General features: G+C 47.5%; 1 protein-coding gene across 1 annotated transcript; it reads right to left on the bottom strand.

Annotated features, from left to right (window-relative positions):
* Positions 1-26,620: 26,620 nt before the first annotated feature.
* LOC308338979 (XK-related protein 6) lies at positions 26,621-53,346 on the bottom strand. The gene is made up of 2 exons (XM_080797355.1): positions 53,236-53,346; positions 26,621-28,841 (listed from the first exon to the last, which is right to left on the bottom strand). Exons 1-2 carry the CDS (start codon positions 53,330-53,332, stop codon positions 27,880-27,882), a joined length of 1,059 nt encoding a protein of 352 aa, XP_080653481.1. The 5' UTR covers positions 53,333-53,346; the 3' UTR covers positions 26,621-27,879.
* Between the last annotated feature and the right edge of the window lie 18,743 nt (positions 53,347-72,089).

The raw sequence follows: 72,089 nt of genomic DNA, 5'->3' as shown, positions 1-72,089 counted from the left end.
ATTCGAGCACTCACAGCCCCTCTTCAGGGGGTCCGGTGAAGCCTTGAAAGAGGCAGAGAGGTTATTCAGAAGGGGGAGCCATTCTCTGGATCATATTACCAACCAAAGAGAAACTGGTTGTAATTTGAAGGACCATTCTTTCAACAAAATTGGGTGAAGCGTAACAGACAGTGAATGTTAATGTTAACAGTATGGTTTGAATATAAGTTTCTGGAAATGATCTTGCTTTCTTATAAGAAAGCAATCAATGTGAATTAATAATGTAGCATGACTCTAATAAGCATGGCCATCTTCGTGCATCCAATGGATCCTTCAAAACCCAACTCAAATGCCACTCTTTGTAAACCTTCTTTTATACCTCTATCAGGAAGTTTTGCCTCCTGTTTTAGATGCCCATAATATCTCTCTTAGGTTTTTATTTCTCACTGTATTATGGTTACTTATGTACATCTCTTGCCTCATATTTAATTCCTTGGGGTTTGTTTTATCTTTAGAGCCCCTCCAGTTCTAGCTCTGCACTAGACATACTAGGTGTTCAATAAATATTTGATAGCCAAGGGAATGATTAAGTTTGAAGAGGGAATATTGATCTGGCGGGAAAGCTCCAGTGGGATAAAATAAATCCATTATCTGCCACCTGGTTTTTGCAAAAAGGATCAGTGCATGGCAAAACCAGTGTTCTGAGAATTCCAAGGTCAAAGAGTCTCTACCACGACTGTAGCACACCTCGAATTCAGGTGTCATTTATATCACGCAACTTCTGAAATACACCTCCTGCCTCTGATTTCTAAGTTCCTCAAGCATAGAAGTTGTTCCAGTCTTTAAGCAGGGCACCCAGAAAGCAGTTAGGGAGTCAGAAGCGGATTTCAAATTGAAGATTTCTCAGCAAGTTCAAGACCAATTAACAACCACGAACAGGACTGAAAGCCTCTCTGTCTAGAATAATCACATCCCAAGGTAGGTCAGGGGGAGCAGAGAAACATCCAGAATAGTAACAATGAAAGAAAGATCACAGCCTCCTCACGGCAAGATAAAAACTTCCCACGACAGCCTTACAACAACAGCCAAGCCCCCAAATTAACCCACCTTGCAGAGACCTGGTCTCTGTTTAGAAAAGAAAGAGGAGAAAATAAAATACCTTTCCTCAATGAGGTGAGGTTCATTACCCTTTTCCCGGTCCCATGCTGGCTCTGACATGTCTGGAATTCCCTCTCAACAAAGGGAGTTTTGCTCATGAGTCAGCAGTGGGGCACTACATGGACAAAACGGGGTAGAGGTCACGTCATGCCTTCTACTAGGGTTATTTTAGAGTTTGGTTCACTCAGTTCCTTTCCCTATAAGAAAAAGTTTAAACCTAGTGCTTAGGGCCACCAACACGTATACCTAAAAAGTCTCTACTTCTGATGCAGCAAGAAGTTCCTTCTGTTCCCTCTGAAATCTCCTAGTTACCTGAGTCTTGATAGTGATTTGGAGGTGTAATACGTAGGTGGAACCAAATGTGGAAATGGCCCAGAACCCGCATGGAGAGAGAAGTCGGCCCAGTATTCAAACTTCAGAAGGGTCTCCAGTAAACAGGGTGTCCCTGGTGGGAAAACTGGGGACCCTGAGATGCTCAGAAGATGGAGCAAAAATAGGATGGTGTACAGAAATTCCTCTTGGCTCTGAGTGGGCTGGAGGGTGATGGTGCAAGAAATAATCCCACAGAAACCCACCTACAAACAGGCTCCTCTGAATCTGCAATAGTTATTTCACCGAAAGAGCAGGGGATAATAAGAATTGTGCTTTCTAGTCCCTAAAAAAAAATCAAAACATTTCTTTAAACATTTAATTATTTCAAAAGGAATCTTGGAATCTGGGGAAGCTCAGTGAGATGGTAAATTCCTCAGAATCAAAAACTAACTTTGGAAGCATATTGTCATCATGCCTGTGTGTGTGTGTTGTGTGTGCATGTGAGTGACTATATCATATATTCCCACTCACCTACTTATAGGTATATATATATATATAAATATATATTTATCATTAGATTTTCCTCCCTTCAAATCAACACCAGTGTGTTCCACCTTCAGTGCATATATATTATCTGATTTCCAATTCATAAGCAGACCATTAATACCATAAAAAGAGAGAAATAGCTGAGAATAGGTGAAGTATAACTTAGCCAGAATTGTTTTAAATGCTGGCTCAGCACTGGTAAAGAACAAAACAAACCTCCCCAAATACAAGCCGAAATGTCTGTTATTAATACACGTTCACAGTTCTTTAAGATCATCAGAAGAAAAAAGGGAGAAAAAAGGACATATAATGAAATTGAATCTTAAGTCTTTTCCTTTTTTGTAGTCATTATATGGATTTTAAGGGAAAACTTGCCATTTGTAGAAATGATACTCCCTCTTCAATTACTTCTTCCTAGCTTTCTCTAGAGCTAGGGATTATAATAAAACATGTACAACTTTGCTGATTTTTCATTTTTTAAGGATATTTCACTCTAACTTATAGATCTTTCCTTGCCCCATTTAAAACACATTTAATGACTTTGAGAAACATATTTTGGCAAATGTAACAAAAAAACAAGGGTTGTTGGACCATATAAAGTATCTAGGGCTTACAACCTAGATGTGCTTAGCTTAAGGAAAATAATTGTCTTTAAACACGTAGAAAAAGGGAATCCGTTGCAGACAATCCACCTTGCGTTTTCTATTTAAGATTCTTTCACCCTGTACTGTAATTGATCAAGATTCTTCAGAAGAATTTGAGTCTTTATGGCATCGCTGGCTTGTAGACTATAAATGTTTCCAAATCACCATCCCTCTTAACACATGGTATGGAAAGAGAGTTCCAGAAAGTTTAGAGAAGATGCAAGCGCTGGGCACAGGGTAATTCACCACCAACTAACACAACACATAAAATCAACCTGGGGAAAATGGCAAAATCAAAAAGTCCAAAGCAGCCAGATCAGACGAGAATGCTAGGGAGTTAGTGAGTACCATATTCCATGCCAAGAAATTGAATTTTTTTTTTTAAAGAAAGAAGAGAGAAAAAAAAAGTTGGGCATAAATCAATATTGAAAGCTTCAAAAATTCAAAGCCAAACCAATGTTTCCTTTTTCCCCCTATGCACAAACCTTTTGTTCTAAACCCAATGGCATTGAAATCAATAATTTTATCTGGAAGATTCAAGTCTGCAGAGACACTTCCCTTCCATTTGCTCACTTGAGTCCACAGAAATAAAGCACCTTTGGAACCAAGAGTTGTTCAAGAATCCTAGTGTCTTATTCAATGTGTCAAAAAAGTACAGTTAAAATAATTAGAATAATTCATCAAATGACAAACGTAATTATATTGACTCTAGTGAATAGGCAAAAGGGCTCCCCAGGACAATTCACAACTAAGAAGATAGAGCACAATAAAAGGCTATGACATTTCATGAATATTCTGTGTTATAGCTTTGAACTTTATTGCAAAGCAAAAAATATATATTTTTATATATATATATTTTTATCTACATTTCACCTCTGACATTGTACACAACACGAAAGCACAGAAAACCAAAAAAATCATAATGAGGTAGATACATAACACTTACAGATGGAAGAGACTAAAGAGTTTAAATTTGGCTTAATACTGTGGTCACCAATGTATGCATTTTCAACACAGCAGCAAGCATTGATTCACAGGGCAAGAAGCCCAGTGATCTCAAACCCAAAAATAAGCCCCATTAAAAAATACCTGCTTCAAAATGAGAAAAAAAAATTTTAAGTCAGGGAATCAGATGTGTTCGATTGCAAACCCTGGTGAAATTTTAAAAAAAAAAAAAGTTTTTTTGTTTTGCTTTTGTGCTGGGGGGGAATATAATTTTCACCTCTCCAGTTAGGAGTAACCTGTCCCATAGGCTTCTTCTGTGTATTCCTGCTGGGTGGGGTTGGGGCAGCCTCAGGAGCTTTGCAGCTGGCTATGATAGTAAGGGAGCAGAGTTTCTTCCTTTTCCCTGGGGTATTGCTGACCTCTGCAGCCACGGTGGTGGGGACCACTAGGCTTTGGGGGCCCTGGAAACATGCCTGGAGAGGGCTGGAAGTCAATTTAGCTATGAAGTCTCTGGTATAGCTCTCTACCTTCCTGGGATCATGTGCTCTCCCAGCGGATGAGGCAAGGAGCACTGATGGCTTTGGGACATTGGGATCACCCCATTCTTCTCATCACCAACTTACAGCCTTTCCAGTGGTGAGCTGAGCAGGCCATCTTCAGCCTCGATTTTAATTATGAATGCATTTTCACTGTAAAATGCAATGTCAGGCAGTGGTGGCCACTACAGAGACCAACTCCTTCCTTGTCTGCTGTCTTGAATGGAAGGAGGATGGAGCAAAGAGAAGGGACCAGGAGAGGACACTTGGCTGGTGGAGGCAGTGGCTGGGAGAGCAGAGCAATGAAATAACCAATCAAGGAAGGGACAGCTCAGGCAAGCGCAGATGGCCAATGGAGAGCTCAGGGGGTCCAACTAGAAAGCCAAGGAGTGACTTGGGTTTGTGGACAGTGCTAGAAGACCCTGGAGACCCTAGAGAGTATGCGAGAGAAGCAAGGCCCAGAGACATTGATGGGGTTAAAAGTGGAATTGACTCAAACTGCCTTGGATTGTTTAATTGTCATTTTTACTCCAGACATGATCTGCTTTTGGTAGGATTTGCTCTGCTGGAAAATAGCTGGAAACAACTGCAGGATGGGTGAGCCTCAGGCAAAGAGAGGATACAGAGGGGCCCCAGAGGAATGCTTGGTTAAACTGGGGATAATGGCGGGATGGGAGCAGGAACTGATAAGCAGCCACCTGGGCGAGAAGAGTGTCACACGAGCAAAGTGTACCTCAGGAGAAGCTTGAAGTCATCCTATGTTGGGCAGGGCCATGCACTATTCTCCAGAAGCCAGAGTGTTATCGGTACTGTCCATGTTTGTGAATCATCTCCCCTGCTGGACCATCTTTCCTCTTTGTCTTTCCAGTGCCTACCACAGGGCCTGCCACATAGAGGGCATTGTCGAGGTTGAATTGCTTTTTTGGAATATGCAATAAGAGATGGTTTGGAGAAGAAGAGAGAGTGTCCACAGGGTTATAAGTGTTTCAAGAACCTTAGATTCCTCCTCAAGGCAATACCAGGATCATACTCCTGCCTTCCTAGATGCATCTCAAGTGAAGACTCACATTTGAATTCTGAACATAAAACACCATAGTGAAAGGAAATAATACAGTACCAGGGCCAGTGGGAAAGGAACTGAACACAATTCATCTGAATATATGTCAAAACTGAGGTCGCAGTGAAGCCGGGCAACTGCCTATGTCCTGGCTGGGCTGGAAGTCGGGGGGCAGGGTGTGCCATCCATCTTGAGCACTTAATTCCAGAAGGCAAAGACAAAGTGGGCTTGCAACCATCACTCTCAAGTGATTCCCAGGCTTACCTTGCAGGAGCTCCTGGGCAAGGCCAGGCCCTGGGCACTTCCAAAGATCCCAGAGCTCACTAATCCAAACACTAGATGGATCTCCGTCCCCTCAGAGATGCAAAGCAAAAGGAATCAGTCTGGATTGCAACAGGCAGCATTCAAGTAATTATAAATGGGGACTCTCTGACTACCGGCATTCAATAGTGAATGCAGGCAAGGAGATTTTTTTTTTTTCCCTTGGAGGTCCTGGAGAAGAAGTGTGATATCTTTTTGTCCATGACCGTGAGCAAAAATTAGGTGGTGTCTGAATCTCCATCAAGCCCTGAGATTCCATTGTTCCTTTGTGCTCTGAAAAAACTCCAGCTCTGCTCGAGGACTGAGGGATTTTTCTTTGTGTATAATTGCAGGGACTATGGCAGGATTAGGGGTGTGTGTGTGTGTGTGTGTGTGTGTGTGTGTGTGTGCATGTGTGTGTGTGCATGTGTGTGTTTGTGTGTGAATATTTGTGCACACGGGTATGCTGAGAGGCTACCCAGTAGGCACTATACTGACATAATTAAAAGCAAACGTGTTAAAGGCTAAGGCTGACTCAGAGAAAGAATAAGGTTCATCTCTCCCTTCCCCCTAACTCTCTAATCTGTGCTTTCTTGCCCATTTCCTGTCCCTTGTGCTCTTCCTCTCTCATGTATAATTTTTCTCCCCTAATCAGCTCACATGACAGGGAAAAATTGCTTTTTTAAGCCTAACAATTGGATGTTGGTGATTTCACTCCCTTTCTTATGCATTCACAGTGTCTCCCAATGGCTGATCATCCCAAATCCAAATTTATGAGTTCAGTTGTCAAGACTTTCAGCAGATACATTTATCTGTCTTGTTATTTTATGACCTTTATGGTTCAGATATATCACAGAGCTCACCACTCTCACCACTGTGTTTCAGATGTGGGAAAACTGAGGCTCACAGAAGGCAAGCTACTGGCCCAGGAGTGATGGGTACAAGAGCCAAATGCAGGTTCCCAGGCTGCTTTCCCCTTCCCCCCCAACCCTTCCCCTGGCCTGATGCAGGGGGCTTCTTACCAGGCTTGGCCTAGAATTGCTCTTACTCTCTGCCAGATCATAGCCACTGTCTTCAAAAACCTACTCCAAATTTACCCTGTGAAGCTCGAATTTCTGAATTTGCCTTAAAACCAACTGTTCAATTCTTCTCACAGATCCTTGGAGAAAATATCCACTTATCTGGAAATCATCTCACCTTTTAAGACCACACACACAAGAGCAACAACAACAAAACCTACACAAAGAAGACACAGAGGTTCTCAGGCCAACCAGAAAAGATATCCCAAAGTGCTTATTGGAAGGCTCCAGTTCCATGGAAGTGTTCAAGGACTCATACCAAAGAGGTCATGCTCAGGGTGACCTGTGGGACACAAGGCATCCTTTTTCGTGAGAATACTTTATTGCATAAATCATCACTACACTTGTAAGTGCCCTAAAACCTCCTGCACTCTCTTACCCTCTCTGGCCATCCTCAAGAAAACAAAAATGCCAAATCGGCCTTCATCCCAGCTCATCCTTGCTGGGTTCTCTGGAGCTACCTGGCCTTTATGAGCTGTTGGGACAGGGCACTAGGAGGGCCTGGACCTTGCAGAACAGTGGGATCATATCTCCAGGCCTGACCCCAGCTCTACCCCTTCTGACCTCAAAATCCTGTGCAATCGTGGGGGATCTCCAAGCCTCAGTTTCCTCATTTGTAAAATGGGTCAGAGTTTCTTACCTTGTGAGATTATTGCAAAGACTCAGCTTTGATCATTGTATGAAGGCACCTGGGACAGAGCCTTACACCTCACTGGCACTCAATCAAAGATAGCCAAAAATCTCAGTTCTGTCCTCCCCAAAGTGCTCTGCTCTATCATGGACGATGTCACTTGCCCCAAGTTACATTGCACTTGCTCTGACACCCCGACATTCCTGAGACTCCAGTAATGCTAAATATTTCTTTCCTCTAAAGGAACTGTTCCCTCTCCCCACCTCCCCCTCCCCCCCCCCCAAGAGGAAACACAACTTCTCTGGTGGGACTTCTTCAGAATCAGTCAGTCTGAGAGAGCTTGGAGCTGTACCTGATTTCTCTGGCTCTGGCATTTGGAACTCTAAAGCTATGGGGCCCCCAGGGTCTCAGGTGCCAATCAATGGCAAGAATCCACCAAACAAAGGGTCAGTTCACACAACCCAGCAGGCCCTGTCCACTCTGTTGGAGAAGATTTTCCTCAGCAAAGGTCCTATTGTACTGCAAATGAATTGTCTGGCTTTAGGACAGGCATGTTCCCTAGGGGTAGATTTGTGGTGGAAACTCAATAACGCTACAGCCCTCAGAGGTGGCCATGTCCCTTCCCAGGGAGGCAGGTTGTCATAGCCCCAAAATTGGTATTGGACACTCTGCTTCGGTCCTGGTCAAGGAGCAGGGGATCTAGAACACGTCCATCCTTTAGCTCCTCTTCATTTTGCCCTGAGCTCTGAACCTCATGGAAGATCTGCAACCTCTGGATCCCTGAGATCATCTCAGGGCCTGAGCACCAATGGACAGGCCAGAGAAGAGTAGGGTCATGGGGCAGGACCTCGACAACCTCTGAAAAGCCCCCTTCTCCTCCCCAGCCACAGTTTGGGGAGGATGAGGAGTTGAAAAATCACATGGTGTTCTGGAATTGATTCCCTTGATATTTTCTGAGCTGTAAAGAAAAACTGACTTCTGGCGAAGAGTCCTTGGTCTGTGCATGCAGGACCATACCCCATGATAGGCCTGAAGTTCTCCAGAATACTACCTTCGAGGGTAAGAGAGCCCCCTTTTCGGGAGGAGAAAGAAAGAATGAGTGATCCATTTCAGGGAGGGGTCTTAGCAAGGTGTGACCTATGGAACAGGACAAAAGCAAAGGAACAGCACTTCATGAAGATCCCCTGAGTAGCTAAGAGCAGGTGTAGGAATGAGAAGGCAGGTGATGAGGCCCACAGAGAAAATGCATTCTTGTCAAAGGACTAACTTCCTTTTTCCCTCCAAAGGAATTCTGTCTGAGCTCGCACCCGCCGTGGAGTGGAAGCGTGTTGTGCTGGAGCAGTTAGGCAGTATCAGAATTTCTTTTCAAACTGTCTCGGATGGTTCGGCCACCTTGTTTGTGCAAGATTTGTAAACCATGTGCAAAACTCAGGCTTGTGCAGACGACCAAAGGAGTTAAGGAGCTGCCATCCACGCGCAGGGCTTCCCCTGCCTGATTTGTGCTTTGTCTAACCCCATCATCTCTCTTCTTCCCAGCAGCTCTTTTTAAAGCCTGGTGAAGGCAGGCGAGGCCAGATTGGCTCCAGGGCAGAACCTGTCGGTCTTCCTATCCTGAGCGTCTCTTTCAAATAACTCTAAAGGGCATGCAGCCTCAGGGATGATTTCCTGCATGCTTTTGATGCCGGGCTCTTGAAGATACTCTTTATATCCAACTTTCAAAATGAAAGCAGCAGTAAACCCACTAGGCAAGTTGCAGTTGGTGGCTGGCATGAGAGGAGAGGTCTTAGCAGAAAGTGGTGCAAAGGTAGGGAGGTGGGATTTGGCACTGGGTAGAGCACACAGAGTCGATGGGAAGGAGGCAGTTGGCATAAAGCGAAGCTAGAAAATAGTCACCCTCTAAGGATAGGTTACTCCATGTAGATGACCACAAATAAGGAAACAAAAACACCTGGGTCAAATCCTTCCCAGAGTATGCCAGCTCCCTGCCAGGGTCTGTATTCAGAACCAAGGTTGTAGGTGCTGATTTAGCTGAAGGTCCTTGTCACTCCCCCACCCCTCAACCCCCGAGGTCACATGCTCATTGTTCCACTTAAGCCAAATTTTTTTTCTTGCCATAAGTCAACACATCCTTAAAACGTATCCTATAAAAGTAGACTTTATAAAGAAAGTAAATATTTTGAATCAAGAAGAGGATGAAAACAAGTTGTAAACATGTAACTAAAACATAAAAATGCACATCAGTCCACTTACAGAAACAAACAGGGTTACGTCGAATCGTTTAAAAGGAAAGCAAAGGAAAACTCTTCTCGGGAGCTCTTAAATTTAGGAAAAGAATCACTGTAGCATGCTCACCTTGAACCAGAAATTGGATATTGTGGTTCTTGTACAAAGGGAAATCTGTGAGGGAGATGGAGGTCCGAGGTGAAGGGGGAGGAAGATTGCATAGTTGTGAAACAGTGGCTTCTCATCAAGGTGAACAAGTGCGTCCTCTGATAAAATAACATTTGATTTTTTTTTTCTGTTCATTTCCATTCACGGTATTTTTCTCTGTCCACCAAACATGTCATACATTGACACATATACAGTACACACACACACACACACACACACACTAACGCTAAACACCTGAATAACACAGCCATACGTGAAAACAACCCCTTACCACTTGTTTCGTGCAAAGTTTGTATCCATTGATCCCCTTGTGCTACATCCTGACAATATTTCTCATCAAAACTCATCTTTCAGATTATTTCTTTCTTTAGCAAGGAAAGGGGTAGGTGACGACGGGGTGGGGGAAGGGGGGCCTTGAGGAAAGCACCGGAAATGGTTCTATATTCTCACTGAATTTCTGTGGCAATGCCTCACATTTTGGTTAGGGGCTCACTAGTTTTTAAGAGATAGGAAAAACCAACTGCCTCTTTTATTTTTTTTTTTTTAAGCTTTCTTGAGGTAAACATCATTTGCTAACCTCTTAGGCACCAGACACGTTTTACAGTGCCATCAAGAAACTTTACAATAAGGAGGAAATAAAACAAAAGTGTAACATTGATGCTCAAAGACATTTAGAAAGCACGTCTACATTTTAATTCATTTCCCCTTCATCTCATTTGGCCAACTCCTTCTAGTTACATATAGAGCAGAACTGAAAAATGATTAATTGCCTATATCATACTGGGCATCCCTTATCCCAACCCACTGTAAACCTCTCTTGCTCACATACTAAAAACTGTGAGTCAACTGAAAAAATAAAATAAAGATGAACAGACTTTACATTTTTTTCATCCTTTCTATCTGCCTCGAGCATATATAAATATATATATATATACGCATACACACAGATATATATATATATGATAGTTTACATTAATATAGGAAATAGCAGAGGTCTTTTAGTTACATTTTATACAGAACCACTGCATCTTATCTTTTTTTCTATGCTCTCTCTCTTTTTGGATAAACAATTGGCTATAACAATCTATAGTAAGGCTTCACAGAAAGAATTCTGCATGTTTTTTTTTTTTCTCTAAGAACCAAAGTTTATAAAATGAGGTTTGATTCTAGCACCTTATACAGTATTAGTGATGTTGTTCCCTTGGGAGAAATGAGTACTACCCAACACCTCAGGTGAATCTCGATCAGTCACACAGTTCTCAAAGGTATTGCAGAAGGGAGGACAGACAACACGGCAGAGATGGAGGAGCAAGAGGGAAACAAAACCAAACCCCAAGATTAAAGTCTCAGCAATGTACAACAAAATCTTTAAAGCATGTCAAGTTGCCATTTCCAAATTAATAATGATTTCGTGTTTCAGAGCCGCCAATGAATCCTTTTAGGTTATCCTTCCCCATGAGGTCAGGAAATATTACGATGTCCATTTTAGATGGGAGACTGAGTCTGGGGGACATACACAGGTCATGGAGGAAACTGTCTGGGTTAAGAAACAGGGTCGGGGATGCCCAGCCTCTAGTTCCTTATTCCCAAACTATTCCTCATCACCTTTAATTGATGAGTTGAGATTTTGGAAAAGCATCTTATTGGCCACTGATAAGGAAGCAAAACAAGCAAACAATTTTTTTTTTTTTAATATCAGCACCAAAGGAAGTTCAAAAGAAGCTGCTCTTCACTCCCTTATCAAACATCCCATGTTATGGAGACAGCAACTTTCACAAGAAGGGAGAAGCCAACTTGTCACAGGAGTAACCCATCTCTTTTGTGGATGCCCTTGCCCAAAGTCCAAACACTCCACAGAGCTGTTAGTTTCGGTTGAGTAGCATCGATTTTTGCAGAGGAATGATCAACTCCCACCAAAGCTGCATCAGAACCTCAGTTATATAATTATATAACTATAGTGATATCTCTATCTCTATATATCTATTTATATATGTATACATTACAGTCTTTTACTGCACTGGCACATGATACCAAGGAATAGTACTGGCATTACTGTTTGCTGCAAGTGGCCACCTTGACTGGAGTTACATGAGAGAGAAGCACCACAAGAAAAGGCACCACAAGGTTTCAAGAAATTAAATTGTTTGTTGTCACCACCCTAACCTTGCCATGGTGGGGAAACAGAAACATCTTTCATCTTCAGCAAGGACCCTGGAACAATGGATTCCAAAATTATCCCGACCCATGCACATCTGTCCATTTCAACTCAGCAGGGAGACAGGGAAGAAAGAGCCCAGCATGGTTTGTTCTACTGCAATTTCTTTTTGGCTACTAGAATAGGAAAACATTTTCATTTTTAAAAAGAAAATGATGGGGGGGCTCAGATGTTGGATACTAAGCCACCCAAAAAGTGCGAAAAAGGACAAAAGTCTTGTCCTAAGGAAAGTCCTGCATGGAAATCTGTCTCTCTAGTATAGTTCCTTGGTGGCAATGCATTAGGGAAAAAGAAAGAGAGAGAAAGAGAGAGAATGACAGAATGACATCCATAGGCACCATTAACCACAATTAGCACCGGGTCTAGATTGATGAGGACAGATAGATGTCCAAGTCTGTCCACACAGCTGAGAACCATGAATGTTGGCTTGAACCAACATTACCTCATCCTTGTAGCTTGGCCAAGAAAACAGGAAGTCATTGGCCATTCGGAGCACCAAGAGTCACGTGTGCCACTGATGAACCAGGAAAGGAGAAGGAGATGAGGCAGCCAAGGACTGCACAGTGGATAGTAAATTGCATTTTTATTTTTATTAGTTACCTGCCGGCCTTGAAATATCCCCTTCCATTTCTCATTCTAGGTGGGGGAACACCCTCCCCATGGGAACAGAGAACCTGTATTTGTTGCAGGAAAGGCTGAACATGGGGCGAGGGGTGCAGAGCTCCCCTCACCAACCAGTTTCCTTCCCTAGCTCCTGGTCTGGGTCAAAAGAGTGGAAGTCCACAGGCCATGCTAATGTGATCTGCAAGGCTCCTAGGATTTGCTGTCTAAGCCCATGGTGACAGGATGGAGAGGCTTGTGACCAGGATCATAATGGCTCGCTGCAGGGACCCCTCTTCCCAAACTCTGGTCAATGCTTCAGCTGAACACAGGAGGCTACCTGCGGATTGGGAGGAGGGTGATGAAGGTACCGACCCAGACATCTCTGTGGCATACTTCTTTGAATTATTGCTTTTCCTTCTGGTTTCTTGAGCTGGGAGTTTTTAGCTTAAGGTTTTTTTTTTTTTTTAATTGTGATGATAACCTATACTAAAAATGATACTCTCATTTCAGTGCGAGGAAAAATACAATATTCCTACCACTTTGCAGCAACCTGAATTACTTTTCCAAAGCTACTTTGGGGGCATGGACAATGGACAAACAAAACCTCTGCCAGAGGAGTCCTCCATTTGCAAACAATCACCTCTGGAACCTTCATGGGACAGAGAAAAGTCACCAGATTATACTGCCCACCCTGGCCCCTTCCACCACATCTCCTTCATTGCTGTTACCACCCATGTACCTCCTGCCATAACAGATTAGGCTGTTTGGGAGTCTCTGCCCATGGTTTTAGGAGAATGCTCTCTGTCCATTTATTTCTTCCCAGGGTTCCCAGAACTTCCTCCTGGACAGGAAATGTAACACTGGCCTCCAAGCCCCTGCTTCTCTACTGACCTAAGGTCACTGTTGTCATGACCACAATACCAACAACCACAACTGGTGGAGTCTAGATGGGAAAGTGCAATTCCAAGCTTCTAGGACAGGGAAGGTGAACTCTCCCAGCCTTTCTCTTCAGCAACTCCAGCTGCTGTCAGCTACCAGCGATGGCAGAGAGAAAGCAAATCCAAATCTGTCATTATAGTCTGTCCCATAAATGAGAACAGGTGGAAAGCACAACCTGTTGCTGGCCAGGCAGACAGAAGCATTGGCTTGTGGCTCTGGACAAGGGAAATATTGACAGACTCAACTGAGAAGCGGCTTCCTCCAAAGGTCTTCCCGATTTTCACAGTCAACCACTCCGTCCGCTGGACTCTTGCAGTGTTTGCTTTGTGCCTCTATGTATTTATCATGCTCTGCCTTCCACTAGATTTCTTTGAGTTTCTCGCAGAGTCATAGTGACCAGAGTGTTTGGAGATGAAAGAAACATTTTGGAAACAGAGAAACTGATGACTAAAGAAGCTAAATAATTGGTCCAAGGTCACACAGTGTTCTGCCAGAGCTCAGATTTCCTGATTTCCTATTGAAGGTCTTTATACAATCCAGGTGTGATAGGTGGAGATGTCATTTAGCCTCTATACCTTCCAAATTTTTATTCAATACTTTTGCATCACCCATGGGCAAGGACTGTGTTTTGCATGTAATAGGTGCTCAGTTGAAGGAAATTAAATCTTTTTTTTTAAATAAAAGCTTCTTTTTCCATTGAAGGGGCACATTAATTATGTAGCATATGTCATCAGCCAAATGCTGATGGGCTCTCACTGACCTGTAATGCAGATTTTTCGTATAAGCCATACCTAGATACACCACGTAGGTCAGGTGTGATAGAGGACAAAGGTCCCTCCTAGGCTTCCCCCTCACTTTACTTGGTTAGGCTACTTCCAAAGAATCCTTTCTCTGGAGAGACAGGGACTAGAAATAGGCTCATTTGTATTCCCTTATGTTGAGAATCTGGTCAACAGCAGGTGGCATAAACCTGTATGTTTGGGAAGCTCAGCTGATAGGTCTAATCCTTAGCCTACAGTTCACTATAAATTATATTTAACAACAGCAAGGAGTAAAGGAAGACATAGTCTGAGTTTTGGAAGCTATATTCTATTCACACAGCTGCTGCTTGGAACAGAAGAAAAAGGAAAAGGAAAGATTTGCCTCTAGATACAAGAGTGAGTCTCATGTGGGTGACTAAAGTTCCTGCAGAAAACTCCCCATCTTGTTGGAATGGACAGAGAGGGACTAGGGCACATAGCATCAGCTTGGAATTGCCAAGTTCCAGAACTTTCCTGTTATGGATGCATCCCAGATCATTGGTTCAGTGGGGGGAAATTACTGGAATGTCAAAATTAAGCGTGTTTATGACTCTGCTTCCTTTAATTCTTCAAATACACACAAAAGCCAGTTTTTGAGGCATGGTTAATGCTGAGTAAATAGAAACAACAAGAATATTTTGTAGCCTTTTAGGGAAATGACAAATTTTATGTACTCAAATCTTTGAATTACTTGAGAATTTCAATAGTTTTGCTCCTTAAAGTGTCAGTTAGCAGTGTCACCAGCTTTTATCGGGTTAAAATTGGAAGAATGACTGGTAGTCATGTATCCAAGGAAGACTAAACAAATGTGAAAACATCTTGAAAAATAGACACTATTTTGAGAAAAGAGATTTGATTCTAGCCCTCTGACCTCTGCAGGCTTCCTCCCCTCACCAGGCAGATGGGTCTAGAGAGCCCGTGACCAGGTAAGCCCACGAGGAGACCCAAAACATGACTGCAGGGTGACGTCCGTGAGGCCAGGGCTGCGGTTCTGTGGCCTGGTCTCAGGCAGACACAAACTTAGAAAATGCTGGAAAAATCTGCCCAGCTGCAGGGAGAAAAATGTATTTGATTTGAATAACAAACCACAGTGACAACACACAGACACCAAGAAATGACAGAGTTGAGGACATTATCTTTCTCTTTCTTTCTCTCTTTTCCCTCATTCCCTTCCTTCCTTCCTTCCTTCTTTCTTTCCCTATTTATATATTTTCTTCCGTGACAAATCTGTAATTTTTTTAAGTAAAAGAAAAGAGCCACATAGGAAGGCACCCTTAGCCTCTCCAGAATTGTGCTCTCATCTTCCCTTTTCCCACTTCCAAATTTTTCTCCTTGTACCCCAAGGAGCCGCTTTTTCAGTAACACCAATGGAAAAGTAAGTTTCTTGGAAACATGTCTTGTCACAAAAAATGTCCATGCAGGGAGAAAGATAATGACACTATTATACACAGGGAATGACCCTGGGGATAAGGGAACATCAATAGGGGAGGATGTCACATACACTCCTGGAGAGGCATTCTGCATGTGTGACAGGTTAAGGGAGGGGACCCCAAAGCCTGCTCCTGTGCAGTGGGCTTAAAAAGGTCTCTAGGGGTTTTGTCCAGACCCTGTGGTTTTCTCCCACCTAACACAGGCCTTTCCAGTAGTGTGGCTAGCTTTCCTACCCCTATCCAGATCCCAAACATTCTCAGAACCCAGCTCACGCCACGGCAGATGGCTTCCCTTACCTTTCCAGCCTAGGGAGGGATCTCAGAATGGGATGCAGGTCAGGAAAGAAAGCATATGTGACTCAAAATTCTGTATCATAGTTGTACCTTTCCCCTCCAGGTAACCTCAAATGCTCTTTTCCGTTCTGTGGAAGGACTCTTCCAGCAAAACCAGATATCCTGGCACCTTGGGTCATGTGGATTCTGTCACCAGGGCAGGAGGGAATTTGAGTGACTTTTCCACACCAAGTGTACCTGTTTCTTCCCATATCTTTCTGACATATTTCGGACTTGTAGCCATCTGGGCAATGCTCTAAAATCAGTTCTGTCTCCTACAAAGCAATCGCTCTGAAATGTCTCTCTTCTGTTAGAATCACCAGAAGGGGATGTCACACTCCCCAAGTCTCAGGTGCGGAGGGTGTTTCTTCACTGGGTGGGCTTCACATCTTGTGTGGACACCAATACTGCAGGCCCAGACCCATCAGGCTTGGGTTTCTCCGGCCAGAAGTCCTGTTAGCCTGAGGACCTCTAATGCCCATGAGGGTGCAGGTAGTAACTTCCACCTTGCTTCTCCAGGATTACTTTCCTTTCTTCACCTGCCCTGGGGAGGACTGTGTTAATGGGTCAGAGTTATTTGGTGTGATTTGAAATCCAGAAAGCGGGGAGTTATTGACAAAGCTGCTGCCTGGAGTCTGCAGGTTGCTCTGTGGACTTGCTGAGAACGCTGGGAGTAACTGAAGAGTCTCAAAATCCCAGCACAACCCCTGTTGTCCTCCTGTCCCAGGTGGAGGAGACAAGAGGCACATCTCAGTCCAGGGGCATCTTCATGGACCCACGCCCCAGAGAAAGAAAAACCCACCTAGGCTAGGTCTATTTCAAGTCCGGCAAGAGCCCTAAACATCAAAATACTCTGTTTCATTAACTTTTTAAGCCCTTTAAGGAAAAGATACATACATACACACATACATACATATGTGTGTGTATATATATATATAGTATACTTATATATACATATATATGCCCAAGATTGGCATATTTAGGTATTTAGCTGTGATCAATAAGCTTAGAATGCAGTTTAAAAGTCATATACTTCTCAACGAGGCTCCTAGGTTCTGCACAATTCACAATAAACTCAAAATCTCAGATCACTTCACAGCTTATGTGGCTTTCAGTGTGTGCTCTCTCTCTGTCGTTCTCTCTCTGGAATTTCATAATCACTGTAATTTCCAGCAAATCAAAATGAAGTCCTTAGTCATGAGGAGGTGCCATGGGTTAGCCTCCAGGGTGACACTGGAGGGGACCCTCCCATGGTGTGAGCCATCACATTGCACAGGGGCTTTTTGTTATGTTGATGTGCTAAATGCCCTAGCTAGCCCAGGGGATACATAAAGGATATTTTCACTTGGAGTCCCATATTGGCCTCGAAAATTATTGGAGTGTCCCCAAATGCTGAAGTAACACAGTCAGCCCCTCTCTCCTGCCCTCCACTCATAAGTCGCCCTCAGGACCCTTTTAAAGAGCCACAACTTTTAAAGACATCTATATGTATTTAAGTGAAGAAATGCAGCCTGGCCTTGACCTCAGGTAGGCTGGACTCCTGGAGAGGCTAGGGCCATGGCTCAGACAGGGGTTGCTAGGACAGGTCCTGTGTGGTTGATGACATATTTGATGGAAACATGCAGCAACAGTGGGGTCAGGGTGCTAATGGGATTGTGTTTGGACAAACAGCCCAGCCTGAAAGAGTATGCCTATAAGGACATGACTTAGGGAAGGAAGGCCTTTTAGAATGAACACTGGAGGTGGTACTGTCTTGGGTGCAGGCTGGAGAAGGGCAGAGAAGTAGGTGAGAAGCACAATATGATCTGGAAGCCAGGCAGCACCAAAACTGAAGACATCCCTTCTTTGGATTGGAAGGAAGAGGGCTCCTTATGATCTTGGGTTCCTACACAAACTCACATGGGGCCTCCCAAGTTCTGTGTCCAAGGTGGAGGGGACCACCATGGACCACAGAGTCCCATGTCTTTTCATATCTTTCTCTTTGCCCCTTCTGACCTTTGAAAAGAAAATAAAGGAATCCTTTTCTTTCCCTAAAGACTGGCATCATATAGTCATTTTCAAAATAACAAGTGGTTTCACTCTGGTTCTAAAACACAGAGGAAGCCCCCACTGAGCTCCAAAGTTGTTCTTTCCACGGCATGGAGATTTCTGGGGATCCAGGGAGAGCCTTAGTAGTATCAAAAGTGCATTCCTCCAGCTAAGCTCTGGGCCACTTCCAGGAATCTTCACCTTGGGACTGGAATTCCAACCTGATTAACTCAGTAGGTGGTTTGGCTTTTTGTAGAAACTAGAGAACTCTGGGCATAGCACTCAATGAATAATTTGAGATGTGCTATATTTTAGAATATTTGAGAATCCAGACTTGATTACTTGAGTGTGTTTGGAAAGGGAAGAACTTTGCACGTGGAAAAATAAATGAGAAATTTTAAAAGGCTTTTGATTGCTAAGAAATTGAAAATTCCTTCCCCCACCACGACAGATTTTTTTTTTTTAAACAAGTCATGTGTTTTGATTTGTTTTCTAGTAAAGACCCTTGTCTTTGGAAGCCAAGACTTTCCAGCAAACAACAGTATACCAGACTCTCCAAGGACACAAACCAACCAAAACACATCCAGCTGTTATTGTTCCAGCACAGCATAAGCAAACCGTTCTCTGGGTCCGGAGAGAGAAGATGAAGGCTACGGGAAAACTGAAGTTGAGCAGGATGAATGACCGAAATAATAGAACCATATCTGCTGGTCATGGGATGCACTCACAGAGATTTGCCTTCATTTTCCCCAAGGGGAGAAGATCAACCGACATTTGTTTGCTTCTCAGAATAGCATTCTCTGATGGAAGCCAAAGGATTCAAAACCCTTCCTTCTTGCCCAAATATTTGGGAAGGAAAGAAGAGTAGCCTTTCTGGGTGGAAAGACAAAGAACATCTTTTTTTGACCCACATAGAGATAACTTATTCTGTCCTCTTGTAATCATTTAAAAATATCCATTAATCTAAAAAGAGGAGAGGAGTTAGATCACCTTCCCCTTCCTCCATGGCACCTACCATGGATGCCTTGCACACCACAGGTGCTCAGTGGAAGTTTAAAAGGATTTTAAATAGGAAGCAAACGTGATAACCATAACACTTTTATCCTCAAAGTGCTTTACCAAGACATTAATGACCTTATCCTCACAACACCCCTGTGAGGTAAGTAAGCAATACTCTAACCATTTTACAGAAAGAGAAATTGGCCCCAAGAGTGACTTGACCTAGGTCCGCAAAAGGTTAGAGTCCTAGATTTTCTACTTCTAGTGACATGATCTGTTCATGAGAACGTGCCTTTCTTTTCTTGAGATGCTTTCTCTGACCTTTTAGTAAAACAATAATACTTAAATATGTCACTCAGTAAAATTGATTTCCTCTGTTTGGAAAGAATATGCTTTGCTATTTCTGCCCCAGAGTGTGTAGGAAGTAACAGTTAGATGGTTGCAAATATTTTCTTTCCACATACTTCTGGAAGCCTTCCTCTTCTTTATCACTCTTCCTACCGATCTACTGAGTCACTTTGTTCTCTGTGGTTCCACGTGTCCATCTTCAAAGTTCTCATTCTTAAATGCCATACGATTCATTTGTTATCCATCCCAATCAAAAAAGGAGTGCCGATGAGAACAGGGAGTCAATCTGGGGTCTCATTTATTCCTTCCATCAGGAAGCCATCAGAAATATCTTGTGGAAACAAATAATCCCAGCAGAATTTGGCCTATCCACAGAATAATCAGATACAAAATCAAACAGAAGTCGTTGTTGAATTCCAAACTATGGTCTGGTCCCTTGTGCTGTCAAAACAATAATATTAGTCTTGGAGAGCAAAGTCAGAGCAGGTGGGAAAGGAGTTCTTGTCAGGGATCCACAGCCACAGAGCAGGACGCTTTTCAGCAACAGCTAGAACCTGTCTGGGTGAACTATTTGTTCCTTTGGAACAGTCTCAGAAGGTACATTTTTTGGGGGGGGGATAGAATGTTTACATCAAAATGCACCTTAACTCCAAGGAAAAGGCCAGAGCCAGAGCCAGGCTGACTGATCTAGAACAGGTAAAGAATCTAGAATTTTCCTCTCCAAGAAGGTTCTCAGAGCCAATAGAAAATCACTGTTGCAGCTAGTCCTCCTGGAGTGCTAGTGTCATTCTCCACTGCTCCCACCTGCCCTCACTCTAGTTTAGTCCTAAGAAGAACATGGAGGTTCTTAGCATGGGTCTGTTTTCTTACTCAAAGGGTATCTTGGTAGTTGAATTGATAACAGTCAAACCATAGTAAAAAGAAAAAAAAAAAGAAAAAAGGAAAGAAAGAAACTCAACTAAATTTTCCAATTCAAATGTTGAGGGAAAAAAAAAGTACCCCAATTTGGATAAAAATCAATAGTGATATTCCCCAGCCACTATTTGTCTCTGAATCTTTGCCTGTAGGCTCCACTCAAAGCACACCATGGAATGATTAAAACCCACAATTGGGACCCACATTTTGACTGATGGATATTTTTTTAAAAAACAAAGTTTCGTTTCTTTACTCTGCAAAGAGGCAAAGAGAAGATGAGCTCATTTGATGATGTGAGCTTCAAGGTTGAAAAAGATTGTGCAGAAGAACAAAAGTGAGAGATAGTTCCTGAAGAGCTTTCGCCCACCTTAAAAACCATCCAAATGCTCCCCATGCACCCATTCTCTTGTCTGCCCAAAGCTCATTGAATATCAGATTTCAAATTGATCCCTCCATATATTCTCTAATACATTAGGAAAAATTAATAACAGGACATTTGGTTTAGAATTACAAGTGGCTGGCTTGAGCTAGGTGACCCCTGGTCATCAGACCAGAGTACCATTGTGCTGGGTTCACAGTGCTGTGAAGTATCTAATAACTACAGGTGTGTGAGACTTCTCCCTGTCCAGCTGTACTGCTCATCCTGTGGGCTTCCAGGTACCATCACACCTGGAGAAAATACTATCCTGTGGTTCTATTTCCCAAGTAACGAGGTCACCACTATTCTTTATATGATGCCTTCGCTACAGGCAATAATGACTGAATCCTCGCAGCATCCCTGAGCAGGAGAGAAAGAGGAGATTGGCCTTCTCTCTCTCCACTTTACAGATGGAGAAACCAAGGCACCGAGAGGTGAAGTGAGTTATCCATGATCACAGTGGGGACCCTGAATCAGCCTGTGATATTTCCTGATCTTTCTGGGTCTAAAGAAAAGCTTCTATGAGGTCTACAGCTAAAACAAATCTCCTAACCCCACTGTAGCCTGAGGACCCCAGGGTTATGTTGGGGATAGAGAAACAGACCAAGGGAGTCATTTGATAGGTGACCAGTTGTCTATATCCACCATGACATATGGGGTGAAGGCTACTTCTAGAGGGATATTCACTGGGTTACCAATTGGCACTATACCCAAAAGAAATTATTTTTTTTTTTTGTTCTCCTTGGTTTAAGGATGGATTTTAGGAGTAGTCCTTCTTGGATGAGCATGGGTGAGCTGACTGACTTCAGTTTGCATTGTGGGGTCTTGTGATTCATGTTAGGGATTGGCAGGGGCAGGTATCTCCTACCTGGGCTTGCATATTGTTCTGCATGGGATGAGGCAGGCCAGGGCTGGTGTCCCTTAGGTCCTGCATGCTCATTTCCAATTTGGTCTATTTTTAGCCCTTGACACAAGGTGTTGGCCCTGTGCAGGGGGATCTCCTACGGTTGTCCGTCTGCTGCCCTCAGGAGCTGCCATTAATAGCACTCCCAACCTTTGGCTCTAGTACATACCAGCCATGTCCTGCCAGCCACTGCAAGGAAAGGTATGGGGAGCAAGAAGGCACAGCTCCTTTCCAGGAGGCAGAGAAGAAGCAGATGGTGCCCAGGAGAGTCAAGTAAGGCAGACAGAACCAGGCAGGCAAAGAAATAAAGCTGCAGGCTGATCAAGGCAGTGCCCTTGTCTTTTGATATTTGGCCAGTAGCACAAGATGCAGTGGTTCACACAACAAATGAAATCTTTAAAATAGCTAAGGATGGATGAGAAAGAGGCTTGTGTTGTCATTGCAGGAATGCATCTTTTTCCCTCGTGAGGGGCTTCAAAAAAAAAAATCTCTTAAAGGGCAGAGTTACCTTTCTACAAGTTTTGCAATTGGGACAGGCACACATTGATTTAGGATGCTCTGGGGGCAGCCCTCTTACAAACGGATGCTTTTGTAGCCTGAAAGAGACTAACCACAGCAATTTCCACATCCAGGCGTTTGACCTGCCAATGAGAATAGAATGTTGCCTCTGACTGTGGCCAGTTTTGGATGAGGAGATAATGACACAGAATTTAACCTTGAAGGATCTTTCCATTTTATTCACCCCGTTCACACCTGGACTTCAATAAGAGGAGCTGATATTGACTTAAATTCATTTCCTACAAGATACTTGTGTGTGCTTCATAAGGAGGGGTGCCCAAAAGAATCTAGTAGTCAATAAATGCTTGAGAATGAAATGAACAGAACTGCTACCTATAAGGTTGATCCGGCCACTGGGATGAGTCTAGGCATCTGTGTTCTCTTCTCTTTCATCATGCAGGGTCTTTCCACATCTCCTCTGAGCTCTTCAAGACTTTCCTGGCAGTTTTCTGATGCTACACTGAGAGCATCCTTTGAATCTAGGTGAAATTAATTGCAATGAGCTCTCTTCACTCTCCAAACTTAAATCCACCCCCCACCCAAGCAAATCTGATAGTGTTATTTCAACATTTTTCAGTTTGGTAAAGAAATAACAGATTTTTAGCTTTTCAGTAAGACAATCAAATGAGTGTCCACAAGGAGTGCATCGTCATGAAGGCCACCATGTGAAAGTGCTGTCATCACCCACAAGAGGCCGGAAAAGCTCACTTAGAGTAAGGAGCCACTGTTCTTGGAAATCAAAATACCATCTTGTGGGCTAAGCAAGTGTTAGGTGATCCAGTCCACTCCATTTGAGAAGCTAGGAGCCAGAAAGTGTGGACACTATAGGTAGGATATGCTGGGGTCCCATTGTCCTTTGGAATCCGGCATCCTTTTCTCCAGACCAAAGGCTCAAAGCCTGCACACTTCTGGGGGCATCAGAGTTTGGGGCTCATTATAGATTCCTCCATCCCCAGGAGCAAGGAGCTGAATAGATAGTGGAGGGAGAAGTAAACTTTATCGCACACATAAACACAGAGAGGGAAGTTTCGGTGTATACAAGGGAGTGGGGTACTGTCTCTTTAAGAGGTTCTGCAAATGAGATCAGCCTCGGAAACCTTTGCTTCTGCCACTATGACTGTATGGTAGGGATTAAAAGTAGAGGGAGAACTGAGAAGATGATATCATTTGGTGTTTTCTAAAAACCTGTAAATTTTTCTAATAAGGCTTTTTTTTTGGGACAGGGCCTGTTGCCAATGCCATGAGATGTCACAAGGCCAATAGAATCATCCTCATGACCATGGTCCAGACAGGTCTCTGTACTCTTAAACCACTCTGGGATTCAAAGGGACCATGGCTATTGAGGTAATGGCAAGTTAGGCCACCAGGGCAGGGCCATAGAGTGTTGGCTGGATTTGTGCCTGGGGAGAGTGAGGGGAATCTGGTAGGAGTGGGAGGGCTGCTGGGACCATAAGAAAGTGTTGCCCTCCTCCACTGGAAGGGGACATGTTGGCAGCACATGCCATCAGGAGCGATGGGGCCTGGTCCCCATAGCACCCCTGGTTCCCAACTTGTTTGGACAAGTCTGACCCTATGTTCTGGAGACAGAGTAGAGAAGCATATTTGAGATAAGAGAAACTTTGAGGGTGAGTGAGGCCAGTGGGGGCTCATCTGATGAATTTAAACTTCCTTAGCTTCATCAAGACCCTTCATCAAGGCCCTGAGAGACATGACATTCCTGTTTGGGATGTCTCAGGCTCGTGGCAAGCAGCTCAGCGGATGTCACCTCACCTCAATGGTATCTGAGGAGAATGAGGTTTCCTTTCATGCAGAGGCCCAGAGGGAGGCACATCCACTGAGCAATGGAGAAACAGGACCTATGGAAATGACGCTAACAAAATCAGCTAGATTTTAGAGATAGTCTCACATATCTGAGAATGAAAAGAAGAGCCAAATTCTCCATGGGGTTTGTGGGCATATTTGATGGGGGACAGGTGGCAATAAGGAAAGAAAAGGGACTAGCCTTATATTTTATTCTATAGCTCCTGGTACAACACTCTCATCTCCTACCAGAACTAAATATTGAGAGTTAATTAGTTTTTGTCAGGCGTTCCCTCTGGGGGTGGGGGTGGGGGCAACTGGGGCAGCCTGACCCAGTGCCTCATGATCCATAAGGGGTTTGCCAGGCACTCAAGCAAATGGCAGGCTAAGAGCAGATTCTCAGTGTAAGATGAAGCCACCAGTGCTCACTGAGTGCAAAGAGTGACCTTGACGCAGAGGAGCCTGAAGGGTCTGGGTTTTCAGAACCAAAGTCTTACAGGTAAGAGGACAGATCTCCCAGGGGATCGGGTGGAAAATGCCAGCCGCTGTGCGAGGTGGGAGGAGGCACACTGGAGGGGGAGAGACCACAGGGGAGCGGCTGGTTGGGACTAGTAGACAAAGGGTCTCCAGATGATTGGAAACACAAAGACTGGTTAGAGGCTGATGGTGCCAAGAAGGCTGATGAAAAGTCTCCTCTGGTCATTCTCTTTATGTGTCACTGCCTCCTTCCCATGTTTCCTCCTTGTTTCCAGACTTGTCTTCATTCTTCTGTCCCTATGCAAAACCAGATTTCCCTGATCATAATGCATATTTTCATTTTTCATCCTTAGGAAAGTAAGGGGCAAGATGGAGGGGTGGGGAGTGACATTTCATTGGATCAGAGTGCCCTCCTGCCAAGCCCAGTCCTTCAGAGGTCAAAAGAAAGGATTTCTAAAATGTTCTGTGATCTTCTCATTTGTTCCCAGTGGCTAAGGCCCCAGAGCGGCCTCCCTGAGTTGGAAGTTGTCACCCCAACTTTGGCGCTCCAGGTCCATGAACTTCGGTGATTTTCTCAGTTGCGTGTAAACATAAACATACACATGAAACACACACGTGTGCTCGCACATGCTGAATGTGTAGTAGTAGAATACAAGCGGCCAATTAAAGCTTGTGGCTGTGTCACAATGAAACAGAAAGAAAAAGGAAATAAATCCAAGGACAGGCAAACAAGCCAAAGTGGCAGAGGCCCCAAAGGGATGCATGGGTTCACTGTTGAGGACTGCTCTGGTGATGGCACACAGAGCCCCAGAGCTGAGGCAGACAAGAGTTGGGACCCCAGAAAGCCAGGATGGGATGGCCCCTCTCAAATGGCCTCACCACCTCCAGCCTCAGCAGAGTAAGCAGCAAGCTAAGCCCTCGTTAGGGAAGCAGAATAAAAAGGAAAAGCACCACTGACCAGATCGGAATTCCCAATTAACCGTTGAGTGGCCCATGGGCCTGTCCCAGGCTGGGCGGAGACAGTCCCTCATGAGTGGTCTTTGCCAAGGCCGAGGTGTGCTCTGGGCATCATGCTTCCTACATGGGTGGGCACGAGGGCCACAGGCTCTCTGCACCTCTCCTCCCTTCCTCCTTTCCGCCAGGGAGGACCTGAGGGGACAACCGAGTCAGGGAGGACAACAGGACAGCACTGCAAAGTTTAGTAATAATAAAAGAAATCAAAGGAATTGGAACAAAAAAATAAAAGGAGCATCCAGTTTACAACTGAAATGAAATTGAAAATTTGTTCTTTTTTTCTTTTTTCTTTTCTTTTTTTTTTTTTTTAAACAGATTTAGATAAACAATAAGGGGGGTGGAAAGAAAAGCCTCTTTGAATAATAATTTTTAAAAAAACCCCACAAACATAAAAAAAAAATCCTCAGTTTTTGAACTTCTCTTGAGAATAGTTCAATATGAGGTCTTGCACCCTAAACAGTTATATCTGGAATTAAAAAAAAATCGCAGCTCCACACAACAATGACAAACAGTATTTACTGAAAAATAGTGTGTGTGTGTGTGTGTGTGTGTATATACATATACATATATACACACACACACGTGTGTGTATATATATGTGTGTGTGTGTATATATATATATATCTGCATATATATATATATATATCTTTTTGTGGAAATTTTTTTTCTTTTTGTGATTTTTTTTCTTTTCCTTTTTTTCTTTTTTGTGCCCAAGTAGAGATACAATGGGATTGAAAAGATGCCCTAGAACAGAATTTCCTTATAGGAGTAATGCTTTGAAAAATAACATTTAAAAATGGTTGAACACACTTGCAACACCTCCAGAAATTCAACTTGGTACAATGTGAAAAGAAATAATTGAATCAAATCTTCACCCAAATGACGTGGCCTCGAAGACCCAGAGTATGCTGCTGGTATGAGTCTCGCCATCCAGACAGGGGTTGATATTCAAGCACCACCCCCTCCTCCCCACTGTCTGCTCCCCAGCACCCTTATACTCCACCTCAGCCATACCCAGAGTCTGTCTTATATCTGTTTTCTACATTTCTGGCAAGACCTTGCAGCAGACACATACACACATATATACGTGTGCTATGGGCACACATACACACACACACATATATGCACATGCACACACACACTCACTACACACACAAAATTTCCCACTCAACCCAGATGCACCAAGTGAGCTGAATGACGTTCAGCCAACCACAATGGTGAAAGACAGAAGCACCAAACAGTCTTTGAAATGGGTCAGTTATTACAATTTGACTTTTTTTTATATTCTAATTTTCCTCTTTTGTTAATATTTTTAAAAAGCACAAATGAAAAAATGAAGAATTCTTTCCAGATCAATTTAAGGCTTCCCACCAAATGGAAACAAAAGAGGCCTTACACAATATCATATGTGATAATTGTATACCTTTCACGGCCTTAAAATGACAGAACGAATCATTTTTGCCGGTCACTGATTTAAGTATTGTGCCTTTAAATTGATGTCTTATTCTTTTTGCTACTATGCTGAGTTTTATTATTACTGATGTTCTTTGATTACATAAATGGAAATCTCCTTTACTTTGCATTAGAATTTCCTATTCTTACAGAATTATTGGGGTAGATTTTTGTTTTGTCCTGTTTTGCTTTATCCCAGGAAACAAATGTGATTCTTAGCAGGTGAATGCTAAAATGGCACGTAGTCAGCCTTCAAGTACCTTTTCCAGCCATCTGAGTTTCAAACAGCCAGCCTTTTGGCTCCTAGAAGGCGCTGATAAGTTAGGGGCAAGGACAGGGGACAGGGAGAGAAACCAAAGAGGAGGAGGGTTTTCTATGCCTTTGCTTTTGGTAAATTTGTTTTGTTCGATACAAATAATCGGATAGGAAGAATGATTGCTTTGCGGGTTTTTTTGATGGTTGGTTTTCATTTTGTTTCTAGATTTGTTTCATTTGATTGTTGAATTTTCCCTCTCCTGGTGCAAAAGTCACCAGAGAGTTTTGCATGAGGAAACATGACAGTACTTAATGAAACTCAGCACCTAAGGGCATAAGGCAGTTGAAGGTTTTGTTTGTTTGTTTGTGTTTTTTGTTTTGTTTTGTTTTGTTTTGATCTTTCAATCAGCACCAATCCCATAAATGATCTACACTTGGTGTAAGGTATAAAACTTTTTTTTTCTTTTGGAGTGGAGACAACTCCTCCTTCTCCACCCTATGAACCATAGTGTGGGATTTTTTTTCAATACTGTTTCTTATGTGTAAAAAACAAAAGAAAAGTTTTCTTTTTGTTTTTACTTACAAAACATAGAGAATATCTTTGTATACATACAGCGACTGGAAAGAAAGCTTATCTGAAGGGGTTGTGACTTATTCTTTTCTTTTTTTTTTTTTTTTTTTGTAGCATTGGTGGTTGTGATGGTGGTGGTGGTGGTTTTGTGTTTTGGGGGAAGGGAGGGTTATATTTCTTGTGAGCGGTGTTTACCGCAAACCAAACTTAAGGTCCCCTTCTCAACTTGGGTCAAGATGCTCTTAGAGTGAAGACTCATACTGTAGCAACTCATAGAGGAGCGGTCCGTCTCGATACCGAATGCCTACTGCGGTGGGAGTGACATACTGCAGAATGTTAATAGTCCTTCTCAACCTCCTGTCTACAAAATGAGCATCCCAAGCTGGATATCTCTTTCTTGGCATGTCAATCTTAATGAGGGGCCCTTCTGGGTAGAAAGGACGCCCCGGCGGGGTAGGCCCCATGGGTCTCACTTGGAAAACGGGCAAGCAAGTGTCAGCCGTGAGATCCTCCTGTTGTTCCGTTACGGCTCTGGTAGGCGTGACCTGGGTCCCCCGGTACCCAGGGGTCTGAGGTGCCATGGGCTCAACATCGGGGGGCAAAGGGATGCCCCAGAGCAGCTCGGCACAACAGGAGCTGGCAAAAATCTTAGCTCGCGGCCCCATGGGATGCAGCACACCATAATATAAGAGCATCAATGCGATCCCAGCCACAAAGCTAATAAAGACACAACACAGTGCTGGCACCGCATAGGAGTCAGTGGTCTCCGGGTCTCTGTAAAAATACCAAAGGAACGTCAAGGCAGCATTCTCGGTCAAGACTATCATGTAATATGCAAACATTCGATATCGAGTCCGCCCTTCCTTGACGTTAAACCAGCAGAAAATGTACACAATCCCTACCACCATGTTGAAGAGGATCTCCTCCCACTTGGACATGCAGAAGTCTGTTCCGCCATGGATGATCCAGAAGGCCATGGCGCACCAGTGAACCACCACGAAGATCCCGAAGTAGAGCTGGAATATGGAAGCAAAGAGGGCAAAAGAGATAACTCTGGATGAGATGGTGAAGAGGCGCCAGAAGAGGTGGATGAGGGCCCCTCTGTAGCTCATACTCTTCTTGTCGTCCCTGGAGTCCCGCAGCAGCTTGTGATAGGAGGCTAGCACCCAAGCCAGGGACATCAGGGAAGTCGCAGAGGAGACACCTGCCGGAAAGACACAAACCCACACAGTCAAAACCTTGGACATCAAGCTCTGGGCACGGTGGGGCTGCCAGCCAAGGAGACGCCCACACACACAGCGGTCTAAAGGAGGAGGGAGAAAGAAACACACAATCAGGAATGGGATTTCAACGTCATAGCTGTTCCCTAAGCTGACAACTGACATTTTACATTTCACAACCCAGTCCGGAACTCCTGGGGACCTACCACTCAAGACTAAGGCAGAGGCTGATGTGCCTCACCAAGGAAGCCGAGAACTGGGGCCACCATGATGATTCACTGCAGTTGCTGTGGGTCGGCAGGCATGTGTTCAGTTTTAAGGAATCACGAGCTTGTGGGGATCCTTGTTACACACGTGTGTGTGGCCAGGGTTGGTGGCCCTGTCACCAGCAGCCTGTGCTCTCAGAGGAGCCCACAGAAGGGATAACCAGTGGTGAAACCCGATAGTTTGCTCACTGCCCCAAGTTCTACCACTATCCGCCTCTGGGAAAGCACTGGAGTCTCTATTACTTTTTCATTGGCTCACCCATGGCTCTGAACTGAGGCTTTTGCATTTAGCTTCTCCATCCCCTGACTATGGCCACCCTGACCAAGGGTCCTGGGGTATTCTGTCTGTTTCGGTGGTTGCCTTTCTCACTCATTCTTGTCTCCCTCATTCTTGTCCAATTTTTGTTGCTTTCTCCAACCCACCATTCTGCTCAAAGTTCTCTGAGGCCTTGACTTGGGAAGTCCGTCCTTGTCTCATCTCTGTCCTGACTCAACAGCACTGTTGTTCATGCTTCGAGAATGCCTTTTCTGCTCACCCTCCTCTGCTCATCATTCCCTGCATTTCTCCTCAGCAGGCAAGTGAATGTGTCTGATCCCAAATCATACTTCAATTGCTATAGAGCAATTTTATTTATAATGCTGCCTATGTTGCCTATTGAATTTCTGTAACTCAATCAAATTCAACACAATAAATAGTTACCAGAGTTTCTCCAAATCCACCTACAAGAAACCAATTATTAGGCAAGTGTTACCATATGACCCCCTCTAAAGCAAGATTCCCCATCACCCCTCGATACCCCCACGTATTTTCGCCATCCATCCAAAGGCTCTTTTGTTTTGCCTTTCTCTCCAGATTTCAGAACTAAACACAACTAAATTCAGCTGGAGTCCTGAATACTGTTCCTTTGGTACCCATCTCCTTACTGGGTTCCCTCCCTTGCACTACAGCTCAATTCCCTACAACGTTCTTCCAGGCTGAAGTCAAAGTTAGATCATCAACCTCTCTCAGCTCAAAGGTCCAGGTGCTTGCCCATCAAGAGACTCATTCAACTGCTCCAGCCCTGTAGCCTTGGATATGTCTTTCCTTGGGAACCTGCTCATCCTCCCTCTCCCTTCCAAGCCCCAGGAGAGAGTCAAAGTCCCCTGTCATTTTACAGTCTCCCTGCATTCACTTTCCTCACCCACCTCACTCACATGCTCCCAACATCTCACAGACACTCAGGTTTACAGCTTGCAAAATGATAGAGAGCAATAATAAAAACCATTACGTCGGTGTGAACATAGAAAAACGTCCAGACTGTTAACTGTTAAAATGAGTACGTATGGCTTTTGTAAATAATAGTAACCACAGTTGACAATAAACAGGGAAGAAACCATCCCAATTCCTCCATAGAAGCCAATCTTGAGAACATCTAATACATTTCCTCTCACCTTTCTGGAAAATCCTGAACATGGTACTTGATGTATCCTTCCCTGCCCCTTGTACACACAGGGCATTTCCACCAGCATCTGCTGAGGCTGTGCATGCTCTGTGACCATGTCACAATGGTCATGCTAACCTTTCAGAGCCTCCTGAGTTTGTGTTGGCTGGTGGTGGGGTGGAAAGGGAGGGGAACAGGTCTTCTTGGGAGTCATGTGATTTAGGCTGTGGGTTTCCAGAGGGCAGGGAATGTGCCATCCTCTTGGTAGTCTGTGCCAGGCTTTTTGCTGATCCTTTCCTTTACCATAGGAAAGCTCCTCTTAAATGTCTTTGTGACATCAGCCCTCTCCTGGTGAACTCATTTCTTTGATGTTAATAATCTTGGTGGTGTCGCTGACCTTTAATAATCAGACGGGAGTTCTACAGAAGCTGAATGGGAAGAAGGCGTGATTTTTTTGTTCCATCTAATAAATCAAAATGTATTACTTCCCTGGTTCTAAGAAAAACAAGAGTGCCAAGCTCATGAAGTAAGAAAAAGCAGCTTAGCTTTTGCCAGAGCATGGTCTAATTCAGGCTTATTCTGAGTGTGCTTTTGAACAGACTTGGCAGACAGAAGCAGGACAGCCCCTCAGCCTTCACTGTGCTGGCCATGATATTCTGTGTGTTGTGATATTCACCCTCTCCATATCAAATATAAATAAGTAGGAATTCATCTCCAGCAATCACACATAGCCAAGCCAGGTACAATTTTTCATCATTATTCCATCTTCTGGGTTACCTATGGCATGTCCAGATCTGTTGCTGTGGTTTTTGAGGGCCGATGTTCTGCTCCTGCCTCACCCTTCATGAAGTGTTACAGAAACTGTTTCCCTCGGAGAAGACCTGTACACTGCCTTGGTTCTTGGTTAATGCTTCCAGAACTGCTCTCTAGAGTTCGGCATGAATGTCCCCTAAGCATCAGAAGACATTAATGTGAATTACAAGGAGGGCTTGGGACAGAGTCACATGGAAGACAGATCTGAGTGCTTGGCTATGGTCCTGCTGGCCAGCTGATGCCCAGCCCCACTCTCACCTCTCTGCCTGTCTGTTCCCAACTTGATATATTGTATATCACCAAACAGTCAATCCATAGGAAGCTTCATGGACCACCCCCTTCAACCCACTCATTCAACAGGTTGCAGAAGTACAAGGGCTTGGGTTCCTTGCTCAAGATTACCCTGGGGACCACTGACAGTACAGCTATCAATTAGGCCCACGGTACAGCTCTCTGCCATCTGGATCATGCTGGTTCAGACTCTCCACTCTTTCTGCACCCTGTCACTTGATCAGCTCAGCTCTCCAGAGACCCACCAGGTAGCCCCTTTCCTGAGGTCATTTGTGGTGAAGGCCATCAGCCTTCTCTAATTGTATATGTTTGCTGTAACACCAGGCTGTTGGTCCCTGAGGGCCTTGAATGCCAGGCCACATGCTTGGCATTGTGCAAATGCTCCAAGTTAGAGCAGAAAGGGAAAGGGGAAAGTTTTGACATGTGCCCTGTGTACAAGGTGACCAGGGCAGAGGCCCTGTCCAGGACTGGAAAAAGTGCATTTGTCTGGAGCCTCTTCTCAGAGCCAGAGCAGGGTGAGCAGGGACAGGAAGGAACATGAGTGGGGACATCATGCCATGTTGAACCTGCTCCACTCACTCTGCCAGAAGCATCAACAGAGATGATCCTATGGAGAGGGAGGAATGTCTGGAGGGGGCTAATTCTAATTCACCACATTCACCAAAGAACTCCCTGTTCTATGCAAAGTTGTAGACACATTTTAGGGGGTCCAGAGTTAGAGCTGCTGAAGGGCTGAGTACATCCTACAGTGGAGACCAAAATACCAGGCCCACTTTAGATCCCATTTCGGAGTTGGGTTTCTCACTGGATGTTCAACAGAGGGTAACACTTGCCCTCTGGGGGCTCAAGAACCAGTGGTACCAGGCATTAGATGATACATTTGTTTTCAACTCGCCTCCAGGAAACTTGTCTGGATCCCATCTATGACGTTGGCACACTTGTTATGCTTGGTCAATGGATCAAATGTCCCATGATTTGCCAGCTTTGCATCATTTCCCTGGACAAAACCTGTGGCCTCCCCCACCACAGGACTATAAGTGCATCTTGTCCTCTAAGGACTGTCAGCAGAAGGTGCTTCAGGGCAGCCATCTAACTGGGGGCTCAACTGGGGCAGGGGAGGGGGTGCCCCAGACGAATGTGTTCCCTAAAGAGTAGCTGACTGTCCCAGAGAACACCGCATGATTCACTGAGCATGTACCTGCATTATCTTATTTTGAAGAACCTTGTGATGTAGGTACTTACTACGGGCTGAACAGTGTCATTCTTCCCACTAAAAAGTTCATATGTTGAAGCTATAGTCCCTAGGGCCTCAGAATGGGACTGTATTTGGAGACAGGGTCTTTAAAAGGGTGATTAAGTTAAATGACATAATTAGAGAGGGCCCTAATCCAATCTGACTTTGCTCTTATAAGAAAAGGGGATTTGGATACACAGAGATATCAGGGATGCACTCACACAGAGGAAAGACCACGTGAGGACACAGGGAGGAGGCAGTCATCTGCAAGCCAACGAGAGAGGCCTCCGGAGAAGTCGCCTCCGCCTTGATCCTAGACTTCCAGCCTCCATAATGGCAAGGAAATAAAGGTCTGTTTTTTCAGTCACCCAGTCTGTGCTACTTCATCACAGCAGCCCTAGCAAACTAGTACAGTGCTCTAATTCCCATTTTTTAGAAGAAGAAACTTCAGATATTTTTCAGAAATCATATGTCCGTCAGGAAGTAGAGTCAGGATTCAAATTCAGAGTCTGACTCCAGGGGCCCTGAAAGCAACCACTATACTAACGGGCCCCCCAGACATGGCCTTAGAAGAGGCTGGGTGAGGGGAGAGGAAAGAAAGTTGAGGCATTTTAGATATGGAGGATTTGAATCTTTTGCTAGGGGACTGGGTATCTGAGAGAGGCCCTTGATTTTGGAGCTACAAACCAAATTTGCATTCTAGTCCACCTTCCTCAGGAGAGTAGCATTCAAGCCACAAAGAAAGAGGTGACTCCAGTAGAATTAACTGAGATTGGTTTGCCTCTGTCAAGTGATTAATCTTCAAAGGCCTGCAGTGTATTCCATTCTAGAGGGAAGAAGGCAAGGTTTTCCCTCACTGCTGTGGCTCACTCGGAAGATTTCTGTCATGCGTGAGATCAACCCAAAAGTCAATGCATTATCCTGGCCAAGACCCAAGCCCAGGGGAGCTGGCTTCGGAAGAGGACTTGTGGCCCCTTGTGCGATTCTCAGACAGGCCTGGGAGCATTTACGATTTGCTCCCACTATGGTTCAATCACTTTCTAGATTCCAAAGATCAGACTGGAAATTGTTAAACAGTTCACGTTCAGCTGTGACAAGTTCTGGGCAGTGACCTTCACGGCTTGCTCACTTTTCCTGGTGCAGACCAGGAGACGGGGCTTGCAGCTGGCCCACTGAGCCCAGCCTCACCTACTGGGAAGATGCTAAACTGGAGCCTCCTCAGGGGTCACTCCCCTTGAGAAAAGCTCGGGAGAGGGGCCCTCAGGTTCTGATCACTGGACCCAGGGTTTAAGATTTCCAGAAATGGAATGGCCATATCTATGACTAATGTAACAGAGCATGAGGGGCCACAATCTGCAGTTGGACACCCCTTACCGAGGAGCGGTAGCCATCAGGAAATTTGGTGGTGCCAGTGCAATATCCAAGGATCACTCTCAGCTGAACTGTTGCCAGTTGGGGAACAAAACAAAAAAATGTGAGTGTGGATATCCCATTGCTTGAGAAGCATAGTAACATGGTGTCTGGGGAAGGACAGGACTCTAAAATTGGAGGGCAAGGGGGAGACGAAGTGGAAGAATCCAAAGGAAAGATGCAATGCAGTGGGAGGGATCAGGGTACAGCCACCAGGGTGAGGTAGGGAAGCTGAGATATGACAAGCCCAAAGCAAGGCCATGACCACGGCTGGGCTGCACCAAGGAGCCAGCAAGTGGGAGCTCCAACACGCCAGCAGAAAGGGAAGCTGAAGGAGAAACCAGACACTACGGTATCTCAGGGGAGAACGTAGCATGTGGGTTTGAGGAGTACCCTGAGAACCCCCAAGGGTATCTAGAGATGGCCATGAAATGAAGTTAACAGCCGGACCTTGTTCTGCAGAGTGGTAAGTGCACGCCCAGCTCTGTTACCAGTTGCTGTCCCCCACCTTTCTATCACAAGGTCTTAGTACCACCACTAAATCACATGTTGGAAAAACACTTGGACGAGGGATTCAATGGGGCACTGAGCACAAGGTGGAGCAGGGTAGGAAGAGTCAGCTGCACAGACTTCCAGCTCCCTCACCAGTGGCTCCCTCACATCAGCATATAACCACAGTCAAGTTCTTCCAGTCTTACAAAGACTAGATCGTCCTTGGACCCCCGCAGATTCCGCTAGTGAGATCCCATCTCCCTTTCTCTTCCCCTCCAAACTCCTCAAGGGTAATCTCCTTGTTCCCTTAACTCCCTCCCCTTTACTCCTGAACCCAACCCCCACGGAGAGCTCTTTTTGAAGTCCTCAACCAATTCCTTCATGTACTGTGTAGACGGCCTGTCTCTCCTGACACTGTGTGACATTTGGCATTCGGATCCACTTTGTTCTTCCTCACACTTGACCATTAGCTACTGCCCTACTTATGCCATCCTTTCTTTGCTGGGCTATTATCCCCATTTTTCAGGTAAGGAAACTGAGCCTGAAGTTGAAAGACTTCAATGTGGCCGTAGCCACGTTCTGACATTACATACTCACCTAATTTGTGTGGTATGGTACCTGTAGAGATTCCCCAAGCCAAGAAACATGCTCAATTGGCTATTTGTCCACATGCATGTCAAAGTCAACATCTCCCTCTTTTAACTCTCACCTCTTCCCTAAAGCTAATATTAGGGGAACTCAACCATCTATTCTTCAAATCATCCTTGTGTATTTTCCCCACACTGAGCTCCTGGTATCTTGGTGGTTCTTCACTTTCCCCCATCCGACTTCCCCTACCTTCCAACATTTTTTTAAAAATCTCAGTCTTTTCTTGGAAATGCTCCCAGGAAAAAGACATAGCAGCTGTGTGCACAGTTCTCAAAAGATTCCTGCCTGTCTCCTGTCCTCACCTCCACCCAGGAGACACAACAAGGGAGCACCTGGTACAAAGTTACTTTCCTATTCAGGCAATGGGGAGAAGGAAACTAGCATCACAGATGCCACCTATGAGCCAGGCCCAAAGATGTTGAGTAATTTGGCCAAAGTTACACGGGTAGTAAGCAAGAGAGCTAACAATGGAACCTGGGATTATCTCACTCCTCATCCGTGATCGATGTGCCTGAGCCAGCTTATCCTGACTTGTGAGATCCAACTGTGAAATCTACAAGAATTTTGTGGGCTATCCAATGTCAAGTTGGGGGCTTGAAATAGGTGTGGTGGGAATATTTACAAATTTCTACTTTAACAAATCAGGGGGCCCCCAATTCTGCTACAATCTGGTTGTTAGCATTTACCGGCACACCACTTGTCAGGATCTACTGTCCTTCTTGAAAAACTTAGTGGGCCTCATTGCAAATTAGCCATAAGGCTGTCCTCCATATTCCAACACCATACTTCTAGGCAAAACAACACACTATTGGCTATCAGTCAGAATAATACTTAGTAAGTTTTATGTGAAAGCAACAAAGAAACCAATCCCCTTTTTAAACTTTCAAAACAATATGCTCACAGTAAATCACTGATGGTCTGACAGTCTTCTTTGAGCCTCAGGCTTTTGCAAGATTTGACATCCTCATTTTGGTCACATTTCTGTGTTTGGAGAGGGTGTGATCCCCACAGGAGGTTTCCACATGGGGGTAACCTCAAGACACCCTTGATATTTCCAAACTGACCCTTAGTGAGGGTCCAAACAGAAGATGGCATCCACCATCTGTGGATGGCACCCTTGGGGCAGACAAATGTGTGTGGCTGAGTCAATGTGGAAAAACCCAAGGGCAATTGAAGTGGCCTGGTGTAAACAGAGGGCGGGAAGACTGGAGGGTCTCAGGAAAGCTGACATCTGAGAAACCATACCATACCCTGAAGAAAAAGCTCTTTAACATCAGGGAGATGGATCAAGGGGAACAGAATTTGGCCACTACATAGGTAGTCTGTGTTGTAGAATGTCATCTTCCCACGGTTTTTGCAAATATCTCTTTATTGGCTCTGTATCCAGGCTGATCATTATCTGCTAATCGCTAATAAAAATTCAATAATAATGATCTCTCTTCTCTACTGAACAGCTACCATGGCCCAGACCCTAGGCTGAGCACGTGACACAAAGTAACTCAGTTATTCTTCCCCGCAAATTTATCTGAAGTAACGGCTTATTTGAAGATGGAGAGACTAAGGCTCACAGGCTAACGATCTTTTCCATTATCAAGTAGTTAAGAAATCACAGAAGAAGGGTTTGAATGCAGGCCTGCCTAGCTTCCAAACTCAGAGTCCTTTTGTAAACACTAGGGGAAGTGTGTCTCCTCACCCAAAACCACAGATTGATGAATTAGCATTCAGATTTATATATCAATTCCTTATCAGTTTGGTTACTGTGTGGCAGCCCTCTGATCCTCTCTGTGAGCACTGACAAGGTCAAATTTGTGGTCCTGCCAAACTGAGGACCCACCCCTGGAAGGCCCTGAACACCCAGTATGCGTGGAAGTGTATCTCTCATCCATCTCCCTTGCCTGGGCTGCTGGAGTGGCCTCCTAGCTCATTTCCCTGCATCTGCTCTTGTCCCAAAAGTCTATTCACAATCCAGCCAAATTGACTAAGCTACAGTATGCCCTGCTGTGTGGCCTCCCAGGCATGGTGGGCTGGGTCACTGATTTTCTGTGCCTTTCCCATGGGAAGATATGCCTTCCTGCTTTGTTGAACTCAAGTTCGGTCTGTGACTGGCTCTGACCAGGGACACTGAGCACAAATACGTGTGTCACTTCCAGGCAGAAGGCCATGTTCTCCCATGCTCCGAGAACAAGCTGCTTCACCAGTGACCTGTGACAGACATGCCACCAGCAGAAAGTGAATCATTTCTGGTTTTAAGGCACCAGAATTGATTGAGTATTCCACATTGCGGCATGGCCAGCCTCTCCTGACTGATGTGTCATCTTATACAGGGTTAACACCATGGTGGGTCCTTTCAAGGGCCTTCAGGACCCCCCATAATACAGCCTGGGAGCAACAAGTGTAATCGGTCAGTTCCCTGCTCATGCCCTTCAGTAACTCCCTTCCCCAGTGGGTGCAGATCTAAGTTCTTTTCATCGTGTCAGGCTTTTATGCATCGTGTCAGGCTGTAGGACCCAGCTCCTTGCCAGGGGTCTGGGGTGCTAGTCATTGTCACCTCCCTCCAGCTCCTGGCACTCCCTCAGCCCCAGATGTGCTCCAGGCTACCTCCCAACTCAGGGCATAAGCACTTGCTCTTCCTCTGCCTCAAACACCCTTCCCCCAGATATCCAAGTGCTTCACTGAGCCCTTGACTCAGAGACCAGCTTCCCAGCTGGCATCCCTCACCGCCACACTAAAAAACTGATCCTCCTGCCTCCGCCTCTCCCCGCCCCATGTCTCCTCCCACTTTCCATGCTTTGTTTTCTACCTTAGCCTTTCCCCTACCACCTTGGTAGACTTTTACTTTTACTTCATTCCTTTTTTTTTTTTTTTTTGGAGGTAGATATGTTCCAAGGGCAGCCATTTGGTCTGGTCCTTCTGAAACTACGCACAAAATTGTGCAGGTAAAAAAAAATTGCATGGGTATTTTTCTCATAAAAAAAGCTATCTGATTCCCAAGTGAGCCCATAGGGAAAGGGGCCAATGACCCCATCAGTCATCACAACCGCCCACCTCTAGCCCTTAATGTGGGACAGGGCAATTCCCTGGGAGCCAACATGTATGCCTTTGTCCCTCAGGAAGAAATCCTCGAGGGTAGAAGAGACAAATGAAGACGAACTAACATTTATGGTTCCCCATGTATCAGGCATTATACCACATACTTTACTTGTGTTACTTCATTTAGTCCTGACAATAATCCCTTGAAATGTCTATTGGCGACCCATTTTACACACGAGAAAACCAAGGCTCAAGGAGGTAAGAGGATGTGCCCAAGGTTACTGCATCAAGCATGTCCTTTTATTCTCCTGCTTTGACTCTGGCACCTTGCTGACCCTCCAAGGAAGAGCAAGAAATGGGTGCCTTTCCCATGCAAACCAACCCACCAAGAGGGGGCCAGATTCAGCCCACAACATGCAACATCATCCATAAGAGCAGAGCAAAAGTCCTCAACAGGGATGATTTTGCCCCCACCCTCACTGGGGACATTAGGTAATGTCATCACACCAGGTGTGAGTGCTACTGGTGTTTAGTGGGTAGGGGTCAGGGGTGTTGCTAAACTTTCTGTAATGCACAGGACAGCACCCCCTCCACAGCCCCAGATCTTTTAATGATGAGGTTAAGAAGCCCTGTGATTGGGTATTCCTACTTCCTCAATATTTTCAGTAAGTCAAAAACCAAACCGAGAACGTGGGTGTGTCTAATAGCTGGAGATTGAAGCTTTCTAAAGAGTTCTTCCTGAGGAGTGACTATCCTTGAAGAGGCCCGTGGGGTGCAGACACAGTGTGACATCAGGAGAGGCTGTGGGAATAGCATCTCTGGGGTCTGATATCTGCAGGATGCGTCTCTTCTGAGCAGCACACATCAGGGGCTCACGGCTGCTCTGGGGTCATGGTGGATAACACAGGAAGGTAGCAGCGGTCCCCTTAAGGAGCTTCAAGGTCAAGCACTGATATTTAAAGGACCCAACAGAGGAAAACTAAAGCCAACCCTCTGTTCACTTGTCTCCTCTTTCTAAGATGCTGTCAGAGCTATCAAAATACTATCTTCACAGCCAGCTGGAGAAAGACAAACTTTAGAGATTCTAGAACAAATGTCAACCACTCAGCTGGTGTGGTGCAGGACTCACAGACGCCTGGATCCTGGCTGGCCTGGAGCACACAGTGAAGAAGGCCATCTGCTCTCACTGGAAAGCTCCAGTAAATCCCTTCTCCTTGAGGAGCAAATGGCCAACCAGGCTCAAAACCCTGATACTCCCAGAGTGAGTGTATTTTAACCCAGGTTGAGATGCCCTGGAAAGGACAGAGGCCTTGGTACAAACAGATCTGGCCTTATTTTACTGTTTGTGAACCTTGGCTAAAGATGTGGATTTGGAATATTTAATGAATTGTGAGTATAAAACATATAGGCACATCTTTGATATATATACATACTATACAATATATTCATATATCTCTGTATAGTGTGTGTATTCCCATACATCTATAGAGAGAGAATGAATATATGTAGTGTATAGATACATACTGAATACCCATTGAGTATTTTGTGGTGCCAAATGTGTGCCTTCATGATGGTCATGTCAACAATCCTGAGCCTCACGACAGAGGTCAAAGTACTCTAGAAATTCTAAAATGCCTCATGTGCACTAGTTCATCTTAAGTTTTAATATTACTGATATTGAAATGGATTAGCAGTCAAGTCAGAGGGAGCAGAAAGCCTCAACCTAGAGGGGGAATGGCTTTGAGAGACTGCTCTGCTCAGCTTCCCGGCATTGTTTTCCCTCTGTTTTGGGTTGGTAAAATCTAGGCTTCAAGTTTTTGAGTTTTGCCATGGGGTGTCAAGATGCTGTTCCTGGCCTGTTTGGAATAGTATAGGATGAGACCATACCTCTCGAGGCAAAAGCAAAGTTCACTGCAGCCTCCTCGTCCTGTCTCCTGCCCCTTCAGAAATGTGATGATTCAGGGCTTGCGGGCTTTGTGTAGGAGGGGACTTGGAAAGTTATAGTCATTTAGAAGCTGATAAAATCTTCTCTTTGAAGACTTGTTTATTTGAGAGAAAGAGAGAGAGAGAGAGAGCATGAGTGGGAGGGGAGAAGGTGAGGGAGAGAGAAACTCAAGCAGACACTACACTACTCAAGCATGGAGCCCGATGTGGGGCTCAATCTCACGACCCTGAGACCACGGCCTGAACCAAAACCAAGAATTGGAAGTTCAACCAACTATGCCACCCTGGCACCCCAAACTGATAAAATCTTTTTAAAAGGCTAGGAGTCAGAGTGGATCCTGTCTCCCATGGAGTGAGATATGATATGGTTGTCAAAGCCCTAGAAATTCTGCCAGCCAAAATGGTCTTGGGTTCCCTTACCTGGGGCGACCAAGGTCCTGAAGACGACCGACCTTGATCAACTAGAACTGGACTGTGGGCATTCTGGCCTCATGGCCACTGCTCTCCGCTCAACTGTGCTAGCCATGCTTCCAGACGGAGCTGTGACAGAAGCTCAGGAAGGGCAAGGAGCAGAGGTGGGTCTCAGATACTGTTTAGTCCCACAGCCGCTCAGGTGAGCAGAAAAGCAGGACCGCTGAGCAGGTGAGTGGCTGTGTGCCCATGTGGGGCTGACCCTGGAGTGGTCCTGGCCCCTGAGCTCACCTTCTCAGTGGTCAATGGCCCTAGTCAAGAAAAGCCTTCCAGGGAAAATGGTGTCCAATCAGAGCCTTGCTGAGGATGGCAGCAGTGTGTGCCTTTCTTGGCTGGCAGTGGAAATACCAGCCTCCATTGTCGGAGGGCCTCCCATGTGTGGAGAACAAATGCATTTCACTTACTCCTGACAAAACCCCTCTGAGGCAGGAGTTATTAGCTGTGCTCTACAAATGGGAACCCCGAGGCTCAAAGAGGTGAAGGCCTTGTAGGAGAGGCTGCAGAGCAGGTGTGTGAAGCCAGGCATGGGAATTCCACACTGGGAGCTTTCTACAGGGCCAAACAGGACACAGCAACTTTTCTTCCAGGGGACGGTCCCAGGACATGAACATGCAGACAAGCAGAAAAGGACTCAAAGCTCTGGGCTGTCACTGGTGAAGGCTGAAAGATGAAAGGAACGTGGGGGCCCCCAGGTTTGTCACAGGGGGACAGATTTTCCAGCCGGCAGCCTTCTTAGCTCTAGGGTCTGGCGGGCAGCCTGGGGCATGTGGAGCCTGAACACCCAAGAAGGTCTAGAATTCATTGAGGCCTCAGCTCTCCTCTGGTCAGCTTTGGACCCATCCTTACCTCAGGTTGGCCCTAGAGTGAATGCCACACCCTAGAACTCCTCTTGATGTCCTGACCAGCCTCACACCTCCAGCTGGGTCCAGAATCGAATGGGGTCCTGGGGGTAAATTTTACAGATGAACAAGTTGAGGCCCTCAGAGAGGGCGATTCATCCATAACCACGCAGGATGTGGAACAGCCGAGGGGGGTCACCTCCCAGGGTTTCCTTCCCCGGGGTCTCTGCCCTTCTGTTCCCCTCCCCAGTGGTAAGACATGTGAGACCCAGGAAGGCATTGTTCGTGGAGCTTTCTTTCCTCGGGAATCTTAAGGAATAGAAAAGATCTTTTGAAGATCATTTCACTGCGGTCTTTCCTGGAGCTCCAAAGTTCCCGCGATCATCTCTAATGTGAATGTCAAGGCTAATTAAAGATCGCTACTGCCCCAATTTCACTGAGATTTCCCCCCCCCTTCTCTTCCTTAGAGTCATAAGCTATCAGGGCTGAAAGGGTCTTCAGGGGTTCTTCCTATCCTCATTCATAGTAGCCAGGCCCAGAGAAGACGAGGTTGCAGGGATCTGACCGGAATCCAGCAGGGCATTCTAGCACAGTGGACTCCCCACCCAGTGCTCCTTCTGCCAGCCTTTGCCCTCTGCAGAGAAGCTGGAGGAAGACCTTACAGGGGAGCAGCTTTAAGAGGGGCGAAGTGTCTTTGTGGGACAATGAAAATGTTCTCAGGTGAGTTGTAGTGATGGTAACAACTCTGCAAATATACGAAAGCCAGTGACTTGGGGTGCCTGGGTGGCTCAGGTGGTTAAGCATCTGCCTTTGGCTCAGGTCATGATTCCAGAGTCCTGGGATGGAGCCCTGCATCAGGTTCCCTGCTCAGCGGAGAGTCTGCTTCTCCCTCCCCCTGTTCATGTATGTGCACTCTCTCTCTGCCTCTCAAATAAATAAATAACTAAATAATATTTGAAAAAAATAAAGCCAGTGAGTTGCACATTTCAAGCGGATGGATTGAATGGTATGTAAATTGTATCTCAATAAAGCTATTTAAATAAATAAGTGCTAGGCCAGGCTAAGCTACGGAAGCAGCCGAGAGACCCATCTCAGCCTCCCTGCCACTCCTCAGACACCAGAAGCATTCTCTCAGCTCAAGGCCTTGCTCTTGGCTGCCCTCTCTTCCTGGCACACTTGCTTCCAAAATCTGCAGGGCTGGCTCCCTCCCATCCTCACATCTTTGCTCAGAGGTCACCTTGTCCAGGAAACCTTTCCCAGTCGCCTTACTGAAAACTGCCCACAGCTCTGCTCCCCTCCCGTCTCTCTTCCCACTTTCATCGCTCTCCTGAGAGCCTCTTGTCTGCTAACACAGGAAATAAGATAATTGTTTTGTTCCTTGTTTGCCTCTCCCTGCAAGAACTGTAAGCTCCGTGAGGGCAGGACTTTCTTCTCTCTGTTTTGTCTATGACTGTATCTGCCCCCAGCTCCTAGAACCCTGCTTGGCGCATTGTAGGTGCTTAATAAATAGTTACCAAATCGGTGAACAAGGGGCCCCATTACAGTTACTGCTCAGGCTTCTGAATGTGCATTTCCCTGCAGGATGGTCCTGGACAACCTGTGCAAGCTCAGGAAGCCTTGTCTGGACGGCCCTCTGTGTTTGGGCGTTGGACGCACAAACATTTCCAGTTTGGCCCATTGCTGTTGCATTGGTGGTAACTATAATGAAATCGATTTAGCTTGCCTTTCTCATATTTGTCCTGTTGCTTTAAGAACTCTCCTTTGTGTGCACATACCGTATTTTCTTTTGCACTTGAAAATTTGAGTTTAAGAGGCTGGATTTCACATGTAGTATTCCTACTATGATTAAAAATAGAGAAAAGAATCCTGCCTCTCTTTCCTCTTGCCAGTTGTTAGGGGCCATCTCAGCCAGGGCCTCGGAGCCATGTGCAGATAAGCTGGAATGTGCAGAGGAAGAGTGGAGGTCTCTGCTGAAAATTCTTGCAAATTCTGTTTAAAAGTACACAGTTTTAAAGTGCTATTGAACAAGGAGCCATGGGTAGCTGACGTAGGACCGTACCTTGGAGTTGGCTGGTCAGGGAACACTGTGTGCAGATAAAAGTAGCTGTCACATAGGAGAGAAGGAGGGTGATGCCTCAGAGCTGGAGAACACAGGAAACAGAGCTGGAGAGGGGGAAAGCACTGGCTACTCCCACCACCATGGGGGAAATGGGAGAGGCCAAGTCTGTGTTCCAGCCGGAGAAGGCAGTCATGCCCGTGCACCTCTCTATCTTTCAATTGTAGGTGAGGAAGATACAGATGGCCAGGAGAAAGGAGGGAACAGGGGATTGCACATCTTTTCCTTTCTTTACCTGCTCCCAGCTAAGCCACAGACAAGTGATATGCAGCCTGGAAATTGACATCAAAGGCTGGAAGACCTCTGTACTGACTTGGTCTGAAACCCTGGAGCAGCTCTTGGAGATGGGCGACTCCAGCTCAGCAAGGGAGTGAGCTAGTGAGAAGGGCTCTGTCCACTGGTAAGGGCTGGGGGCATGGAGGCTCCCTGTGACTCTGGATGAGTGATTCGTTACCTGCAACAAATGCAATGAATCAATTGTGTGTGTGTGTTTTTTTTAAGACTTTATTTACTTGCAAGAGAGAGAAAGAGCATGAATTCAAGCAAGGAGGGACAGAGGGAGATGGAGAAAGAATCTGAAGCTGACTCCATACTGAGCGCAGAGCCTGATGAGAGCCTCCATCCTATGACCATGAGATCATGACTCAAAGAGCCAAAACCAGGAGTCAGATGCTCAGCCGGCTGCACCACCCAGATGCCCCCAGATTGGCTGTTTTAATGGCAAGTTTTACTTCTTGGTAATGAGAAAACTGAGTAGGAAATTCATAGCTCTAGTGCTCAGATCTGTCACCTTTGGGTCACCTGACCAGTTTACCATCCCTTTCCACGTGGCATCTTCACCTTTCAACCAGAATCCTAAATGATCAAGGAATTAATTTTTGTGTCCCAGACACTGGGAGTGACAGCTAATGTCCATAGGAGCAGGGCTGGAAAGAGACCAGAATGCATTTTTTACATAAGAAAAAAGGAATCTCCCAAGAAGAGGGACATGGAAGTCTTCCACTGTGAGAGGAGGAGGCAGGGGTGGGCTGTTGAAGTCATCCAACAGCTACGGACCCGCCCCCAGGGCCTTCCTTTTTCCTGAGAGCCCAGACTGGAAGGGCAAGTCTCTTGACCTCTCTTGACCTCACATGGAAGGGCAAGCTGACCAAGGAGATCGATGTCTGAGAAGTTTCCTCCAGGATGAATTTTGTCCTCACTAGGGAAGGGAGGAAGGGCTTTGGGGGCTGACAGCTGAAGACAAAGGCACAGAGAGTTTAGCTCAAAAGGAGCAGAGAAACGTGCCTTTGTGAATCGCTTGGATGCTATCAGGACTCTGGCTAGAAAAAGAAGGACAATGTGAAGCTAAAGTGCAAGGCGCTGGAGAGGCTTTGATGCAAGAGGACCCAGCAAGTGAAGTTAAGAAAGAAGACTATTAGGGAGGTTGACACCAAAGACACAGAAAGCAAAGGCCCTCATTAGATCTTAGAACTCAGTGTCTGAAGGCAGGGTTTAATACTTCTCATGCTTCCTCATCTTAGTAAAGATGCTGGGTTTTATATAACTTTGGTGCTGGATATGGCGGTTACTGATGGCTAGGTCGGGGGGCAGGAAGAACTACCCGGGTGAAGCTTGGTATTTGAACTCCAGGCTGCAGATGCCATGCTACCATCTCAGCTGCAGGCCTGGTGCAGCAGGAAGAGGAGCTTCTTCTGAGAGCCTTCCTTGCTGTGTGACCTTGGGCAACTTACCCCTCTGCGCTTCAGCTTCCCACATGTTAAACAAGGAGGGTGGGTTAGACAGCCTGGTCAACCTCTTCAGTTCAAAGGTCCCATTGCTTTAAATCCCTTTGGACACTGAAGTCGTGAGATTCAAGTGTTTCGACACCAGAGGTGCCTTTATGTGGACCTCTGCCAGCATCTGCCTGACTGCCACTCACAGGGTACTGGGGCACCTATAAAGTTTTGCATGGTGGAGTGTCACCTGTGAGAACAAGTCAGATCTGCTTCTGATCCTCTCTGAGAGAACCCCTTGTCCTCGGGAGAATCATGTCTTCTGTGGGTGCTCCCTGAGCAGGAGTGGTTCTGTGCTCGGAGGTGGCTCCACCTTCAAGTTCCAGCCTCAGCCCTTGTGGTCATCTGAAGTTTCTGGTCCCATCCGGGGGCTTCCAGTCTTGTCCTCTATCTGAGTTAGAGGATCGAGGGGAACACATCTGGCTCAGAGGGTATCTGGGGATGCCTGGGATTTTCTCTGAGAGTTCCTAGAGTGACCTAAGAAGACAGAAGGCACTTGCACCTTGAGCAGGTGCCAAATGGGTAAGTACCAAATCTCTCACTAACTGGGTAAGCAACCCACTTATGTCTGGCCAAACTCTCTTGGTCTCCAGGGTCGGAATAGAAACTAACCCCAAGGAAAGGCCAGTTAAAAGGCTATATGTCTTTATCACTAATAGGTGTTTAGGGGAGCAGGAGGGTCCCATATCCTCACCCCTTGGTCAGCCAAGCTTAGCTCCATAGTAAGACAGCAAGGCTTCTCTTTGTATGCTTAGCAGAGGTGGCTTGCACAAAATGCTCTGGAAATCTAAGAATATTTTCAAAAAGCCAATCCCTGGACAGAGATTTCAGGGACAAGAAGCGGAAGCATCATCTTCTGACCTTGTCAGTATAATTGCATCTAAAATACACACACACAAACATACACACTGGAGCTGATGTGTCCACAGTGCATATCAGCTTCTGCTCCCTCCCTGCATCAGTAACCACTTCCTGCAGAACCCACCTAAGTCTGTCTCTTCAAGACTCAGACACAACCATCCCTGCTTAGGACACAGCCACTGGAGCCCAACTATGCAGACAAAGATCCTGCTGTATCAGTTACAAGCCTAGTGGCTGCCTCATGCTGTTACTTAAAGTCTCTGGACCTCAGTTTCATCATCTGTGGGATGAAATGGGAATAATAAAAAGTATCTACTCATAGGGCTGCCATGGGACCTTAATGGGTGAATCCATATAAAGCTCTTGAACTAGTCTCTGGCCCATAATTGAGCTCCCCAAAAGTCCTAACCAGCATTGATAGCATCACCCTCATCATTGCTGCTGCCCTGCACACTTGCCACAATACACCCCATGTTCTCGGCACCCATGACCACTCACTCCCTGCCTGCTCCTTGCTCTCCCAGGCCTCCCAATCTCTTGGCACTTATAGTTCCCCTGTCTACAAGAGCCACCCAAACTTCTTTCAGGCAAGCTCCTATTCCTCCATCAAGACCCAGATCAAATACTACCTCTTCTGTCAGGCCCCCAGAAGCAGTTACAGATCCCTTCTCTGTACATACAGCTATCATGGAATTTAAAAATTGCTGCATCAGACATAAACTCCTGAAGGGCAGATGTCTTTGCAAGCACGTTCCCAACACACCCCCTGGGCCACAGCAGGTGCCTGACAAGTGGGAGTGGTGTGATACCAAAAGAAAGTGGTCATCAGAGCCCTACGTATCGGATAACTCCTCAATGTGGGCTTAAATAAAAAAGGCAGACCTGGAGGCTATGAGGGTGTAAGTGTCCCGCCCCCACCCCGGCCCCTGCCTATGTTCATGTGGAAGTGTCAGAAAAATGCAGAGGTAAGGAAAAGTGATAGAGCTGCTAATTCTTGATCCAATGCCCCAAACCTGTTCCCCCACAGAGTCTCTTCTATCTCAACACACCCAGTTAGAAACCATCACCTCACCCTTCTAACACTGTGGACACCAGCTCTACCAAGTCCTATTGGTTCACTTTCCAGAATGGCCCCCAAATTTGTGCACTTAGCATCATTTCCCAAATGCTCTCTCCCCCATAATTTATCCCTGGATCTCTTGGCTCAGCATCTGCTCTCTTCCCTGAACAGCAGGAAGGGGGGGGGTCATCTTTAAATGCAGGTCTGATCCTAGAGCTTTCCTATGTAACTTCCCACTGCGCTTGGCATCAAATCAAGCTCCTTGCAGGACCCCATTGCCCCTGCCTGATCAGACCCCTGACTTCTCCATCATCCCCCTGATATCACTTTCCTCCCCCCACATCCACCACCACCAACAACCTTAGCTATGCTGGGTCCTTTCACGTTCTGGAACAAGCCAGGGTTTTCCTGCCTCAGGACATTTGCATATGCTGTTCCCACTGCCTGGGAAGCTGTTCCTGCCCTTCCCATAGTTGGTTCCTTTCCTTCATTTATACTCAGCCTAAATGTCAACTCTTTGGAGAGTCTTTCTCTGACACTCTTGCCCAAGGGAGGCTCTCTCCGCCCCCTGCACATTATCTGAGGTCTCAGCACCAGATTCGTTTGCTTCAAAGCACTTAACCTATGCCATCGGTCTCATTGATTTTGTCCTTTCTACTCAGAGAAACGGGAGACCTATGAGGGCAGGGACTACATCTGTTGTGTTCCCTGTTGCCCCTCCACACATGGTATGGCACCCAAATGAATGCATTTTTGTTGAATGGCAGATGGCATCAAGTACCCAGCACATGCCAAACAAGCTGCCGTATGAGTGTATGTGTAGCTCATTAGACCTTCACAACAACCCCCAAAAGTACTTACTATTCACACTTTACAGATCCAGAAGCCAGTTAGGAAATGAACTTGTCTTATGCTGTAAAGTCAGTAAGTGGTAGAGGTGGGAGTGACACTCGGTCTCACTTTTTCTGCCATGCCAACTGCTCTCCAAACCCCCTCACTGCCTATAATATGGCCAAGCTTTCAGCAGACACAACCAGCCTCACCACCAGCATAAATGGCATGCTAGCATAACAGGCTCCCTTCATATCTTTATTTTTACCTTTGCTCAAACTTTCAAGACATCAGATTAAAGAAGACCCTGCTGAGGTGCTCACATGACTCTGGAATAATATTTGTATGGTTGTTGATTATTATTGTATTTTTCACTTGCGTGTGGTCTTTTGGGGAAATTGGATACAATCTGTCTTGCAGGCTGCATACCGCACTGTTAAGCCAGCCAACGTGAGGACCACAATGTGGGGATGGGAAAGGTTGGAAGAGGTTGGCACGGGGCAAGATCAAGGGAAAACTCGCCTACTAAAGTGATCATGGCAGTGATCTCCTACCCACCTACTAGAATTAACAGTGTAAATGGACAGGTGTTATCAAAGCCCACCAAAGCAAGGCCAGTTAGCCATGGATCCCACCAGCCCAGCTTGTAGTCCAATTCAGAATGTGTATCTACAATTAAAATCTCCACCACCACCAACAAAATAGCCAGATGTGGCCCATGACATTGGTCATTGGTCATGCCATCAAAGGTTCATAATGGTAGGTACTGATATTATCCCTATTTCAGAGAAAGGAAAACTGAGGAACAGAATGGCTCAGTAACTTCCAAAAGGTCAGAGCTGTCAAATAGGATGGGCGTCACCTCTATCTTTCTACACTGCCTTGCGGCAAGCATTCCCATGGCTGGAAGACTCCAGGTTACCATGTCCCTTCTAAATTTGCAGACTTTCTTTCCCCTTCTCCAATTTCTAATATTTAAACTGATTTTCTTTATTTTTATTATTTCTTTTAAAAAAGATTTTATTATTTATTTGACAGAGACACAGTGAGAGAGGGAACACAAGCAGGGGAAGTGGGAGAGGGAGAAGCAGGCTTGCTGCTGAGCAGGGAGCTCGATGTGGGGCTTGATCCCAGGACCCTGGGATCGTGACCCTAGCCCAAGGCAGACGCTTAACAGACTGAGCCACTCAGGTGCCCCTAAACTGATTTTCTTTATTATGTCTACATTTCATACAGCCTTTTATGGGAAAAGAGAAGGAAGGCATCTATTTCTAAACAAAATGGTCCAGTGATGAGCAGTTAAGTAAGAGGGCAATGCCACACCCAATGCAGTCTGTGCTCAGTGCTGGTGAGTTTCCTTCTTTCCCATCAACCCAGCTACTGCTGCAGACCCCATCGTTGTCTTGAGAAATCACAGTCTAACACAAAGATTGCCACTGACCTTTGTTTAGCCCAGCAGTTCCCAAATACACTTAACCATGGGAGCCTATCTTGAGAGACACCTATTCCACTTGCCAAACGAATGTGGGGAAACGCTTACCTGACCTCTGAGGGATCCACTGGCTCTAAAAGAGGGGTGTGGGGGGGATAGAGCCAGGGGAGCTTCCCCAGGGAGGAAGCCCCACAGCAGCATGACCCTTGCCATTCCAGCTTTTCCCCCAGGTCACCCCTCGCAGCCTGGCTTCGAGCCCAGTCCCTGGCCTTGGGCTTCAGGGACTTGCCCCACCCCCCATCCCAGGCTCCCACATCAAGAGGGCTCTTGGAGAACAACATCTGCTGTCCCTTGAGTTTCCAGAGATTTCCCATTCTGCTTCTCTCTGTTTATAATCTGAGAAACGATCACAGAAAGGACAGGCTGAGCAAGGAGGCTGTGACACAGACGACCCATGGAGCCAAAGGGGATGGCAGGGGCGACTCTCCCTAGGATCTGACGCACGCCACTCACCGCCAGCCTCTGGAAATGACAAACTCACACCCTTAGGTGCCCTTGGAGCTTGACAATTTACAAAGTGGTCCACGTGCATTACATTCCTGCATCTCCCCTAACTCTTAGGTATCATTGCCATCTTTCCCATGATATCAAATGGAAGAGGAGGTCTTGCAAAGGGGAAGGGCAATGTCCAAAATCACAGCAGGGCGTAAGTGATGACCAGGATCTTTGTCTGGGACACATGACCTATTGGGAGCTCTTCCCTGGCATCCCCCGCCACCTTCCCCATCCATTTGGGGGTGCCACGGTGTGGTCAAGAGTCCAAGAAGGATAACTTGGCTGTCCTGGTGATACAGAGGGGTTGGGGGGAAGTTTGATACTGACACAGCAAAGGACGGTTTAGATGGGGGTCTCAGACTGCAACAGAGCTGGAAATGGAAAACTCAGATGGGAGAGAGAGGAGCCCTCCCCAGCCACAGCACGTCCCCCCCCTGCAATCTGCTCCCTAGAGCATGTTTCCCTGGGCTGGGGAGCTGCAGCCTGGGGATCAGAGGGCAGCAGGTGTGGAGGCTTCAGCAGAAGGCACAGTCACTGTGCCCATCCCTGGACACCTCAGCCACCACCAGGGGTCCATGAGGGCTCCCTCAAGGCTTGCAGAGCAAGGACGTGTGTGTCAGCCCTTGTGACACTGGCTCTGCTCCAGAATCTATCACCGAGCGATTCTCTTGGTCCTGAAACAAACGGTGTTCTCTGAATGCTGCACACTTTCCTCCAAGGTCTGGAGAAACAGGGACTCCCAGGGCCTCAGCGTGGGCAGTCACACCAGTTCACTGCCCAAGCAGATGGCCTGGCTCTGGACTCTGAAGACAGGGTCCCTACATTCCCTAGTCTTCCTGATGTCAGTGGCAGTATGTGTGTGCATGTGAATGGGAGTCTACCCAAAAAAGAAGGGACAGACCAGATGGACTGTCAGCCCTGCCGCCCTCAGTGTGGCTACTTGCTTAGTGTCCAGATACCCCAGTGGAGCAAGCTAGCTATTTAGCTCTTTCCAGCCCTTCTGCGGGACAGGTCCCTGGTGCTGCAGACTTGGGTGGGGCCCTGGCTCCAGCCAGGAGCCACTGGCTGGGTGAGACCTCCTCCAAGAGTGGGTGCTGCTCCTCAGAGTTCCCCACTTCCCCCCGACTTCTTGTTTCTGTGAGACCTAGGGAGGACTGCTGCCAGTGTTCTGAGGGACAGAGGGAGCTGGCCTGAGGCCTCTTTCCCTTGGGGACATTTCCAGCTGGGACTGTCCTGGACTGGGATGGGCAGGAGGCTTCAGCTGGGAGGCAAGTTCCCAGAGCATGGGGGACTCTGTTGGCAGCACAGTTGGATTCAGGACTAGGTTCCTGAGCTCTGAATGTCAGGATCGAGTTCACTGGCCTGAACCTTTGGCTGGCCTTTGAATTAAACTCCATTTTTGCATAAGTGACTAGGGGCATGCAGATTGCAAAGGGCCAGCCAATCTGGAAAAGGTAAGGAGGCAAAGCTGTTCCGTGAAGGCCAGAGCTTGGCTACCCTCGGCAGACCACGTGGGGTAAAGGCAGCAGAGGGCACCCACTGGAGAGTGCTCTGCAGATGTTCAGGAACATGGTGGCACTAAGGGTCCATTGGCGCACCTAGAGGAGCTGTGGGGTCCAGAGCTGAGGACCCATAGGGCCAGGAGGTGGGGCCAGGGAGAGGTGGGGTATGGACAGCAGCTGTCTTCCTACCCCAGGTCATACAAGCTCATGTCCTCTGGAGTCAGGAACCTCTGCACTGAGTCTCCTCAGCAGCTCTCTGCTTGAATATTCATAGTGACAGCAAACTCACTACCTCTTGAGACATTCTTTCCATCGTGGATGGCTCCTGCTATTTGAAATGTCTGTCACATGTTGAATCAATAACACTCTCCCTGTAGCTCCCTCCATCTTTTTGGGATGACCATCTTCCTCCTGACGTCCCTTCAAATGTTGGGTTTCATGCATCCCAAGTCTTCCTCAGATTAAATGTTCCAAGTGTCCCCCGCATGATGCAACCTTCAGCCCCTCCTCTCCTAGACCTTCCCCCCTGCTGAGCTCCAGTTCCCCTGAAATATGCTCTGAGACACAGCCACGGCGCTCGTAGTCTGTCTGACCATCGATGGTGTGAGACTCTGCCTTGTCCCACATAATCTAAACTCAAAAGAGCTTCTCAGGTGGTGCCTAGAGGATTCCACTGCTGTAGAGGTCAGTGCTGTCTGACTGGGCTCTGGGGGATTCTGGGGCTCCTTGGAGACCATCTGGGGCCACAGGGGGCATGAAGGGGGTGGGCCCAGTGGGGGGGTGGTGCACCTGGCTCTGGTCCTGCCACTCCTACCTAACTAGAACAAAACTATTTGAGCATGTTTTAAAATGGAGCTGCTCCATAAACTTGGGTTTGAAGCAAGAGCACCAGAGCTTAAAAATGTCCAAAACATTGGATCGCCTAACATGCATTGCCTAACGTGATTTAGTCTTCTGTCACATGCCATCCCTAGGCCATCTCCCCACTCCCATGGATGTGCAAACACCTCAGCTCAGCCCAGCACCAAAGAAAAGGGGCCATTACCCCAGATTGGGAGACCCAGGGCACTCCATCCTTCTGCTCCCATGGACATCTGAGCCCCTGGCTCTGCTCTGTTTGTAGGAACATAGTGGTCATGAGCAGGTGCAGTGGGCTTGCACACGGGTGTGGAGAATCCCTGTACCACTCACATGCTCTCAGTGTGGGCTGGGTGAGCATCACATGATAGGGACTCAGGGATCGGGACAGGCAATGCCCACGTGGTGTGCAGGTACTGAGTGTGCAGGAGGCAGGCACCAGGTGGACCCCAGCTGGAGGGTGGGGCCCTGTCTCAGCCCACAATAAGGTCATTTCCCCAGCCTCCTGGTTGGGGGTGTGGGGGACACTCACAGGGCAGCGTCTCAGCGCTGTTCTTCTGGATCATTATGCAGAGCTGTAGCACCAGTTGGGGCGCGCTCTCCAGGAAGGTCTCGAGGAGGCGCAACATGTTGACGTCTGCATATTCGTACATCATAGCCCAGTAGAAGCGTCGCTGGTGTTCCTTCTGCCGCTGGCTCTGAATTCCCAGGTACATGGTGCGGATATACCTGCCGAGAGAATAAGACAGAGCACAGAGGGCATGGGTAGGGGCAGGGAATGTAGGAGGGTCACATCATCCCCCAAAACAAAGACTGCCTGTGCCCATGTCCCCTCCTTCACTCTGACGTCTTCCAGATGCTTGGACCAGCCCCCAGGCAGGGTACTAAGTCTTCGGGGTGGAGGAGTTGGGGGTGGAGGGGATGGGCAAACCAGGGAAGGGGTGTCTTAGACAAGTCCTCTCCTTCCTGGCCTCGGTTTACTGATCTAAAAAAATGAACAGTGAAAGAGTGGGACCAGATGATCTCCCAGGGCCTGCCAGGGATTCATCACAAGTAAGCTCTGAGGACATGTGATCACTCTCACATTCAGGACCCCAGTGGGAACGTTCCATCAGGATTTCCCCTCTGCCAAGTAGCCCTGCCCCTCTCTGGGGGAGGAGGAAAGGGAAGGAGCATTTGTGAATCTACTAAGTATCGCAGGTTGGTTGGCCACGAGGAGCCCAGGTCCTGGGTGACAGGCAGGTGTCCCTCCCGTGTAGGACAGACAGGGAGCCGCTGAAGCATCCCAGCATGGGCTCCACAGCTGGATGGTGGAAAGACAAGGAGCTGGCCCATGGCTGCTGGACAGCTAGTTCAAGCTTTCCACTGGGGAGACATGGAACCAGCAACAGAGCCTCTGTCCGAGGGTGGCGTAGGACACAGTCATCCTGGTGTACTGACCCTGCTCCGTCAGAGAGGAACAAGCAGCAAAGAAAGTGGGATTAGGTGGAGGGCATGGGCTCAGGATTCAAATGCTGGCTCTGTTATTTGCCAATTGTAGGAACTTGGATGAATTGCTCCAACTCTGTGTCCCTGCTACCGTTCTTCAACATGAGGAAGAGAGTCAGCATCACGGGCTCGGAGGCGAGATCAGAGAGATAACAGCCATGGTGGACATGCCTCATGGGTGCCCATGGCTCACTTACACCTGAATTTTTCAGAAGCCGTCTCTAAGCCACAGTGAAGGGGAGGGTGAAAGGTACCGTCTAAGACAGCCAGCCGCCTCTGAGGCTGAGCCCAGGCCAGAAAGGTTAGTAGGGCCAGGAAGAAAGCGACATTCAGGATCTAGTTAGGATCAGGAACATGAATCACATCCCAAGGGCCACAGCCAACAGGACAGAACCACATGTGTGACCTTGACTGTCCCCTGGGAATGTATACCACTGTGCCCTCTTAAACACTAAGCCTGAATCAGCAAGGTTGAGAGAGCAGGGTTGATATACTGTGTGGTCCCTGTGGTCCTCAGGCACAGCCAGCAGCCTAGCTGGGCTGCTAGGCACTCCCTCCTCTCTGTCGCCTTCACCACCCCCAGCCTCGTCCCCACTAGCACCCCTCTTGCCTCAATCACAGCAAGAGCCTCCTAAACTGACCTCCCAGTATCCACTCTTGCCCCAGAACACAGCAGTTTTTTGAAAATCGTAAATGCAATCATGTCATCCCCCTGCTTCTTCCAACCCTCCCACGGCCTCCCATAATGCTTAGAATAAGATCCAAACTGCTCTAATGGCTCATGGAACCCTGTCTGCCTCTCCAACCCCATATCCCACCCTCTCCCCCCTCCTTTCTTGTGTCTTCTCGGTCTCTTAAAGAGCACATAAGCTTGTCTACTGTTCACACCATCTCCCCAGTGCCAATGGATGTAGAAGGAAGACTCCTATCTTCGGAGGCTGAGGGGTCCTGGTGGGACAGCACTGTCACAACACTGTGAAGGCATCCCACACCCATTTTTGCAGGAAGTTCAGGAACAGCATCATCAAGCCAGTCGCCGTTGAGGGGCTCGGTATCTCCCCCATCTGGCAGCAACGGCAGGAGCAGGGAGTCGCTTATGACCTTATATTGATGTTACAGATCACACTTTAGAAGCAAAAATTCAGAAAGCATGCATTTATAAAATAGCTTAAAATAGTAAAGAGATATCGGGAGGGAAACAAACCATGAGAGACTCTTAGTCTCACAAAACAAACTGAGGGCTGCTGGGGGGTGGGGTGGGAGGGATAGGGTGGCTGGGTGATGAACATTGGGGAGGGTATGTGCTATGGTGAGTGCTGTTAAGTGTGTAAGCCTAATAATTCACAGACCTGTACCCCTGGGGCAAATAATACATTATATGTTAATAAAAATAATTAATAACCCCCCCCCAAAAACAGTAAAGAGATGCTCCTCTCCAATTTGAAATGGCAGGCCTCTCTCCAGAGTGCTAATCATATACCAGACCCACCGATGAACAAGTGCTCCAGGGACTCCTGGCCCATGCACTGGGACACGGAGCAGCCCTACTGAACCACTAGTGTGACCTATGACAAACACCTTGGCAACGAGGAGCACGATCCCACACCAGATGAGTAATACTGTGTCTATCTCTCTGGATCCCTAAGAGCCTTTGCACTACAGTATCTCTGAAGACACCCACCCAGCTTCCCTGGGATAGACACCGTATTTCCCTCCTTACAGCCTCCCTGCAATGAGCAGAGCAACAAACCTGCTGGAAACTAAAGCAGGCAAGGCTGGGGATGAGGGCCGAGGGCAGGGCAGCTCCGTGGGGGCGCTGGTGTGGGGGCAGAAGGTGCATCTGGTTAGCCCGCTGCTGGAGTCCTGCAAGGCCTACAGGGGCATGTCTGGTCATTGCCATTTAACTCACTGGTAAACTGAGGCTCTGGAGTGAAACAGAGCACTGAATTGTGGTTCTGTTTCAGGTTCTGTGACTTACGGGCTGTGTGTGTCCCGCAAGTCATCTTCTGCAAATCAAGGGACCGAGGGAGGCTGGGAAAAGGGCAGGGATGTTGTCAGAAAGCTACAAGGTCACTGAGAGAAAGTGAGACAGAGAGACACAGAGAGAGAGATACAAAGACAAGGGGACAGACTGAGACAGAGACACAGAGATACAGAAACAGAGTGAGACAGAGAGACAGAGAGAGAGATACAGAGACAAAGAGACAGAGTGAGACAGAGAGACAGAGATACAAAGAGACAGATACAGAGACAAAGAGACAGAGAGAGATACAGAGACAGGCAGGGAGAAACACATACACCCAAAGAAGAGACACAGAAAGAGAGACAGAGAGAGAGATGTGGGAGGGAACAGAAAGAGAGAGAAAGGAGAGGAAAGCGGTGTCACAATTTGGGGTCTGAGGGAGAGGATCAACTGGAAGAAATCATGGCAAAGATAAATTTGGGGAGGGAAGGGCTTGCTGTAAGGAGATAGGGTCACAGGTAGTCTGGGAGGGGTGTGGGGGAGCATCCAGGGTGGAAGGAAGGGTCGATCTGGCCAGATCTGATGGTGGCCTGGGAAGGCAGAGCAGTGGAGGACAAAGGTGCGCTGGCTGAGGTCGGGGCTTCGGGTCCAGAAGCTCCGCATGCACCCTGAACGGCCATGTGCCCAGTGGAGCCTTGGTGCCTTGGGTCTCACAGGTCAGATGCAGGCTCCATGACCCAAAACTGAACTCTATTCACATGAGGCAGCTGCAACACACAATACTATGGGCCACAGACTCCCACTGGGACCAGATCACAAATTTATACTCCTTCAGGAGTACACTCAGACCACAGACTCTGCTTCTCCCAGCCTCACAAGGTGGCCCAAGGTGGAGGAATGTTTATGTGGCAGAGCCAAACCTACTTGTTCAGCGCCCAAGCCAAGGTAACATCAGCACTCAGATTCACCTAAGTCTGCGTTGCCAGGGCAAAAGGAACCCTTAATCTGCCCTCTCCGCCCCATTTTCCCCAAGCTGCCGGCCCCTGTGCCTGTCATGGCCATGGAAATGGAAGGCAATGAGCCCAGAACACGCTGACTCAACTATAACGTCTGTCGGAGAAACCAACCTTGAATTTCTTCTGTGAGTGGATATCGCAAGGTATGGGAAGAAACAAGGGTGGGAGTGAGCAAAGCCAGAGCCTCTACTGCCCTGCCGATGAGCAAATAGATGCTGGCAGTCCAGAGTGCACCAGGATTAAGTCCAAAACCAAATTTGGAAATCATGCCTCCTGAGACCCCAGCTCAACCAGCCTCTCACCCTGTAGTGGGAGCGACATCGCAGAATCCAGTTCAGGATTTCCCAATGAAATGCCTTCTACCTAATTCCACACCCTCTGGCTCCTGCACCCTCCTCCTCTATCCCTGAGTCTTGAGTTCCCAGGAGGCCACTGAGGATGCATGTAAAATCCCGAGTGGGTCTAGGTGACCTCTGAGGCAGCCCAGCCAGCTGTGTTGACCTTAGCCCCTGTGCAAAGTGTGGCCACAAGGTGGCGCCAGACCCTAAGCGAAGCGGGAAAGCCGCTCTGCGAAGTGATCTCATCCCCAGCAGGCAGCCTCCTAAGGCCTGCACCCTTCCATCAGCGGCACTGGGGTGCAGGTGGCAGGTGACGCCCGGGGCAGGGCCAGATGTGCTGAGTCCCCACAAGATAGGCTGCTGCTCCTCCAAAACCCTCATCTTTCCCCCTTCCCTGGCAGGTTCCGAAAGCTCACCATCCCCTGGACATCAGTTTAGGAGATAAGATGTCCAGCTCTCTTCCTGGATTTGTATCCATATCTTATGACACCTGTCCTGACATCTCTCTTCTAAGGACATTGGATGGTGAAATGCACGGGTCTAAAAGCAGGGAGGCGCATGTCATCGTAGAGCGAGGGCTCAGGAAGGCCGGGCCTGGTCTGTAGTCTGCAGGGCCACATGGCCTTGGACCAGTCACTCCCCAGTCTGGGCCTGCTTGAGTCACCATCACAGAGGGCAGACTGGAAGACCTGAGGCTTCCAGCGTTTTTACAACTTCGTCCTTCCTTAAGTAAGAGGCTTCGTTGAGTCTGAAATCTGGCCCGGCATCTTTACCAATAACACTAGCTGATGTCGGTATGGCATCCATGTGCCAAGCACTGTTCTGAGAATTTCATACTTGGGAATCCATTCAATCCTCATAGTAGCCTCTTGAATATTACCCCCATTTTCCAGATGGCGAACGAATCTCTGCTTAACGAATATTCCTCAGTTCTGGTTCCGTTTTTCCACTGGCTGTGTTACATTAGGGGACATCTCCTAACCTCTCTGAGCCTCAGTTTCTGTATCTTTGAATTGCCTGGCCCAAAGTGGGACCCCAGGAGATGCTGAACCAATGAATGTATGCAATCATGCCCTCTCTGAGGGTCACAGGTGCTCAAACGCCTGTGAGACTATCTGGGAGAACAGAAGGCTCAGAGGAAGAAAGCTGTTGCTGCCTCCTGAGGCACTCTCCTCTCATCTTTCCTTCAGCCCACTCTGCCTACTCGCTTCCCCAGTTCTGTCTCTTCCTCTTACTTTGTAAACCATGGAATTGTTTAAAGCTCCTCATATCTGCCTCCAGAAGAACCTTCTAGTTCTCTAAACACATTCTCACCCTTATACCAGCCCCTTGAAGGAAGACACTTTATCTTCTTCCTCCCATTGCCTCATCTGAGGCTCAGAGAGGTAGAGTGATTCGCCTAAAGGCACACAGCCAATCATAGTTGAGGCAAAGCAAAGAAGGTCTTACCCAAACTATGTTGCCACACTGGGAGTTAGCTGTAGTTCTGCCTAAAACTGGCTAGGATGGGAAATAAGTGATTTTTAAAAGAGATAGGAGGCTGAACAGATTTGCTATCTAGGCTTGCAGTCACCTGCGGCTTCTTGTGACACTCTCGGAAACAGTACTTTGAAACCTCTGATTATGAAGAACAACCTTCTCTCAAAGCCCCAGTTGATTTTGTGGGGCCTGAAATTTAAAGAATCTTCTTTCAGAAAAATAAAGTCTACCAAACATTTAGAGTAGAAATAGCACGAATTCTGTACTTTTTTTCTCCAAAAAGGAGAGAGAAAAGAACACTTTCTCATTCATTTTAGGAGGTTAGCATTCCTGATATCAAAGCCAGAAAAACACTCTATAAGAAAATAAAACTACAGGCAATATCCCTCTTAAAAACAGATGCAAAAGTCCTCAACAAAATATTAGCCAATCAAATTCAGTAACGTATAGAAAGAATGATACACCATAGCCGGCTGATATTGGGAATGAATGTAAGGCTGATTCTATGTGCAAAAATCAATCCGTGTGGTCAATGATACTAATAAAGCCAAACACACATTATAGTAATTGATGCAGAAAGAAGGCATTTGACAGAATTCGACATTGATTCATGATTTAAAAGAAAGAAGAAGAAATTCTCAACAAGCTCGAAATAAAAGAAAACTTCCTTAACCTGACAGATGAAGGACACCTGCCAAACCCACATTTAATATTGTACTCAAAGATAAAAAGTTGAATTCTTTCCTCTTAAGATCAGAAACAGGCAGTGACGTCTGCTCTTACCACTTCTGCTTGGTATCATACTAGAAGTCCTAGTCAGTACAATAAGTCAAGAAAAAGACAAAGTATATATAGATTGCAAAGAAGGAAGTCAAGTTGTCCCTATTTGAAAATGCTTATCATTATCTAGATGGGAAATCCCAAGGAATATGCAAAAAAGCTCACAGAATTAATTAGTAAGTTTAGCAAAGTCTCATGATACAAGGTCAATATATAAAAATTAAATATATTTCTGTAGACTACTAATGAAAAATTGGAAATGGAAATTTTAATAATATGTATCACTTAAATTAGCTCCAAAAAATGAAATGCTTAGAAATAAATCTAATAAGATGTACAAGGTTTGTATGCTGAAGCTATAAAACACTAATAAAAAAATCAAAGAAAATCTAAATGTACATGGGTTGAAAGACTCAATATAGTGATGATACATAATGACAATTCTCTACAAATTAATATATAGGTTTAACATAGTTTCAGTAAAGGTCCTAGCAGGAATTTTTGCAGATATAAACAAGCAGATTTTAAAATTTATATGGGATGGCAAAGGAACTAGAACAGCCAACAGAATTTGGGGGAGAAGCAAAGATAAATTTAAAGAACTCACACTACCTGATTTTAGAACTAACTATAAAGCTACAGTAATTAAGACAGTGTGGTGTTGGCAAAGAGAAGTAAACAGATCAATGGAGGAGATGAGTCCAGAAACAAATCTACACATATAGGGGCAACTGATTTTTGATCGAAGGTGCACAGGTAATTCAATGGAGAGAAGATAGTCTTTTCAACAAATGATTTGGGCTCAATTAATCCTTCCCATGCAACCACTAACTTAAAATGTATCAGAGATTCAAAGCTGAAACTATAAAACTTTCAGGAGAAAATCTTCATGATCTCGCATTTGCGAAGAGCTCTTGGAAATAGGACAGCAAAAACATGATCCATAAAAAGAAAAAAATCGAATTGGATTTCATCAAAATTAAAAACTTGCACTCTGTGAATGACATTAAGAGAATGAAAACACAAGCTGTGGAACGGGGGAAAATATTTGCAAATCACATATCCCACGAAGACAACGAAGAACTTGTACCCAGAATAGGTACAGAACACTCAAAATTGCCTACGCACTAGAAGGAGGGCAGAGGAGTCCAAGCAAAGGAGAAGCAACAGGCCTCCCTGCCTTCCTCCCCTGGGCCTGGCCCTGAGCACCCGCTGAGGACAAGACTCTGCTGATGGCCCCCCAGGTGGGAGAAGGAATGGCTGCAGGGTGCTGATACGTTCCCAGGGGCTGCCCTGAACCTGGGCGAGGGGATCAGTGTGTAGGGGCTGCAGGGATTTACGTCAGAGTCATCCCCACTGTCCTACCCAGAGGCTGGGCACAAGCTGCTAAGGGGGCTGCCGGGGTGAGGCCAGGGACCTGACTGTGGACTCACGTATTCGTCTTAGCACTCTCCAGCTTCTTCAGGAACCCAATTCTTGAGCTCTTTTGTTCCACCCAGGGAGTGCTGGTCACTTCAGAGGGTGGTGCCTCGGGCCCCCGTCTGGCCTTGGTCCCTAAAGTTTCCCTTAGGAAGGAAAGGCAGAACCCAAGACTAGGGTGACATACTGACAGGTCTTGCTGGCACACGGGCAGGACTCTGACAGCAAGTTCCAAACACCCCCAGGCCTGCCTTCCTCCTCTGCACGCACATCTCCTGGGTCAGGGCCAGCTGGTGTCACTGTGAAAAGGCTGCTCCTCCAGAGCCCACATGGCTGTCAGGGAAGGACTGTGACCCCAGGAAGCCACTAGGAATCTGCTGGGTGCAGGCTAGGGGGAGCCTACGGCCGCCCCTGCATTTCACCTGCAACCCACAGGTGCAGAGCCAGCCCTGGTGGGAAGGGGAGGCCAGCTAAGGGCAGGGGTGGAGAGTGGCAGGGGACCTCTACCTTCTTGCCTCAGGGGCATCTGCAGACGCAGTCTGATGGCAGAGCTGAAACAAATCACACAACACAGCTCCTGCCCTCCCCGTGGGGCTCCTGGCGTCCCACCTCGAGGAGCGCCTCTTGGTTCACAGCAGAAGCACTTACCCAGAACACACAGGACTTGACACAGAGACCACCACAAGAGGTGTCACCCACATTCCTCTTTGCCATAAGCTGATGAACCTATCACCGGTCAGCAAATCACCTCCCTTCCTAGCTGGCAGGGGGCCCAGGCTCCATCCAAGCAACTGGAAGGGCACTCTCTTCCCTTCAGCCAGCGCAGAGATACAATTGGTTCCTCACAGTGGGCTGTCCTCTTCGGCCCTGGACCATCATGCAATTGGCTAAGGACAAATGGGGTGCCAAGGCTGAGGTCATGCGAGGACACAGCCCTGGGCCCGGCTGCCAAGCTGCCAGGAGGTCCACAGGGCTGGGCCACCAGACCAGGCTCCTCACACACCGGGGGAGGGGGTGGTAGAGGTTCAGTTGCTCCTGGCGGGGAGCAGACCTCAGTGGGAAAGAGCCCAAGGAGGGGGCTGTTCCTCCTTGCCTTCATGATACCGCCAGACCCCCTCCCCGAGGCCTTGTCCTCCTTCTACCCCATCCTGTGGTGGCTTCCCTGCCTACAGCCTCGCCCCACCAGCTGGACAGCATCCTGCCTTCCTGGCCCTTCTCACCTCACTCCTCCCCCTCAACACCCTCCCCACACCCTTGTCCCCCCAAACACAGCCTCAGCCCTTCACTCCAAACGGCTGTTCATTGCTGCGAAAGTCCCAAACTGCAGAATGTCTCAAGGTCCATACTCGGAGGCAGTAGTAGAGGACAGTGTAACAACAGCACAAGAGCTCAGAGTAGTAAACTTAACAGCCACACAGCTCCCCCAGGCCCGCAGCTTTACCTGCACCATCTCATCTAACCGAGCCACACCCCAACGCAAGGAGGCAGGCGCCACTATCCGCCTTCGGAGACAAGGAGGCTGAGTCAGGAACTTGCTGGTACCACCCGGCCAGTGTTTGCTGACCCCACACATGCCCCCCAGAGCCCTGGGAATCTTTCTTTTAGCCATGACTGCAGGGCTGCTGTGTATGTGTGTGTGGTAGTTAAAACTCGTCACTCCCGTGAGACCCGAAGCCTGGGAGAGTAGGCACTGAGCCTAGCTTTGCTCGCCTTGCACCCCCAGCCCCTGGCGCAGCCCCCAGTGCACAGGACGGGCTGGCAGAACATCTGCTGACTGAATGAGGTAGCAGGGCCGGGCCTGAATCCCCACCTCCAGAGCTCGGAGCCCCTCATCTGGGTGGCCACACTACCTGGTGGCTCCTGAGAGCCCCGAGGTGAGGACGTTGGAGAGGCTGGTGGTCAGACTGCTCCACCCAGCAGGACCTTGGCTCACCAAGGAGAACCCCAAAGCCCAGGGGTGGGTCTGGGCCAAGGCCATAGGAGCACTCAGGCCCCCAACAGCCTGTCCAGGGCTGCCTCTGCCCCCGGCAACCAGGCCTACAGGGCACCCATGGCAGTGACAACACACGGACTCCTCTGTGGCCAAGAAATATTCCGGCTCTTTCCAGAAAGGCTCGGAAAGCTGACCTCAAACTCAAGGCACACTTCTTCTCTGAAATTAACAGTAATATAGTCATTCACCTGGATAGCTCTTCGCTATTTGAAACAAAAAGTCTTTATATTTTTGTTGCGTTTAAGTACAAGTAGCCATGCCTCCAGGACCACCATGATGCACCTCGATCCTTACCTGGGTGGGTGTGGCCCACACACTCTCTCTCATACCCAGGTATGCAACTGCATTCAGACACACTTCACCCCCAAGAACCCACTGCACACCAACACCACACATGGACACACATGCACACTGTACTCAGTGTCCTCACACTTAGCACAGAGACATGCTAACTACACACGACATTCACAGGCCCACACAGCCACACCGCATTGATGCAGGGTGTCCCACACAGCACAGAGATACACATAGTTAAAGTGTCATGGACATGTGTGTACTACACACCTCTATGCTCTGGCTGTACAGACACCCGTAGGGCACACACCGCATCTCTGAGTCTCTGTGACTCTGGAGCACAGGGGGTGGTCTCCCACCAGGGCTTCCCCCCACCACCACAGTACCACCTGCTCCCAGCCATTCCCTGTCATTAGGGCCTCCTTGGGGAGGATGGGAAGACATGGAGGACAGAAGGAAAGACAAACCCCCATCCGGCCACTGAGCCGTCTTCAGGAACTGGGAGCCATCTCAGAGAAGGACGCTGAGGGACTAGCCAGATGACAAGTGAGAGGGTTCAGGGGTTTCCAGATCCGATGACACACCACCCCCAATGTCAAGGACAAAGCTGGCCTCGTTGCCACCAGAGCACCTAAGGGCTCATTGCTTTCTGAACTTGCAAAGCACTCCCTCAACCCTGTTCATACATATCCCACTCTGCCCTCCCACCCCCACACCTGGTTTATTTGGGAATACTGACTTGTCAGGGAAGCAGTCCAGGGGCTGCTGTGCCACTGTGAGTCTGGGTTCTTGTCTGGCCCATCCTTCTTGGGGTGGAAGCACTGCCTCTCATGCATCCTTCCCATTTCTGATCACATCCCAGGGCTGGAAGGATCCAGGACCGGTGGCCATGCAGTGGCTGTAGAAGAGAGTGGTCCAAAGGAAGGGCAGGGGAAGGAGACTCCACAGGGCTCGTGTGGACACCTCACCAGCCTGGGGCTTGTCGCCTGCTGTGAATTGCTGAGCTGGGTCACCAGGGCCACTCAGGAAGGTGTCATCTGGGGAGCTCCAAGGCTGCTGGGACATAGAAGCTGTGCTCCTACCTGCATGCCTTTGACTCAGCGCCCGGTAGGAGGCCCCGTGGCTGTTCCCTGTGGGCCTGGAGCGAGAGCAAACAGCAGGAACGAGCTAAAGTCCTTCCATTCCTTCCAGATCATTCACAGACCTTGGGGGGTGAGGGGGTCAGCACCTGAGTCGTCACAGACAGGGCCAGGGAACAGCCTGCAAGCCTCTGCCAAGTTATTATTATCACCATTCCCATTTTACAGAGGAGGATTTTCAAGCTGACCTAGATTTGGTCACCTGGGTGGCTCCCCCTTTGGCTCTGTATCCAAGGATTCAGTCTCCTACCACCCCCACCTCTCTACTACCCCCTGACCACATCTAATGGCTCTCCATCCCCAGCCCCTCCTGGTGTGTGCCTGTCTCTATGTCCTCATTGATGCTGACTGGAGAGCCAACAGCTGTGGCTCCCTGCTCCTTCTCATGGAGTTCACAGCCCACAGGTAGGAGCAGGAGCCCATGGAGTCCATAGTCCACGTGCCTTACACCACGTCAGGGTCAAATGATTTTACTCCCCATCTTCCCCTTATAGGGAGTCTCCAATACAGCAATAGCTCCCATTTATTGGGTTTCCCTGGAAGCCAGGCACAATGTTAGCACTCTATACATATTAAGTCATTTGACACAGAAACTTGAAGACTGTCTTCAGTGAAGAAACAGAAGCGAGAGAAAGCCCAGGGACCTAGAGACTGGGATTCACACCAGGCAGCCAGGGTCCAAACAGGCTGCTTCTAACCCTGTGCACTATATTCTCTGTTCGTTAGCTTTCTCTCATTCCCCCTCCCTCACCATCTCATTTATTCCTTTCAACAACCCCATGTTGGATAACCTATGAGCCCCATTTTACAGATCAGGAAACTGAGACTCAGAGGGATTTAATAGTATGTCCAAATTAGAAAGCCAAATTTAAGCCTTCATTGGCTCTGTTGGCTGCCTGTTTTCCCCTCCTCGAGACCTCTTTCCAGCCCCTACCACAGCTCTGCTTACAGCCCACACTGGGGCAAAGTCACTTATGGAGAGAGATGTCTCCCAGCTAGATTTTAACCCCGTACCCCCAGTGGCCCAAACCCACTACGGCGACATCAATCAGGGATGCTAAAGTGGATACAGCCCCTGTGCGAATGGAAGACTGGTCTCATTTGGCCAAGAGACACCTGCAACCCCAACTTCGAATACACGAAATGCACACTCCCCAACACAGATGGCCAGAATGGGGTCAGGAGCTCAATGAAAAAGCAGGAAAGACTTGGACTGTACACAAGAGAAAACTTACCAACCAGCCAGGCAGGATAATGCTATAATGAGACAGGCTTTCTGCCCCTCTCTGGACAGTTCAGGAAGACAAAAGCAAATCAGTTGGAGCTGTGAGATGTCAGATACCCCCAGCTCCCAGAGGACAGCGGCTGCACCTGCCCGGGGCCCTCTCGGCCCTAGCATTTTATCACAGATACAGAACCATGCACCCAACACCCACACGAGCATAAACACATGTATCCACGCAAAAGTCCACCTGTGGGCTCCCTCAAAACCACTCAAAATGCCAGGTCCAGTGGCTTGAGGGGACCAGGAGCCTGGCACAGGGGAATATATGTGCCCACACAGACCCAGCTATGGGCCACGGGCTCCCTCTGAGTATGAGCACAGACTCTAGAACCTCCCACTTCCTAGCTGGCCCTGGAAGCCCCTACTTCCCCCCACCCCCACCACACACATACACACCCCCCACCCCCCCCACACACACACTCCAGCTGAAATGCCTTCCGTGTGGAGGAAAGGTGGAGGGGCTAGTTGCCAGCTCACCCCTGAGAGCAGCGCATCAAATCGGAGCTATTTTTAGCCCATCTCTCCAGTGTCCCTGACATCAGCTGAGCAATGGTGGCAGACTCAGGGCATACATCTGGGAAAGCAGGCATGAAATGGCATTTCTTTGCAATGGCCCAGGAGAAATAGCAGGGGAAAGCAGCATAAAGCTTTAGGGAAGGGAGGAGGCTTCATTGGGAGTCATCCACTGGTCTTCCGGATGGGTCTTGGTGGAAGGGTGGCCTAAGCACCCTCTAACATCCCCAGGCTCAGAAGAGCATGGTGTGGGCAGAAACAGCCCCAGTTTTCCCTGCCTCATTCTCCACCAGGGCTACTCCTCTGAGACTTGGCAAAAAAACTTGATTAAAAATATTGAAACACTTTGAAAACCTACATATCGGAGAAATGCTTTTTGTTCCCCATTGTAAGTACCCAGAAGGCCAGAGACTAAGAGACCAAGTTTTGGAGTTTTGGTTTATCTTTGCATATCAAATGCATGGTACATCGCTGGGCACTTGGTAGGCATTCAGTGTTTGTTCCATGGAAGAATGAATCAATCAGACAGCCTGTTGATAAAATTCTTGAGCTCTAGGAAGCTCATACATTTATATTCTAAGTGCTCAGGGCAGGTATAAGGAAAGTCTCCCTATCTCCAGGCTCAGGGTTGCCCTGAGTCTCCACTGGGTCGTCCCGGACCTGGAGTTTGGCACAGCTCAGAGGGACTTCTCCCCAGCCTCCTTCCCTCCTTCTCTTGTCCTCAAGCCTCACTCTGGCCCAGCCAGGTCCCCAGTATTCATTCAGGAATGAATACGTGACTGCGTTTGATGCTTCGCTCTGGTCAGCATGTGCTCTTCCAGTCAGGTGAGCAAGCCTGTCCGGTCATTAGTGCTACCTTGTGCTTTTCTGCTTGGAAGTGGAACCATGGCCATGTCCACAACGGGAGATGCCACTTTGCTGTTCCCCAAATTAGAATGAAGGCTCCTGACAACAGGGCCCTCACAGTACTATTCTGCCCGCATGCCAGTCAAAGGGTATTGCCAGGGCCCAAGGCAGCCCATGTGCACACAGGCTACCCCAGTAGAATGGGGGCAACCAACTCTGCCTAAATGAGGGAAATCTTTCACAGCTGTAGAAGTGCCTCACAACTTTGAGAGGGGCCCACGGATCTAATGGCAAGTCACCTGCACTCTGCCAGGGGCTTTGGATCATGTGATAAACATAGAAACATGGCCCCCAGCCCCCACTGGAGCAGTGGCCCCAGGGAGCCCTGGGCACTCAAGGTGGGAGGATGTGCCTGCGCCTTTGCCATAAGCCTCAGGTGCAGAGTGTGGCTAAAACACCCTAGCATCCCCTCGATGCCCCACAATGGATCTGTGGCGAATGAATGTGAACCCTTCAAGGATCCCCCATACTTCCTCTTGGGGATCATGAACCCCAGTGGTTTCGCCTCCCATGGTATCCTTTCATGGGCCCCAGCTTTTGCCTTTCAAACTCTCACGAACAGCAATCCAGACCCCTCCCAACTGTATTCAAGCATTCAACAGACATCATTGAGTTGGGCTGCCCGCCAGGTGCTGCGCTAGGTACAGGGGACCCAGCCTCGTCCCTGCCATTTTCCCTTTGCATGGAGCCTCCCCATCCTATGGCTCTGTGGGTCCCGATGGAAGATTCAGCCACTGTCCTGCTGGTGTGTGAGTTTAGTACTCAAACTCTGAGAATCACCCTCCACCTGTGAACACTGACGTTGGTGAGTGAGGAGCAGGCTGAGGACGCTCATGTGATGACTCACTCCCTGATGGATTTGACCCTGGCAGCAAGGTTCTTCTGCCGTGTTCTGATGCTGCCCCTGTCCTGGCTGAGTGGCCTTGGGAACATTCTCACCTCCTGTGTTTCCTTCTCAGTGAAATGAGTGGATAAGACCAGATGAGCTCATGGGCGCTGGCACTCTCTTGACCCTGCAGACCTTGTAGGGACAGGTCTGCTAGAGAGATCTTTCCAGATCAGCAGTCACCCTGCAGGACTTGGGCTGTCTCTTCCTAGAGGGTCCCCAACTCCCCACCCCTAGGCTGTTGTTCTGCATGGGAGAGGCTCAGTGTCTCCCAGGAGTGCAGCCCCTGCTCCTTCAAGTCCTCTTCTGTATCCAGGTCTGTCTCCAGGCTAGGAAGCCAGACAATGTCCCGTGAGCTGTTTCCTGGGGCCGCCCAGGGAAGTAAGCTAAAAATAGAAATAGATGGTGGCATTTAGTGGAGGTTGCTCTGTGCCAGCTAGAGAGGCCAGAGCACACTGCCAGGTAGTGCTGAGCTAAGGCCCACTCACCAACGTCCTGGGCAGCCTGGCCTTCCCGGGAGGCCCCCCGAAGTCAGGCATAAGAGAGGGTGGCAAAGGCCAGGGTACCCCCCTGCACCCAGACCAGAATTCTGCTGAGTGAGCCTCACACTCAGGCTGCTTGCTCCCTGACAAGTGTTCCCATCCTCAGCTGGGACACCTGGGAATGCAGGAAGAGCTCTGGCTCAGAGTCAGAAGCCTGGGCCCCAGGGTTGCCTCTGCAGTTGACTGGCTTTAGGGCCTAGGACTCCTTGTCACCTCTGCCCAACCCCAGACTTCCATCAGTAAAGTAAGGAGATAAATGCTAATCTCCCAGTTTCTCCCAAATGTCCAGTCCTTAAGGGCAGCCATACAGACTCTCTATACTGTTCCAAAACCTCCAGGAAGAAGGGCCCCTCTTGGTGACCTAGCTCAGCCCTGCCTTCCCCCTTTCTTGGCAGCCGTGCCATAGAAGAGGCCATAAGAGGTAGGGCAACACCTCAGCCATATAGGCTGGGCTGAGAGCTGGCTCTGACCATGATGGACCAAGATGTTCACCAGCTCCAGCCCGGCTGGGCGTGGGCGTGGAGGCGGTGACTAGCCTTGGCCTTAGATTACCTGCAGGCTGGAGATCACTCACCTTCTGGGGCCCCGAAGGCCAGGAGGCAGCATGAGGCCCTTCTATGAGCCTATCAGAGCTGAGAGCACCTACCCTATGCCAGCAGTCCTTCACAGGGCAGAAGGTGGCTGCACCAGGAATCATGGGTGCGGGCCTTTTCTGTCATTCCCACTGACCAGCCCAGAAATGGGCAGAAGAACACCAACATCATGAGAAGCAATTTCTTCATCCATAAAATGGGAATAAGGATCTCTTGAGGATTTTCCTTTAACTTCCAGCAGGTGCAAGTGAAGAAAATAACGTGTCCATACAACAGTCTTCCTCTAAGAACACATACCAAGAACAGAAAGCCTCATCTCCACCCTCAGACAGAGAATGTTTAATAATTCATTCATTCATACCTCAGCACATTCTGAACAGAATTTGAGATGGCAACAGCATATGATACAGTTGGCCAGCACTACAGACCCTTCACTCACTGGCCATACTATCCTCTCCCAAGATCGTCTGTGAGTAATTGTTGAACATTTTCTATGAGGCAGGCAATTTGCTATAAGCCTCTCATGTGCCATCTTAATTAACCCTCATGGCTGTCCCACCTGGCAGGTATTATTTCTGTGCTTTTCCACACAGGAGCAACCTGAGATGATCTGTGACTTGCCCAAGGTCACAGTGCAAGCATGGGGGAGCTCGGACTCACTCTCAGTACTGACTATGAGCCCCAGAACCTCAGTAGTGTGCTCTAAGTTCTCTCTGTGAAGGTGTTTGCAAAACCACCAAGTGCTACTCAATTGGGGTCATTCATCCATCAGTTTCCCCAGGAGAAGCTATCCTGGGCCAGTCCCTGGTCCAACATGGGCATCCCACCCCCATCCCCACCCCGCCGTTGGAACTCATGTTCCAGGTGCAGACAGACCAAGAACAGAGGAACAAGTAAGTAGCATCATCCCCCAGGGTGGTAAGTGCTGCAGGAGAAATAAAGGAGGTAAAGGGATGGAGATGGAGGAGCATGTACGCACAGGAGTGTGTATGTACACGGGTGAGGGGCTGAGCCATGCTGAAGGAGCACCCAGTCAGCAACTCAGAGGAGCAGCAAGGACGCCCGCTGGCAGTCTAGAGGCTGAGGAGGAGTGAGGGGACATGGGATTACCTGGTGCTCATCAGGGAAGAACTTGGTTTTAGTCCCAAATAATAGTAGTTAGTAGCCACATCACCGTTATCTCTCTGATCTTTGTCCCCATGTCTCTCTGCAACCTTACACAAGTCCTTCAACCTCTCAGGACCCTAATGTCCTCACCTGTAAAATGAGAAATCTGGTCTGGACAATCTCTACTGCCCTCATATCCTTCCATGCCATCAGTAGGCATTTGGGACCAGAACCTGATCTTTTCCTGGGGGTGAGGGGCACACCTAGGGACATGTGGCATACCCTGGGGGCTAGCAGGACGTCCCGTTACCTTTATTCAAGTGATCTCTCTGGGAAGGGGTGCAGCCAGCAGAGTGGTGCTGTCAAGCATCTCCTGGGCAGAGGACCTCAATAAGGACAGCTTTTAGGGAGCCCAGGGCCCTTCCATGGTCAGACCCAGCTTGAGCCAGCAGGAAATGGGCCCACACATGGCTGGCGGCCTCCACGGAAGAGGGACGCCGTGTCCTCCTTACATGTTTGAGATGGACATGGGGAGCCTGAGCCTGGGGAGGGGGCCAAAGCAAGGAGTCAGCATCTGGTCCCCATGACTGGATGATACTGGGCCAAAGGTATGACAGGTAGACCAAGAGTCAGGTACTAATCCCTGGACCTCCTTCAGTGGGCCAGGAGAGCACGGGATCAGCTTCAGTGTAATTCTGAGCAGATGTTTCTTCCTTTCCCTAGCCACAGCACAGGGTCTGCCACATGGCCTCCCGTAGCTTCCCTACACCCTTCCTCAGCCTTTCCAGAGCCCCATCTCATGTCTAAGTTCCACCTGCCTCTGAGCCAGCCCATTACTGTTCTGTAATGGTAGAACATTTTCATCAACTCCCAAAGAAACCCTGAACCCACTATCAGTCATTCTCTACTCTCTCTCACCACAGCCCCTGGCAAGCACTACTCTATTTTCTATCTCTGTGGGTTGCCTTCATGGAAATGGAATCATGCAATACATGGTATTTTGTGTCTGGCTTTTTGCACTTAGCAAAGTACTTTCAAGGTTCTTCTGTGTTGTGGTACATATCCATACTTCTTTCCTTTCTGTTGCCAAATAATATTCCATTGGATGGCTATACTACCTTTTGTTTCTCTATTCATCAGTTGATGAACATTTGGGTGGTTTCCTCCTTTTGGATACCATGAACAATGCTGCTGTGAACATTCATGTATAAGTTTTTGTGCGGATGTGTGGTTTCAATGTTCTTAGCCGTACACCTAGTAATGGAATCTTCAGGTCATATGGTAACTTTTGGGGGCACTTCTAGACTGTTTTCCAGAGTGGTTACACCATTTTGTATTTCCAGCAACAATGTGTGAAGATTCTAATTTCTCTACATCCTTGCCAACACTTGCCATTATCTGTCTTTTTATTTTAGTCATCCTTGTTGGTGTCAAGTGACATTTCATTGTAATTTTCATTTCCATTTCCCTGATGACCAATAATGTTGTATATCTTGCCCTGTACTTATCGGCCATATACATATCTTCTTTGGAGCAATAGCTGTTCAAAACTTTTGTCCTTTTATAAATTGGCTTGTCTCTTTATTGTTGATTTGTAAGAGCTCTTTATATGTTCTAGATACCAGTCCCTTATTAGATATATGCT

The sequence above is a fragment of the Martes martes genome (assembly GCF_963455335.1).
Source record: "Martes martes genome assembly, chromosome: 2".
Lineage (NCBI taxonomy): Eukaryota > Metazoa > Chordata > Mammalia > Carnivora > Mustelidae > Martes > Martes martes.
This window is presented reverse-complemented; position numbering and strand designations above follow the sequence as displayed.

What these genes read in the sequence shown, in the direction of transcription:
- LOC308338979 (XM_080797355.1), bottom strand. Translation starts at nt 53,332, where the DNA reads ATGTTGCGCCTCCTCGAGACCTTCCTGGAGAGCGCGCCCCAACTGGTG. An exon ending in CAGCGCTGAGACGCTGCCCT is followed by an intron (nt 28,842 to 53,235) that starts GTGAGTGTCCCC and finishes TCTTTCCGGCAG; the next exon opens with GTGTCTCCTCTGCGACTTCC.